We start from the raw sequence: 67,102 nt of genomic DNA, 5'->3' as shown, positions 1-67,102 counted from the left end.
CCCCGAGCCGAGCTGCAGCAGCGCCGTCCGCACTTTAGCGAAAGTGCGGACGTCCTCTTTGGAACGCCTCCGTATATATATATATATATATATATATATATTTACGTGAAATATATATGTGTTGGTGGATTTTGTTGATTGATGGAAACAATATGCATGAATGGTGCTTTTTATTGTTTTGTGTTGTGGCTTTTCGGAAAACAAATTATTGTGAAATGATAATTTCTATTATTTTGAAAAGCATTGAGATTTGTGTAACATTTGAGTCCTGTGCGACTTCTTTAATGTTTTATTCCGAGGCACTGAGAGGTCTGAGGAATTAAGGTCAAATTGTGACCTTAGGCAGTATATCGAGTAATCACGTCTTTGGCTGGACGAGTGGTTACGATTTTAGTTAGAGCTCTAGTCTGTATGCCAGTGTAATTCATGGGGTAACGAAACGAGGTTATATCTAACTCATGAGTTTGTGTTTTAAGGAATCAAGGAGTGAGTTGCTTTCCTTATTGACGATTTAGAAGAAATCAAAGTGTGAGTTGCTTTCTTTATTTTGTGTTGATAGAAATCAAGGAGTGAGTTGCTTTCTCTTGTTACGTTTTGAAAGGAATCAAAGAGTGAGTTGTTTTCCTTTATTACGTGTTCATAAGGAGATCAAGGTGTGAGTTGTTTCCTTAGTTTTGGGGTGAGTTGTTTAGTGGTTGTTTTGAGTTACTCATACAAGCTTTCATAAGCTTACCGGGTTTGTTGTGTGGCAACCGGTGCACTATTCAATGGTGTAGAGGTTAATCCTGCAAGTCAAGATAATTGTGGCTGAAGCTGAGGTAGCGTCTTTGTAGCTTTACGGTAGGAAGCCATTTTTGTGACTTTACCGTTGATAAAGACTTCCGTTGTGTAGTAAGCTTCAAGGAGCATTTACATTTTATTTTGTTGTGACAATTTAATTCGTAAACTTATGTAATATATGACTCTGTGGAGCGGGTCTGTATTGACATAGTGGGTTCAGGGCATTAGTATGTACTTGGTTTAAAAAGGAAAAAGTTTTCTAGGTATTTTGTATTGATGGCTGAACCATCATGCATGTATAATTATGGAATTATATGTCGATTTTTATTTGTGTTTTGTGTTAAAAATCAGGGGCGTGACAATAGCCACCTTAACAAGAACATTAGCAAAACCAATATGTCTATTAGCTGCGACTAGAGGTTGTCCGTCTTCATTACGGATAACAAATCCAATAGAAGCAACATTATTCTGGACAGAAGCATCGAAGTTTAACTTGACTTGGTTCGTATTAGGAGGTTGCCACTTAATGTGAAAATATTTCGAGATCTTTGGCTGGGAGCATTTGGGATTGGCTTTGGCATAGCTAGAGCTGAGTGTGAAAGCTTGAAAAAAACAGTTAACTGGTAAAAGTTGCAAATTTCTGAAAATAATTTTATTTCTACAATTCTAAATAGCCCAAGTGGTGTAAAATATGGTAGGGAGAGCATCAGCTGAGGATGGATCATTACTAATCTTATGAATCCAGTCTAGAAACGTATTATTCCAATACAAGCGGTTTGGGTAGGGGATAGATGACCAAACTTGACGAGCAAAGGGACAATGCATAAAAAGATGATCAATAGTCTCCATTGAATTCAAACAAAGAGGGCAACAGGAAGGAATATTATGATTAAATTGAGAGAGTAGATCCCGAGTTTTAAGTACATTTCTAATTAATTAAAGACCAAGCAAAAATCTTAACTTTAGGAGCAATATTTAACTTCCATAACTTGGATAAAATGGATATTCTAGAGTATGGAACAATCGACTGTGATTGAAGCACAGAAGCAGACTTAATGGAAAACTCACCTAAAGGAGAAGGTCCCCAAAACAAAAGTATCCAGGATAGAATGAATAGGAATAGGTATAGCTATAATATGTTGTGCTATATCATGAGGAAGAAGATTTTGAAGAGCCGAAATATCCCAAGTGTTATTAGTGATAAAATGTGCTACCGTAAGTTGCCAGTCCAATTGAGATCTCTGATCTTGTAGTAAAATAGTAAATAAAGAAAATGGAAAAACCCAATTGAAAGACCAAAACAAAATAGAATGACCATCTCCCACAATCCATCTAATGCCCTGAGAGAGTAAATCTCTGGCATCTAAGATACCTTTCCAAGCCAATGAATTAGAAGATTTTTTCTGTACAATAAAAAAATGATTATGTCGCAGATATTTCCTATGAACTTACTGAACCCACCAATTATGAGGCTGAGTTAAAATATTCCAATCCAATTTAGCTAAAGCCACTTTATTGAAGTGACTAGCTAGGTAGTCTAATTCCTAAACCGTCCTTAGCTTTAGGGAGACACGCTTGATTCCAATCAACCAGACCCTGAGACTTACCCAAAAAAAAAACTGCCTAAATTCCCTATCAATTCTGTCTGAAAGTGTCTTAGGACATTTACAGCAAGAAAGAATGTGGTTAGGCATCCTAGATAGGTTAGACTTTAATAAAGTTAACTTATCAGCTCGTGAGAAAGTATTCTTTTTCCAACCTACAAGCTTTTTCTGAATTTTAACAGTAAGATCATTAAGATTAAGTGGTTCCTTCCAACAAATGATGTTCTGAATTCCTAAATATCGACCAATAGAAGTGTTATGCTGAATACCCAAACAGCAAGCAATATCTCTTTTAACATGCAGATGCATCAATGTTATTTGAGAAATAAATTGTGGACTTATGATAATTGATTTGCTGGCCAGAAGCTTCAGAAAAGAGAGTTTAGGTGTTCAAAATATTTTTCGCCACAGTGTGTGAAGCTTTAGAAAAAATAAGACAATCATATGTGAACATAAGATTAGAAATTTTAAATCCAAGCGGAGAAGATAGAATACCAACCTGAATTCTAGATTTAAGAGTCAAATCATTTAGTTTCCTAATGAGAAACCCATGGCCAAAATAAATAAATAAAGTGAAAGTGGGTCACCCTCTAATACCATGGTTAGGCTTAAAAGAACCATGGGGTGAGCCATTGAGAAGAATAGAAAAAGAGACAGTGCTTAAACATTTCTGAATCAGACGAATCCAAGAATGAGAAAATCCAAAAGCTTTTAAACAAGCTAGTAAATAATCCCAATTGAGGAAAACGTAAGCCTTCTCCAAATCAATCTTAATAGCCATCGCACGAACTCTGCCTTTCTTCTTATTAAAAGATGAAAATAACTCATGGGCAATAAGGATATTATCATGAATAGACTTATCTGGTGCGAAAACTCCCTGATTATTAGAAATACATTTAGACAACAAAGGGCGAAGTCTAGTAATTATTATATTTGTAATAACTTTATAGGCCACATTGCAAAGGCTGATAGGTCTATAGTGATGTACAGTTTCTGGATTGTCTAGGGCTGGCATTTCTTATATCTATTGATCTGAACCGTTGATTATTAATGGTTTTATTTCATATTAAATTATAACCGTTTGATTAAACCTAAACTTTCCAAACCCTAAAAGGGGTAGAATTCAAAAACATTTTCCCTCAGCCCCTCGAACCGAGCCCTCTCTCTGAGACTCAAACCCTCTCCGCCTCTCGACAACTCGACCTCTCCTTCGAAGTTCGAACTATCCAAGAATCAAACCCAGAAAGTGGTAATTTGTTCATTCGAATCATGTCCTACGGTCGGTGAGCTTTCCGTTTGGTTAATTTTTGTTTCAATTTTAGTTAGAAGCTCTTGGATTCATTCGATTCATGTTCTAAATTGAGTAATTTGTAATGCTTTTGCTGTTTTGCATCTTGCTGCTGTTATTCTCAAGTGGAATCTGTCTCTTTCAAGTGGAATCGGTATCTGTGAGTTCTGAACCTGTGAGTTAGGTCTCTCAATTATGTGATCTTCTAGGTTTTCAGGTTTTGGTGATTAACTAATTTTGGGCTTTGTTATTTGTTTCAGTCTTTGCTTTTGGAGATTAGGTCCACCATTGCTTTTAGATATTTGGAAAGCTTATCAATATTATAGAGGTGAGGTCTAGTTTGTTACTTTGTTTGATTGTTTCTGTCATTCTGTGGTTGTTGATATAGAGCTCTTATTTTTGGTTGTAATGTTTCTGTGGTCTAGTTTGAATGTTTGATTAGGTTGTAATGTAATGTTTCTGTTGTCCAGTTTTAATGTAATGTTTGTGTTTGGCTCCAATTTTGTTGCAACTGGTCAACAGTCTCTTTTATGCGCGGGCGTGCCAGCACCGTCGGGTGCGGTCGTCGGGGGTGTCCCTTGACCTGACTTCTATCAAGCGATTGTAGACGAGGAGAGCACCAACCTTGTCGTGGGATTCTTTATGCCTCGTGGTGAGGACTTTGCTGAAGTTTCTTCTTGTTAACACAATCGATACTCAATATTGTAGATTGAGCAGAGCGACATCACCGGGAAGTATTGAGAACTTGCTAAAGCGTGACTTTAGCTTAGCTGGTTTGCGAGGGCGTTACCCTTGCTTGGCTGGTTCCGTAACCGTTGTGGTCGCGGTACTACAGTCGGCTCCTGAGGAGACTAGGACCGAAGCACTTTGACAGAGGGTTTGGTGGCACTGAAAGTCGGCTTCCGAGAAGACTAGGACTAGGAGTGTGATCACCGATAAGAGAAAGAGAAGGAGAGGAGTTGCTCTTAGAGAGGTTTGCTCTAGAGAGAACTTAGATCATCTTAGAGATGTTTTGATGTATGAATTGGTCTTTTGTGGTGTTTTTGGTCGTGGTACTACAATCGGTTCCCAAGGAGACTAGGACCAAAGTACGTTGACAGAGGATTTGGTGGCACTAATAGTCGGCTCCAAAGGAGACTAGGACTTAGAGTGTGATCACCGATAAGAGAAGGAGAAAGAGAGGAGTTGCTCTTAGAGAGGTTTGCTCTAGAGAGAACTTAGATCATCTTAGAGATGTTTTGATGTATGAATTGGTGAATTGTTCTATGTTGTAGCCTCTATTTATAGGCTACCAAGCAACACTATTTGGCCTTAAACAACTCATAATGGGTTAGGTTTTAGCACTTAAACATTAATGGAATGTTAGGTTTGAATACTTAAACACTTAATGGAATTTGTTAGGTTTAAGTCATTTTCTGCTCCCTTATCCCTCAATTTTTATCTCCACTAAGAACTCAGATTCAACCTTCGATTTCTTCATATGAAATGATCCACCATGAATGTAGATTATTGTGGTAAAATTTCAGAATTTATATCCATGTGGTTGGGCCGGAAATGCTGCTGGACCTCTTACAGGTCCAGTTTCCAAGTTTTGCTTCTGCAGAAAATTGAACTGTTTGTTTGAAGGTTTTCCACTCCGAACGAGCTTTGGCACTCTTCATAAGAAACGATCAATGGGATGTCTAGAATTAGTCTGGAAAGTTTCAACTCATTTGGAGTTCGGATGGTTAGTCCGCCATCCCTCATTTCTTGTCTAGCTCGCTTTCTCCTAGCCGAAGTAGGAAAATGTGCTAAAGTTGATTTTTCATTTCCATGTTTGGTAGGCCTTATTTAGCCTCTTAATAATATATTTTTGAAATTATCGAAAATATATATGTGAGCCACTGATATTGGCTCAATTTCTCCAAGACACGCTTTGTCAAACCAAAATGCTCATTTTGGGTCCAAACAGTTTGATTAGGTTGTAATGTAATGTTTCTGTGGTCCAGTTTTAATCTGTAATGTTTGATAATATTAATCAGGCATTTTCAAACTTAACACTTCATGCTTCCATCATCATTCATCGAAGGTTAGTCAAACTAAGGAAACTTCCTTGGTTTTGATTCTATTTATCTTTGCATCTTGCTGTTGTGAATTCTGTAATAAGAAATCAGTCAATCATGAGTCTTTTTTTTTTTGTTCCAATTTGTTCTTTTTTTTATTTGTGTCTCCTACTCTATTTTTTTTTGTTTCAATCTGAAGCATTGAAGGCTTCAAGCTCGAGCAAAATAAGAGCATTGGAGCAAACGTTTGGAGCAACTGAGCAAGAGGTCAGTTTATGTACCAAACTATGGAAGGATGTTATATGTTGTATATGCTAGTGCTAAGAATTAGACAATTAGTTTGATGCTCTAAGAATGTTTAAATGTTGGGTTATATGCTAGTGAAGTGTTTTTTTTACCTTTTTATTGAATTAATGAAGTTTTAAAAAGGGTTGCTACTTCAATGAAGACCAAGTTCAACAAATATTGGGGAAGCTTCGAATCGGTGAACAAGATAATCATGATAGCTAATGTTCTTGACCCAAGATACAAGTTGCAGTGGGCAAAAGTAGCTATGGAAAAGGTCAATACAAGCTATGAGACGATTAACTCAATTCAAGGGGAGTTGAAGAAAATATTGCTAAATATGTATAATGAATATAAGGGCAGTGAGGGCAGTAACCAAACTGAACCTATGGGAGAAGATTTTGGATTGGAAGGGGATGACTTGGAGAACCTTGATGAAGTTAGCAGGCAAATAGCAAGGGAGAGGATACAGAGCAATCCCAATGCATAAGAAATGAAGTTCATCAATATGTCAGCCTCTTTGCAAAGAATTTTGAAATTCACAAGTGGTGGAAGGGCAATGAGCAAACCTATCCAATCCTACCAAAGCTAGCAAAGGATATTTGTGCTATTCCATGCTCAACAGTGGCTTCGGAGAATGCATTTAGTTTAGGATCAAGAATGGTGGCCCCCAAACTTCTACAAAGATCCCACTGAAGATGACCTTGAGATGTACGACACTTTGGAGGAACTTGAGAGGGGTAATCTACTAAAAGTACATATTTTCTTATTCGTAAATGAATAATCATAATATTGTTATTAACCTCTTTTTTGTTCTTTTGCAGAAAACGCTTTTAATCAAGGAATTGATGCATCAATGAACAGTACCAGTTCTGTTCAAACTGATGCCTAGCAGCCTAGATGTGTTTTAAGGTATGCAGTTGTCTAATTCCATCTCTAACAAGCTTGTTTTAATTATTCTATGTTTGTGAAGTTAAAACAGTTGTTTGACTTGTTTCAAACCTAATGAATTATAGGTGATGTAGTCTTCTCTTAAGTGTTATTAGATTTTTGGTTCATTACTGAGCTTCATTGACACCAAACAAATTTGATATGTATGATTGGCAGAATTGCAGATTGGCAGAATTGGCAGCATTGTATATCGTCTACTTTTTTTCAACTGCTACTGTCTATTTGTTATTTTGTTTAATTTCCTTGTTTCTTCATATGAACTTTTAGTTTAGTTATTCAGTTATTGTATATTTTGTATGAACTTTCAGTTCAGTCATTCATTTTATGAACTATGAATCATTGAATTGGAATTTCTGAATTTGTATGAAGTATGAACAATTAAGTGATGAAATGAAGTTGATGAATCATGAATGAGGGTTATTTACTTATTTTTCTGATTTTTTTCATTTACTTATTGGTCTGGGCTTTTTTAAATTACAGATTGGGTCGTATTGAAATTTTGGCCAAATCATAAACTCGGTTGGAGGCCAACCAACCGATACCAACCAAGTCTCTCGGTATACCGACTTCGGTAGCCGGTAATGATTCTCCATTTTATGTACCAAACTAGTTCAGTACGGTACGTGGTTTTGGGCCTGCGACTCTGGTACCGAATTGACCCAGCCCTAGCCGATTATCCGACTTTATTATCTTTTGTTTTACTTCTTCTAGTATTTGACAAAAAAATAAAATAAATAAATAAATAAACTTTTAGTATTTTCTCTCCTAAATACCAATTTTTTTTATTTTTTTTATTTTTGGTGCCAGACCAAAAATAAAAAACAAAAAACTAGTGACTAGTGACTAGTGAGTGAGGACGTCTGGGCAAAACAAAAAGAGACTATTCCAACTTTCAGGGTTTAAGAGGTTTTCCCACAAAACCATCATCACCTGGTAGCGAATGATGAGTCGCACTCTTCGTTCCAAGACGCTTCCTTTGCTCTTCCGCAACCCCAAAGGTACTCTCTCTCTCTCTCTCTCTCATACACTCTGCTGCGCTCTAAGCACTGTAAAATGAATGTGTGCAGTGAACCCATGTGAACTCTGGGCAGTTCCATTCCAAGCCCTTTTCTCCACACACGTTGTTGGTGAAAAACCAGTTCTCGTAAGCCACTTTACTCACTCTTCCCATCATTTTCAATTTGGACTCTTCACTTTGTGCAATTCAAGATAATTGGTAAAAAGCTTATGAATTTAATTGGGCAGGTTCGTGATTTCATTCATTCTGCACTATATGACCCTCGACATGGTTATTTCGCTCAAAGATCGAGGTCGGTTGGTGTGCTTCAGAAAGCCATTAAGTTCAATCAGATTGAGGGTATCTAGCTCAAACTTTGATATTCTGTGTTGATTTTTATATGGGTTTGATAATTCTGTAGAAGTTTGGGTGGTTTTGGCTCTGTTTTTGTGATTATGCATTAACCATACTGGAACAATGACATTGGGAAGATTGAACGTATCGTCTAGGATGCATTGGCTGTCATATGGTGTATTGTTTCTTCTCAGGGTAGAACGTATCTGCTAATATAGAACGACATAGAGATTTCTTTGTTGTCTAACCTTTTCGACTCATCTTGTCAACTAGCTTGTTTGACAATTTAGCTGAATTGTTAAAGTGAATTTCTTTATTTTCATACCAGTCATCTTTTCTTCGGCCTAACTATCAAATGAACAGCATTCCACTATTCTTCTTCCTTAAAAAGTTTATCCAAGTAATCTCTCAGCAGAGTTGAACTATATATATATGGCGGTTCTATTGTTCTTCTCCACTTTTGTGTAAACACAAAACTTGTAGCATTTTTTCTTCTCTTGGTTGAGTTGGATATGTTATGAAGAAATACTTTCCATTTTTGTACTTAATGCAATATGAAGTACTTCTTTTCTATGCATTGCGGATATTATGATTAATTTCTTATTTAATTAGTTATGATGGTCATTTTGGTAGATATTTCTATTATTGATACATCATTGGCACTTTTTAAGGACATCAGTATAAATAGCCTATGTCTGCAAAGAATATAAAGCTTAGATTTTTGAGAATTAGGATCAATTACTTATAGGCCAACTATTAATAAAGTGGCCACCATTATGCTGGCTTGCAATTTGTGGAAGGGGATGTATACTGACTTTATATATTATAGGCAGGAAAGCTTACATGAAATACTTGGATAAAATATACAAGGGAAGTGAGATATCGTGGTTTACTCCTGTGGAACTTTTTAAGGTTCTCTCTCTCTCTCTCACATCTATTTTCTGGTATAAAGAAAAATCAAATTCTAAGATCCAGAGAGAAATCATTGTTGAAAAGGCTTCATTTATGTTCTCACAGGAGAAGAAGATAATCTCTTGTAGAAAATATTAGTTTCCAAGCATTTACCAAAAAGTCAAAAACTTATCTTTTTTTCTTCAAGTTAAACATTTCAATAATTGTCAAAGCAGTCGTTCATATCTGGTTGCAAAACCTTCAATTATATGTTATACATGTCTTTTCTCCATCGAGCCATATAGTAAAAAATGTTTGGAGATTCTCTAAATATGATGTTAGGATGAACTTAGAGGATGACTTTATAAATTTACCTGGTCTTGAAGTTTATGAATGATGGTAATTTCTCATTTCATGCTTTTGCAAGCTCAAAAATTTAACATTATAAACTTTTCTTCCTTGCAGCCTTGGTATGCCCACGGGATAGCTGAAGCCATAATGCGTACTGCTAACCTTTCAGTTCCCCTCAAGGTAAGATTCCTCTTTTTGAGTATCTGCTAGTGGACATTTCACTATTAAATGTGGCAATTTGCTTATGCTGTTGGTGTGAATGCTTATTGCTCCTAGTGCAGGTCTAGTGCAGATTTGAAATCTTATTCAATTTACATATTTAGTTTTTTTTTTTGGTATGTAATTTAAGAGAAAACTTTTTCATCTGTTACACCTTGGCATTCATCTGTTTGTGTCTGATTAAAAATTTAAAGTAATCAGTGCATGCCTACGTTTGTTGATATGTCAAAAAATAAAACCCAAGTTTTAACATTTTATGGATGCTTTTCCTGAGGGTCCAGTTTTTCCTCTCACCAAACAGAATTGTCAATTTACATTGCAAACAGCATAATATTCCTGTGGTTTAAGTAGTAGCTAAAATATCTTTATACTAGCCGAGTCTTGTACCGGAGATTTGTAACTAAGCAGTGCATTAAGGTGATTGGTGGGTGAGTGAATCTTTGCTCAATGGGGTGTGGTTGTCTTAGTTTGTTCACTTCAGTGAAGGCACTAAGCACACACCTGAACCTCGGGTTATATTTTTGCCCCACACAATAAGGATGGGTAGTGAACCACAAAATATCCTTATACTATGCACTTTCTCTTTATTCTTGAAACTGAATGTACTTTTTCTGTTTTCCTTGTAAGATATGTACCCGTTTTATGTCTCATTTCTAAAGTCTTCACTCCGTGACTTTCAATTTGGAAACCATAGTTGACTGACTAGTGATTACTACAATCGATTGGCAAGACCTCAGATGACAAAAAAAAAAAAGGAACGCTATTTGAGGCTATATACTCACCCTACTGCCAAAACTCAATATAAAGATATGTCAACTTAATTGTGCAAGGTTTTTTGTCCTCAAGCTGACGATATGAGTCAATATGGTTTCCAATGTAATGACGGTTTACAAATCAGGTTGGAGCACTTAATTGCACTCAATACAATTCTATCTTTATATTGAGTCTCCATACAGACTTTAGTATATAGATGCCAAGATGAAGTCCCTTCAGTTTTGCTAGTTTGCAGTCTAGCATTGTGGAAAGCAGATAGGAGGAATTTGTTTATTACTCAGACATTCAATTTGTTTTTTATTTTATTTTATTTCGTTATGTTTCTATGTGCCAGATGTTGGATCTTTTTATTTATTGTTTGTTTGTTTATACTAGTATTCATTGATAATCCCACTAAAGGGAAGTACACACTGTTAACTTATAATTTTGAGATCTTTGTTTATGGTTCTAAATGGATCCTTTTCTGTTTATGCCTTTTAATGTTCGTTCCACCTGTTACATATGCATCGACGTGCTTGATACAAGTAGGATAAAGTTTAATCTTCCCTTTATAATGTCCACTCAGATATATGAAATTGGTGGTGGATCAGGAACTTGTGCAAAGGGAATCATGGATTACATATTGTTGAATGCACCTACCAGAGTTTACAACAATATGACTTACGTGTATGTCCTTGACTATACCTCCATGTAACATGAATAATTGAATATCTATATTCTTCATATAAGCTATAGCACTGAACAAATTTTACTTGAAGTGCCTAATTTAACCATGGGTTCTAGCTGATTAATCTTTTCAATCTGTATTGATGTCGGTGTGTATGTGACTTGTCTGCATCAAGATATCAATATCTTGTGTGTGTATGTGAGTATTTCTACTGACTACAATTACAATCATGTCAAACTGTAGCTCAGTTGAAATCAGTCCCTCACTGGCTGAGCTACAAAGAGAAACTGTTGGAGAAGTTCGTAGTCACTTATCAAAGTTTCGAGTCGAATGCCGTGATGCTGCTGACAGGAAGGGATGGGGTATGGAGTCTTAACTTTCATTTAATCATTATCTATATTTTGTCTAGTATAGGACTATGTGTTGTTTCCATAGATGATATTTTCTTATAATGTACTTAAATCTTTATGGAAGATTTATATATGTACATGTGTTTATCATGTATTAATGATATGATGTAAGCTTTTAATAGAGTTGGGGTGCGGCTATTTGCAAGTAGGACTCATTACATCCCATAATGTTTTTTTTTTTTTTTTTTTAAATTTTAATTTTTTTTTTATAGTTCTATTTTGTCCTCTCATTCTCTCTCTACACCCCACCTCCAACCTCATAGGGTTATAAATTGCCACTTCTGTACGTATCTACTTCCTTTTAGGTATATTCCCTAATTTTTTATGTGGTTCTTGCGTGCTTTCAGAATTACCTTATTAGTAGCAATCTTAACCCTGGGCTTCCATAAAATGAGAATTCTTCTGCAACCGTGCTATCTTTATTTCCTCGCAAGGAAAAGATGTAAAGTTTCTCCTCAGGCCCAAAAGTACAGTAGTAAAAGCCACACCTTTACTAAACTGCTCTAGCTGTCCCGAAGATTGCCTTATCTACTTGATAAGATTTCTCTATGACATCTATGCACAGCAAGCAAGTCCGAATGAAACTTAAATAAAAAGGACTTGCCTTAATTAGAAATATGTAGAATTCTCCACTCTAGCATTTCACATGAAGTGCCTATTATTTGGGTTTGCTTATCCCAGCTCAGTACCTTTTCCATTTCTAGGTGGTTCAACTCTTTGTATTTATTTCACAGTGCAGTTGGTGTCTATGTCTAGTTTTCACACATTTTTATTTATTTGATAGGGGATGTGGAGCAAGAGCCATGCTGGGTAATAATGCTCGAGGTATTTTCTATCCTTGAATTGATAATGTTATGTCTGTTATACTAATTATACTACTGAATAATAGGATCAATGAATTTTGTATCAAAGTTTATTTGTTTTTACCATTTTTGTTGGATGTAGTGAATGAGAATATTGTCTATTGAGCTTATGGAATCCCAGATCAGGAGTTTTAATCGTTGCATAACATGATATAAGATATGAGCCTCTCCATCTATTGCCAATTGATTTCAGAGTTGGAAGTTCCAACTTTAACATTGTCTAATATGAAACAATACCAATGAATCATCTGAATTCAAATTTGCTGTAACTAATCCTTCTAAGCAATGGGTCATCTGAACTCCAAAGTTATTTTAAGTAAGATAGTTTCCGAACCAATATTTGTAACCCATCCATGATCGAATATAACAATGATCATCTCTTAGAACTTAAGAACTACACTTGCCTGCATAGAAACCCCCGAATCAACAACCTTAAGCTTATGCTCAACAATGTGCAGGGCAATGATCTTTTCCAGGTGGGGATAATGATGGGAAATCCTAAGTGAGGAGGACGATGATGGCCTAGGGTGAGAACCCATCCTTGTCCGTAAGTCTGTGAATGGTGGATTAGAAAGTTTGAAGGTGCAGACAAACAAAAATTGAGTGAGATTAATGAGAGATAGTGTGAGGCTGAGAAGGAAGGGAAAAAAAAAATTTTTAAAAAAAAGAGGAGAAAGTTTTTTTAGAAAAAAAAAATTACTATTATGCATGAGAGGAGGTGGTTTTAATAGAAGTTTGGATAGCACCCTAAAAGTTTGATGGAAATGGGACATTGGCAGGTTTTTGAAAAGCTAATGGAAATTATTATTTATTTTTTCTTTGGTTCTTTTTTGGGGTGCTAAATTGATAATCTGGTGAATAGTAGGGGCATTGGCATTTTGGATATTTGCTTATACAAAATACCTTTATGTACTGATGCAAAAACATAAACCTAAATTATTATTTATCTTGAACTATGAGATTGACATTGGATTAAGTTCCATTATATCTTTTAATAATTCCATTCTTATCTGTCTGTATATTTCAACTTTTCAATGATGGCTGTTCTTAACTGCCTTCACAAACAGCTGCTGATATATAATGATGGCACAAATTTTTCGCATGTGTGTTTGGTGGGGTGGTAAGACTTTGGTCTCATATATAAGAGGTCAAGAGTTCGAGCCCCATCAAGGGTGGGAATGGGGTGGGGTTTTTTTTTTTAAAAAAAAAAAAAAAAAAAAACTATGCTAATTGTAAATAATATCAATAGCCAAAGAAGGTTGTTAATTGGAAGTTTATATATTTTCCATGTGGTCTAAGTAAGTTCCAGTCAACCAATCTCTGGTCCGAAAGTGAAATTCGTCTCTTATCTTACAGGTACTTGATAATCTTCCACATGATCTCATCTATTCTGAAAATCAAGTTTCACCATGGAAGGAAGTTTGGGTGGAGAACCAAGATGGGTAAGCAACATTGTGTATGCACTACGCAATATCCATAAAATGCATTATTGCAGCTTATATCTTGCTGTGTTTCCATCTGAAATTAGTGAATAGTTGAGTAAGTATAAATTATTCATATCAGCTCGGTCAATTGGTCAATCTGACCTATTTTTCTAAAGTATGGGTACTTGGCATTATGTTCCATGAATATCTGTATTTTGGTTGGTCTGAACTTGTAAAAGTATTGAATTTTATTTCCATCCTTATTAATTGATCTTCTGGGATGGTAGATAGACAAAGGTATCGAGAGTTCTTTAAGGTTTATACTCGTTACAATTTTGTTTTTCATTTGTCCACCATCATATTCTTTCTCCAATACAATTTGATATTATCTTATCCGTGACAAACCAAGGGGTATCAACCTTTTGTTAAAACTGGTTAGATTAGATCATACTGGATTCTTAATGGTATTGCTATCACTGATTCCGGTCTAATTGGAGACTGATTCACTCTTTTTTTCTCTCTCTCTCTTTTTATTGTTTTAAAGAAAGTGTCCCATTTAAGTAATTGAATAAGTTATCAGTAAAAGTGTGTGCTCCTGGCCGTGGCTTGCAGTATCCATCTCTTACTCATACTATGTTGGGGTTAGAGATGACATAACTTATCTCTGCTTATGTTTATTGTAAAATAAGTTATGGAAAACCAACTTGAATTACATTTTAATTCCACTGAGCTTTTGTTGAAAAATTTGAGATCATGATTTTGATTTTACTGATTACAGTTTTTTCTGTTGATAATTGATAGAGAAACACTATCTGAATTGTACAAGCCATTGCAAGACTCACTAATTAAGCGATGCATTGAGATCATCGACTTCGAGAAAAAACATGATTCTCAAAGCAGTGCATTATTGAAAGCAAAAAGTGTTTGGTCTAAAGTCTTCCCAAAACCTCGAAGAAGTTGGCTACCAACTGGTTGCTTGGTAAATAAATGCTTGGTTATTTGTTTTACTTCATTTGTTTTTTAACTAATGAAATCATGCAATAGTGTTGTGTTTGAACATCCAGAAACTACTTGAAGTGTTACATGGAGCACTACCAAAGATGTCTTTGATTGCTTCAGACTTTAGTTACCTACCTGACGTGAGAATACTTGGTGAAAGAGCTCCATTGGTTTCTACCAAGGTATGACTTTTATTTTATTTTCTCTTAACGATAGTTATACCATTTCTTTTGTTGATGTACCTGTCATAATATTCTCTAATTATGTGATGTGTTTATATTTTGACTTTGGGATCGGAAATGCATATTTCGTATTTGTAATTCGGAATTGGGCAACGCTGATCTAATTTCGGATTGCCCAGCACAACTCTAGACAGCAACAAGTTTATGTCATTCATGAAATCTCATATGCTTGAAATTGACCCATATGATGCCTAAAAACTAGCCCTTTCGCATAAATGTTCCATGTCCTCACTCTTTGTACAATCAAAGAACATTGTATTCCTTTCAATTTTGCGAAACCCTAAAAATTGCCATCATAGCACCTCTTCCCAATACCACTCATCTCTTTCTTCCACAAAGTTATTCCTCTCACAAAGCAACACATTACAGGAGGCCATTTCTGTCCAGCGACTGATGGCAGCATCCCCTGTGTGGGCACTACCACCTGTCGTAGCCGCCATAGGTTTTCCTTTCTCTTTCGCCTTCTCTATGCTTAAGCGTGTTCATCAGATACTTCACAGGAAATAAAGGTGTATTTGGTGTGTGTGTTTGTGTGTGTTATATCCTAAATGGTAGGTTCGGACCATGGAGTAAATAGTATGGGCGTGGCAATTATGCGTTCTAGTTGAAAATGCATACTTCTATGTTCCCCTTGTAATACATGCTACTCAATTCTAGTACAGAAAAGTATTTCAATGGCAATTAGCAACAATATGACTACTTTGATTTTCTCTATCTACAGAAAGATGGCAGCAGCTCAGACTATGGCAGTTATCTTGATGCAAAGGTAAACCTTTTGTTTATTTATTATTATTATTCCTATACTTCTATCGTAATGTGTCATGCTTGTACAAAATGCTGTTTATAGCCTCCATTAGACTGCTTGTGTTTTATGCTACTTTTGTTTTCTGTAGTGTAATTAGGTGCATCGCTGGAAGTATGACAACATGATCTTGGGTGTTGTGTTGATGCATCTTGTACTTGTATATATTTTTCTTGAAAAAATTTGCATCGCTATTATGACCTGAGTTTTTTTTTTTTTTTTTCATAGCACATATACTAGATGTTGAGTCAGTGAATTTGTTGAACGTCATAAGCTCATACCTAAAGGCTGATGATGTGGATCAGTTACTGTAGGGATTGTGGTCTTCATTATAGGCGTCTGCAGCTTTCAGAGTACAGGGATTTCTCTTTTTCTGCTATATAGTATTGGTTGTGAGCTGTCTTTTGGGTGGTATTCAGATGTAGTCTAATTACCTATAGTTGTTTTGTTCTGCCTTATTCTGCAGTGGACTACTTAATTACCTATAGTTGTTTTGTTCTGCCTTATTCTGCAGTGGACTACTTAACTACCGTTATATGCTTTATAATCTTCTGTATTTATTTATGAAAGTCATTTTATCATATGAATTGGTTGTATCTCATCGTTAACTCCTGTTCCATCCTGCTTTAAAAATGCAGAATTAAAGGATATATAGCAGTTAGTTGTCAACTTAAAAAAGGGAAAGGGGTGCAAAGTTAAAAAAGGGATTTCAAGGTCCACAATTAACTGCCATAATTCCTTTTGAAATCGCTCTTTTAAAAGGGGTGCTCAGTTTCTTGATGGAAGAAGCTGTTTAGGGAGGCAGGAGTGGATTGGACAAATTCCCTAAAAGGAAGATCAATTTGATAAGTATGCTTTTGCAAGGGAGAAAAGGCCAAAATTCTTTGGGGCTGTGGGGTGTTAACTGTAATTTGGGTGGTATGGATGGAAAGAAATAAGAGGATCTTTGAAACCTATGGTGGTGTGGAGTCAGAAGAGTTTCGGGAGAGAGTTAAGTTCTGGGAATCTCTTTGGGCCTCTATATCTGAGGGGTTTAAAGATTATACCCTTTCCTCTATTATTCCAGATTGGCAAACTTTTGTTGTCTAGGAGTCATTTCTAATCTGTGCTAGAGTCAATTCAGCATTTTGATCTGTTGCTCAGAACTGTTACTATATTTTCATTATTATTGAAGTTATTGAAGTTATAAAGATAAGCAACTTTATGGAAATGAAGGGTTGTGTGATTTTTTTTTTGCAGGGGGATGCTGATATCTTCTTCCCCACTGAATTTTGGTTATTGGAACGTATTGATCATTACTGTTCTGGATGGATGAAGCTGCAAAAAGATAACTCATCCAAAGAAGGAAAGAAGAGGCGAACAATTATAGTGAGTTCATTTCTATTGTACTGCACCTTTTTGTTTATGGTGACCTTAAATACGTTACAGTTTCTAGTGGCTTGTCTTGTCCATCAATATGAACAACAAGATAAAAAGAGAAAGAAAAGGTAGAACCAGTAAAAGGATCAATAATGTTTAAATTTTGTAGGACTTTTTCACATATTAGTTTAGAATGTCAATCACTCTGCACTTTGCTAATTGAATTTGTGTATGTTGTAGCTTGATACATCTTCATTCATGGAAGAATTTGGATTGCCCTCGAGGACAAGAACCAAGGATGGATACAATCCACTTTTGGATGACTTCAAGAATACAAAATTCTATCTAAGTGTCCCAACACATAATACTTCATAGAAGGCTGGTACTAGTGACTAAATTTCCAAGAAAGTAGCTGGTTCTGAATCTGCAGTTGGCTTACTTTGTCTTGCTGAATCTGGGTATCAAAACTATATGAGTAGTGCACCACCAGCTCAACATTTACTTGTAGTTACCTGCATGGTCAAAGTTATATGGATAAAGAGTATCTGACTTCAAATATAGATATCTATGGGCGAATCGCTATAAAACAATGATATTATTGCTATTGAAGATGAAAAATGCAACTCGGCTTTGGTATGAATGCACAAGATGAGAAGAAGTTTAAAGAGTAGGATCCTGTAAAAAAGAGGATGCCATATTGCCATTGAAGCTGGGGCATTCTCATTTTTGTTTCACTTCTACCTGTCTTTTCTATTTGTTTCAGTTCTGAACTTCTGAGAGGAAGATCTCATATGGTTATATTTCTACACCCCTATAAATCAGTTTATAAAAGTTACTACAATAATCCAAAATTCTTTGCATCTTTACCGTGGTACTGGCCGATTCACTGTCATTTTAGATTTAATGTTACTTTTCTTATATATATATATATATTTTTTTTTTTGAAGGAACTTTTCTGATATTTGAAAGGTTTGAGGTCTAACCTTAATATAATTAATGCTGAATTACTAATATACTTCTTGAATTTGATCATAGTTGTAGATCTACCGCTCAATTTGCGACAATTAGCACTATTTACTTGACGTCAATTTATACCCTCTGTCAAACTAGATTTTTATTAATAATTCTGTCAAGCTAGAGATTTTTCATCCATAATTTCATCAATTTACCCTATTTGTCAAATTAGGGATTTTTCAGCCACTTTTTCAATCTTTTATTATCCTTTTTCTTCTTCTAAAATGTTTTGAAACTTATTATATTAATTTTTTTAATTTCTAATTTGTCGTGGTTGGTACTGTAGGGCTGTCATTAGGTTGGATCTGTCATTGGGTCAGATCGTGTCGGGTTCATGTCGTGTCAAGATAATAAACGTGTCACAATAGACAAACCCAAACTCACCCATTTAGTAATCTTGTATATTAATCAAATATACAAATCCAAATCCAAACCCAATCTATTTATTAAACAGATTACTCGCGATCACCCATCCACCTGTTTATTAAACAAGTCGTGTTGGGTAGAATGCCTAGGTAGAATTCGATGACGTATTTAAACCATACAAAACCGGGCAGCACTTGACTCATTTACAATATTTAATTTTAAAAATATTGCGTGAAATCTTAAAATAATAGTTCATAACTTCACCAATTAATACATTTAAGACGTTAAACCCCTAAATATTTAAATAATTAGTTATATGAATTTCATACAACCGAACTTGATCCTTTTAATAAACAGGCCACATAGGTTGATTTCGTATTAGCGAGTTGACATGCAAATGACCCGTTTATGAAAATGGGTCTTGACAGGTTGAAATGTAAATGACCAACTTTTTAATCGTGTGGGTTAAACAGACTGTTTTAATTCGTGCGAATTTCGGGTTGTGTTAAAATTGGCAGCCCTAGTTGGTAGGAATATTAACAAACAAATGGAACCTATAAGTGTCACATTACTTTTTTTTCCTTTTTGTATCAGTGTCACACACCTGCTAACGAAAATAAATGGTTTCCATTTATGTCAATTTTAACTATTGTAAGGTTAGAGTATAAATGGACCAAATTTAGGAAATAAAATAATTTCCATTTTTATTTTTTGGGTGGTGCTATTCACACACCCTTTTTCTCTATTCACACTAGGGCTGTCAATTCCGACACGACTCGAAACCCGCACGAAATAAAGCGGGTTGAATCCGCACGATTAAAAAGCGGGTCAGTCATGGGTCAACCCGCCATGACCCATTTAATAAATGGGTCGGCCACGGGTCAACCCGCCAACACGAAGTGAACCCGTATAACCCGATTATGCTATACTTCATCCTGAAATTGTAGACGTTGGGAGTATTTGATCATAGGATTAGACAATTTGAAATATTTTGCTTTATAATTATTGGATTTAATTATTTATGAATTATATATAATTATTTATATTCTTCGTCTTGTGGAGTTTTTAGTGAATTTAATCAATTTATGCATTTTTTTAGTTAAATGGGTCGCATTGTTAACCCTTAAATGAGTCATTTTATCAAACACGACACAACCTATTTATTAAATGAGTTAAGTGGGTTGGAAATGGGTAACCCGTTTAATAAATAGGTTGGGTTTGGGTTTAAATTCTTGACACGATTATTAAATGGGTTGGGTTTGGGTTTGTATCTTGCGACACGACAAATACCTTGACCCGACACGAACCCAACCCGACACGACCCATTGACAGCCCTAATTCACACACCTCTTCTAATTTTCTATTACTTTAATTTTATTTTATTTTATTGTATAAATTACCCTAACTACCCTCCCTTGTAAATCTGTTTTTTTTTTATTTTTTTTATTTTTTTTATTTGGCAATTCAATCATGAATCAAACATCACTATACAATAAATCAATTTTTTTTTTACCTATAAATGAAGGAAAAATAATACGTTTATTAAGTGGAATGACCTGTATTATTAGACAAAGAATATGTTTCCCAAGTAATCACATTCACCCAACTGAATCCAAATTGTAAAACTTGTCCTCATACTTTGCATAGTACCAAACTCAATGCTTGTTTGTTTATGACTCTTAATCCAGGTGCATCATCCTCAAATAAAATAAAAAAATAAAATAAATATGGAATCAACGTTTTATCCACTTCAGCCACAAGCTTCCACACTGCAGTTGATGATGTACACAAAATTTAGAGATGCTCTACATAATATTGAATGCAATGAGTTGCAATCTTCGTGTGGGGACAAAATTATGTTCTACTAGCATAATATAGTAGACCAAATCATGTTTATAATCATAAGACCATCATTATTAGGCTGTTGTAAAGTTTTATAGTTGCTCAATGGATTCAAATACACCAAATAATTTTAGTTAGAATCTTAATAGGAATAATGGATCCAAAGGGGCTCGAATGATTACTGAACTCATTTTTTTTCCATGTCTCCATTGCAAATCAAATGTAAAATTTTCTCAAATGATGGGTCTAAAGTTTCTTGTTCTACCATGATTAAACTTCAAAGCATCATATTAGAGAGATAGAATGACTATGCTACATAAGTTTTTGATGAAAAAGAAAAGAGGGAATCAGAAAGAGTTTTGAAGTCCTCTGTGTATGCTGAAAAAGAAGGGTTTAGGATTTGAGGATGACTGACTTACCAAATAGAAAAAGAAAAAGAAAAAGAAAAAGAAACATAATTGTAAGGAATGGTAGTTAGGGTAATTTTTAAAAGAAAATTGAATTAAAGTAATAGAAAAATAGAGGGGGTGTGTGAATAGAAAAAAAAAGGTGTGTGAATAGCATCACCCTATTTTTTTAAGTATATAACTGAGAGTTACTGATTAGAAAAAGGAGCTTAAAGATCACGAATTCCGTAATCGATTGAGTTATTGAAAAATTGAAAGTTGAAATGTAAAAATGTTGAATCACAAGCGCTGATCGAGAGCCTTCAATAATAAGGGTCATGGGGGAGGCTATCGTTAGAGCCGCTTCAGTTAGCACCGCATGTGACACCCATTAATTAAAGGGAGAGACGCCGTGAAAGTGAGAGGTGAAACTGTGACTCTCAATATTAATCCCAACAGGCTCCTCTCTCTCTCTCTCTCTCTCTCAGAAACTATACGGCAACCCTGGCCCTCTACATATATAGACACAACTCGACCACGTTGTGTTGGATCCCTTAGATTTCAGCTCAGGCAGAGTTGTTGGATCCCTGTTCATTTTCACGGCTAGCTCCATCTCTGTCTTTTACATATGTAATTGACTCTACTTCTGCAATCAGGTTTGTCCTCTCTCAGAGTTATCAAACTTTGTCTTATCATCCTCTCCAAACAATTGTTTTTATTGATTTGTTTCTCTATTTACTGCCTGTAATTTCATGCATTGACTTTAGTTAGATCACTGCTGTTTCAGGTACAGGGCCCAACCTGTCGCTAATTTTCACTAGGGTTTGTCGTTGCATGCCAATTCAGCTCGTCTTGCTTAGGGTTTTCGATTGAAGTAGTTTCCCTATATATGGAGAAGGAAGAGAACAACTACTCGGTACAAAATTAAGCTTTTCGTTGACGAATCTTGTCTTTCCTCTCATTGATTGATCATCATGATCTATGTTTGCTCTACTAATAGTTATGAACTATTGCAGGCTGCTTTCCTGCCAACTAACTTTAACGGTCTGGATTACACCTTAGACCACCATCATGATGAAGATCAGCAGCAGCAGCAGATGAACTCATGCCATGTCGACCAGACTTCTTCGAGTCACGAAAACAACAACAATGGAATGATCAATTACTTGATGAATGATCATCACCATGATCAGCTTCAACTTCAACATCAACAACCACAGCAGACGCAACATCCTCCTCCGGCAGGGTTTAGTGGTGCTTCAACTACTTCTTTTGATAAGCTGAGCTTCGCCGACGTGATGCAGTTTGCCGATTTTGGACCCAAACTAGCCTTAAACCAAACCAAGATCTCAGAAGAAGAATCCGGGATTGACCCGGTTTACTTCCTCAAGTTTCCGGTTTTAAACGACAAGTTGGACGACGATGACGATCAGTCTCTGATGGTTCTGCGGCAGGATGGACCAGACAGTCATCAGGAAGAGAGATTTACAAAGTCCGGGGAAGAAGAGGAAACTCGAGGGGTTTCGGGTAGTACTAATTCGGTCCAGCTCCGGTTTCTTGGAGATGATGTTCCAAACCCTAGAGGAGGACTACCGGAGCTGCCAAAGAACAGGAGGAAAAGACCAAGAAGTACTAAGACGAGTCAGGAAGTTGAGAGCCAGAGGATGACTCACATCGCCGTTGAGAGGAACCGAAGGAAGCAAATGAATGAGCATCTTCGAGTGCTCAGGTCCCTCATGCCCGGTTCATATGTACAAAGGGTACGTGTACCTTGGAATTCTTAACCTTTTGAATATGTACTATTTTTAGTCTCTGCACTTAAATTAATTGTTTTTTGCCTTTTAACAATTATAGGGGGATCAAGCTTCTATTATTGGAGGAGCCATAGACTTTGTTAGAGAATTGGAGCAGCTCCTGCAGTGCTTGGAATCACAGAAGCGGAGAAGGCTCTTAGGTGAAGCGCCTCCTCCGAGACAAGTGGGAGCTGACCCTACTGCGGCGGCTAATATGGCGGTGCTACCTTCACAGCCAGATCATCAAGGCGGTGGTGGTGTGCCGTTCTTTCCGGCTCCTAATCTGCCTCTTAATCCAAATGATCCAATCAAGTTTGTGGACTTTGAAACGGGGCTCCGCGAAGAAACTGCCGAGATCAAGTCGTGCTTCGCAGATGTTGAAGTGAAGGTTTTAGGGGGTGATGCCATGATCAAGATTCTTTCTCAGAGAAGACCGGGCCAGCTCATTAAGGCCATTGCTGCCCTTGAAGATTTGCAGCTTAAAATTCTTCACACTAACATCACCACCATCGAACAAACTGTTCTATATTGCTTTAAGGTATGTACTTATTTATACATCTATGTATATGTGTGTACTTATATCCAGCTGATTACTTGTATATAATGAATGTACGTGATATATGTTGAGCAGGTTGCAAGTGAATCGAGGTTCACGGCTGAAGATATAGCAAGTTCGGTTCAGCAGATATTCAGCTTTATCCATGCAAACACCGCCAGCATGTGATACATATATATGATGATGACTTGATGAGCTATAGCTCGATTCTCTATTTGTATTGTAGAAAACAAATAAAGAAAAAAAAAACATTCAAAGCTTTTAGCTATTGTAAGAGGTCTCTGCAGGTAGCGCTATAGTTAAATTAACCTGCAGCAGGTATAAAAACTTCGAATATTCTCCTCACTAGCTAGCAAGTTAGCTAGATAAGAGGACATATTTATTTTGCGTTTGTAATGAAATATGTATTCCGATTGATCTTCCACATTGTTAGTCTAGTTTCTTTTTCTTCGATCGTTGGTGCGGTTTATAGGGATAATAATCTTGAAACAAACAAATCAAAGCTTCGGTCCACCTGCATCGATCTAGTGATTAAATTATTGGACTTGGTAAATCTTCTTTGTATTAACTATTTATGTGGTTAATTAGCAATGAAATCGATAAATGTATTTAGTGTTGGTGAACTATAATAGGTTGGTTAATTATCTTGAATAATAGATATTGTGGTGGTCACATGTTTAATTTTCATTGACATCATTGAATAGAGTGAGATTAAAAATGTCGTTTTTCTCGAAAAAAGAAAGAAAGAAAGAAAGATAATGGTATTTTAATATATTTGTTGCTAGCATCATTTTCACCCCAAAACGAGCAAATTATTACCTTCATGGAGTAATCCATAACTGCTGGAGGCTAGTGTATCCTATCACCTTAGTTGAGTTCTTGATGATGAGTATCCTAAATTTGACAGTTAATGTGGTCCGATCGGACAATCTAGTCAACGTCGATCTGTTTAGTACTTTTCATTTTTTCGGTCACACACACCTCTTCAATATTTCCTGCATTTTCCCTTTCCTTCTGTGTTTTCTTCCCCATATAACGAACAAACATGGGGTGAATTGAAGGGGCTGCTAAAATCCACATGCTTCTTTCTCTTGTGGGGAAGGGAAAGCTTATGGCCAGCTTAGATATGGAGACAACTTCTGCGATGGATCGGTGGGTACGTTTATTTGACTTTTGATGAAAATAATTTGGCTTCCGAGTTGTGGAAGGTCAACGGGTACTGTATACCAGCTCTTCTGCCGGGGGTCGTTGACTTGTCAGAGATGAAGTACTCTTCTGGTGGCATTCGGCTGCATTCTTGTTTAGAGGTCCCTCAGTCTTTTGGATTTCTACTGATGCTTCATCATCCAATTAATGTCCATCACTACCTCTCGATCCTTTTGTTGTGTTCATGTTCAATCATTCATGTTTGATTACTCATATTTGTCTCACTCAGGTTTGACCCATGTGGGTTTTCTTGGCTTCTCTAGCTTTCAAGTCCAGTGACAACTTAATTTCCAAGGTATAGAGTATAGACGGTGGCATATGGACAATGATTTGGAGAGAAAAGTCAACGTACCGACTTGTTTTGTTGGAGGATTTGAGAGTATGGAAAAGAAAATTCAGTCGTTTTATGTACGTGTTCATATTAGGATGTGTAGAGAAGAAGGAAAACTGGGAGAGAGTGAAGTCTCTCATACTCTGAAGGGATTCGTTCATTTTCCCTTACTATTTCTTTGTGGTTTTATTATCTTATTGTTTTACTTACGAATCTTTCAACAACTTTCTCCCAAGTATTTTCAAACACCAAAACGAAAAATTCATAGAAAAAACAAATGAAAAACTTTTCTTTACGCGAACCAAATGAAACCGAAAAATCTCATAAAAAAAAAGTAAAAAAAAAAAAAAAATAAGTGAGCGTACTATATATTAATGTAAAAGCTATATTGAGAATTTATCATTTTTATGTTTTTACAATTTCAGTAAATTTTTTTTTTTTTGAATAAAAAAAATATATCATTCATCTCAAGCCAAAGTGGCCATTACATATCCTTCCGCTATCTGACAGACAAACAAGAAGATGTGTTAGTACCCATAATAGTACGTAGAATTAGACCACTTATTAGACATCAAATATATCGAAAAACGGATCTCTTCTTTCAGTACTACTCTAGAAGATTCATTAAAGGAACATAAAGTGCATAGGTCTCTAAACACTAGAGAATTATTGAAAATAGACCAAACTACTAACATAGGTTCCCATAACAAAATAGGGAGTTAAAAGAAAAATTCTGTTTAGTCCCTGTACTAAGACTCTGTCATCGTTTCAGTTCTTGACATTCTAATTTAATCTGAAAAGTCCTTGAAGTCACAATTTTCGTTTAATAGGTCATCACCGTCCAAATGCTCCGTTAACTAGCTGACGTGGCACAAAATTAGACACCACGTCAGCGCCATGTAAGCAAGGTGGATGGTAAAATGTCCACTATACCCCTATTCTTTCTCCTTTTTTTTTTTTTTTAGTTTCTTTCATTCTCTTTTCATTTTCTTTTCTTTACACCCAAAATCCACCACTACCGAGCTCTCCACCACCACCATCACTTAAACCTCTCCGCTTCCTCTGATCCCAGAAAACTCGAATTCCACCTCCATGAAACGACCCTCTTCATTGTCCTTACTAACCTCTAAATTCAAAAACGAAATTGAACCATCAAGACTATTTAAAGGTTCTCAAGTATCTCTACTTTCGAAATTTGCAGGCCTAACGTGACCTTGATTGTTCTCCTTCGAACCCATTTCGATCACCTTTAAGACCAGTCGCAACACATTAGAACCCAAAGAAAGCACCTTCAAATACTAAAAACCAAAACCCCTAAACCCAGATTCTTCATCCTCTTGTTCCTTTACCCGAAACCCAGCTCACCTTTACTGGAATGAATCCATTTCACCTTTACTGGAATGAATCCATTTCACCCTAAACCCAGATTCTTCATCCTCTTGTTCCTTTACCCGAAACCCAGCTCACCTTTACTGGAATGAATCCATTTCCAAGATTAAGTGATGAACCAGTTCCACCCACTATCCACCTACAACGACTTGTTCTCCAACTTAGAACGAGGGTTTGTTGGTGGGCACTAGCGAGAGTAGCAGTAGCGATGCCGAGTTTGGATTTTCGAGGAGCGAGTTCTAGACGAGTCAACTCGCCGGGATGGTGGAGTTTTATCAGAGGCATGTGTTTCTTTGCAACAAGATTCCACAAGTTTGGCCGTCGAGGATTGAGGCGACGGAGTTTGATTGGCTGTCGAGGCTGCTCTACGCAGCGATGATGGCGAGGAGGGTTGATATGAACAAAGAGGTATGGTTTTTGTTGGGGGGTTTGGTTTGTATTGTGGTGAATTAAAGTGGGTATTGCTTGAAATGGGAGAAGCTTTGTTAACAGAGAAGACATTCAAATCTGGGGTGTTAAAAAGTGGAATTCTTTGCTTAATTTTCATTTCTGGAATCTGGGTTTTCAAATTCGGTGCTTTCAATGCTTGGGTTTTTTTTTTTGTTTTTGGGTAGTTAGATTTTGTTGAGATTTTGAAGTTTTTGGGATTGAATTGAAGGCGAGGAAGAAGAAGAAGATCAATAGACAACAGCAAGCGTCGCACTACTGGTTGTTTTACAGTCGCAGCAACTTAAAGCAGTTACCATGGCTTCAATCAACTTTGGTTGGTACACTTTCTGTTTCTTGTTCTAGACCGAGGTTTAAAGGGTTTTTACTTTTTAGATGTTATTGTAGAAAATGGGTTGTGACATTTGATCATCTCCTCATTGTAGAAAAGGGATTGTGATTTGTGGTTTAAAAGATGGGGTCTTTTGATTTTGTATTGATGGAGAAGCAATTCGTACTAAGAATTTAGAACATAGAAGAAGGGATAACAGTGTTGGATCTAGGTAATGGTGAGCAGAGGAGGAAAGGTGAAGAGAATTAAGGTTAGTGGTGGTGGTTGGGCTCAGGGAGAGAGAGAGCTCGGTGGTGGTTATGGTGGTAGTGGTGGTGATTCTCTTATACTTTGGACTTTGAATTGGGTGTGAATAAGAAGAAGAATGGGAAAATGCAAGAGGGTATATTGGACAATGTAGATACCTCTACTAGCATGACTAGTTTGCTATCTCACCAAGCATAAGTAACACCCTCTTTGGGACACCCACAAACCATGATGAGGCCCAACTGCTACTTGCATCTTGTAGCCCTATGTTCAAGCTACGCTACGGTATCCGGAAGTCGCAAATCAGTCGCCGGGAAGCCACCTTTCCGGCCTTGCCAAGTTGCCTTCACAAACATGCTTTTTAGACTAGAATAGTGATTTTAGTCATCCCACATCTAAGAAAATGTGAAGGAGATGCATTCCTTCACCTATAAAAGGAATGCCTCCTCCCACTTAAACACCATCCCATTACATCTTTTGTAATTCCCTTGGGCCGCAAGGCTCAACACATTAGTGTAACATTCAAGTGGACGTAGTTTCCCGCTAAGGCGGGAGACGAACCACTATACATCTTGTGTCACTCTCTCTCTCTCTCTCTAAAGCTAACTAGAGACCCCACGGATCACTAACGTTAACAGATAATTTTCCAATGACGTGACATGCAAGTAGTTGAGGTGGCGTGGAATGGATAGCCTCGTCAGCAATTTAATGGAACATTTGGATGGAACCCTAACAGAGTGGACTAATTGGAAGGAAATTGTGAGGTCAGGGACTTTATGGATGAAATTGAAATGTCAGGGACTGAAACGATGTTGCCTCCATAGTACAATGACTAAACAGAATTTTCCCCAAGAAAAAATTAGGATTAAATTATGTTTAGTCCCTGTACTATGACCATTTTTTCGTTTCAGTCCCTGACATTCTCAATTAATCTGAAAAGTCCCTAACGTCAAAATTTCCGTCCGATTGGTCCCTCCCGCGTCAAATTAAGAGTTGGCCTTAGGTGAAATGTCGAATATACCCCTCTATTATTTCTTTTTCCTTTTTAATTTCTTTTTTCTTTTTAATTTCTTTTTTGCTTTTTCTTCTTTTTTTCTGGTTCCTTTTTAATTTTTTTTCCTTTTTAATTTCTTTTTTGCTTTTTCTTCTTTTTTTCTTGTTCCTTTTTAATTTCTTTTTTTGTTTTTTTTTTCTTATCGTTTTGCCTACTTTCTCCTTCCTCAACCCACCAATCTCATTCTGATCAAACTCCACAACCCATATGTTTCTCTCCCCAAATTGAAACCAAACCCAGCAAAGACCTAGCTTGGCGGTGCAGAGATGGACATCGAGCAAAAGCAAGAGGCTAGGAGCTGATCGATCACTTCTTCACCTTCTCTGAAGCCATCTCCCTCTGTTGGGATCCGCCCTCGCCTCCATCGTCGCCGACGCCATCTCCCAAACACAAGCAGATCTCAATCAGCTCAGAAATTCGCAGCTAAACCACTCCCCTCTTGTTTTCACAGCCTACTTCTCTCTCTCCCACTCAAATCTCACTTTCTCTCTCCACATCAAGCCTCAATTTGGAAACTTTTCACTGAAAACTACCATTTTTTCAGACCCTGAGGTTTTTGGGTCTTGCTCAAAATGGTGATTTGGATTTTGGGTCTGGTTGAAATGATGGTTTTTAATGGCCAAGTTGACCAAAACCAGAAGTGAAGAAGAAGAATAGTGATGGAAAAGAAATATGGCCGCCGACCTAGAGAACAATAATTGGGGTTTCGGGTCGATCTGGATTGGTTCGCCGATGTGGCGCTACCGATGCAGCAGGATACGATGGTCATTAAAAAGGAAAAAGAAAAAAAAAAGGAAAAAAGAAATTAAAAAGGAAAAAAGAAAAATAAAAAAAGGAAAAGGAAAAAAGAAATTAAAAAGGAAAAAGAAAAAAAAAGGGCCGCCAGTGTGGAGAACAAGAATTGGGGTTTCGGGTCGATCTGGATTGGTTCGCTGACGTGGCGCTACCGATGCAGCAGGATACGATAGTTATTAAAAAGGAAAAAGGAAAAAAAAAGAAAAAATGAAAAATGAAAAATAAAAAAGAAAAATAATAATAAAAAGGAAAAAGAAAAAAGAAAAAAAGAAAAAAAAAGAAATTAAAAAGAAAAAAAAGAAATTAAAAAGGAAAAAGAAAAAAAAAGGAGAAAAAGAAATAACAGAGGGGTATATTGGACATTTCACCTAATGTCAACTCCTAATTTGACGCTGGAGGGACCAATCAGATGGAAATTTTGACGTTAGGGACTTTTCAGATTAATTAAGAATGTCAGGGACTGAAACAAAAAAAAGGTCATAGTACAGGGACTAAACATAATTTAATCCTATTTTTTTTTATTAAAAATGATAAATGATAAATGATAAAAAAAATCCATATTAGATAATCAAATGATAAATTAGGTGCAAGTTATCTAGGATCCTAATTCAATTCATAAATTTTTGAATTTATGTTGAATTAATCCACCTAAGAGCATCTCCAACCATTTAGCTATAAGTCATTTTGACTTTGGCTTTTTGGTAGAAGGATCTCCAACCATGCTCATGCTTTAGCTATTTTGACTCTTGAGCCATAACTGGAGTCAAAATGACTCAAGTTTGTAGAATGAAAGCCAAATTTCTTTGGCTGAAAAAATGGTGGGCCCCGCTGCATGTGCTGCATATTGTAGTTAATTAATTCTCAAAAATGATTAATTTATTAAATGACTTTGGCTTTTGACTAAAGATGGTTGGAGATGCAAAAATTGAATGAATAGTGATGACATTAGGGGAGTCATATTTTGCATATGGCTTTGGCTTTTGACTAAATGGTTGGAGATGCTCTAATATCAAATTTGATTCCAATGCTACCCTTAAGCCAAATACACGGTTACATTCACCAAAACCCAGATTCCCTTTTCTCTATAATTTGATCATGGCTGATTCAACCAAACCCACCACTGTCGTCGATGATTAGATCACCGCTGTCGCCACGAAGCTCATCAACCCCTACCAAGACCTCGATGCTTTGACTAAGAAGCTCTACTATCTCCCAACTTCACCCGATGTTGAACAGGTATCAGAGGCTAACAACAACCCTAGCTCGATAACTACACCTTCCTTCCTCCTATAGTTCTTCAAATCCATTCCATACCTCTAATTAGGAAAACGAATCCATGTCCAAGTCTTTCTCTTCGGGTTCGATCAGGATCCCTATGTCCAAACCTATCTCATTCACATGTACTAAGCTTGTGGTAATTTGATGCTTGCAAGCCAAGTGTTTGATGAAATTACCCAACCAGATTTGCCATCTTGGAATTCAATCAAAGATGCGTATGTGTAAATGGGTTTGATTGATGTTGCACGAGAGATGTTCGATGAAATGCCCAAGAGAAATATGATCTCTTGGAGTTGTATGATAAAAGGGTATGTAATGTGTGGTGGTTATAAGGAAGCGCATATATATATATATATATATATATATATATATATATATATATATATATATATATATATATATATATATATATATATATATCACTTGCCTATGAGATCATAGAATGAAAGCTTTGCTTTCTTTAATGAAGTTGACACCTGGAGCTTCGAAAAGAGACATGTTCAGCGACATACTATGACATGAAACAATAATCTGTGATATGAACCAATAAATGGTCACATGAACAGTGAATTCATATTGTGTAATTTGAAGTGATAGTTCACGTCACAGTGCATATCATAGTAAATGTCAAAATGCATGTCTGGAGACAGTTTAAGCATGTCACAGTTAAATTCACTGACATATTATTACTTTTTCATTCAGAAATTGTTCAAATGGGTTAAAACAGATGAAGATGATGATTCAGAATCTGAGGACCCTTTTGAAGATGAGAGTGTTAAAGAGAAAGAGACGATGGGAACAAGTTTGAAAAAAGAGAAAAGGAGGCTAGAAACAGAGATAGAGAAAAGGGAGGGAGAACTTAGAAAACTAAGGGAAGACAAACTCAGTTCGGAAGAGGAGAAAAGGAGATTACATACTAAATTAGAGAGAAAGGAGGAAGCCCTAAGAGAATTAAGAGAAGATAAAATGAATTTGGAAGAAGAGAGAGCTATGCTAGTGGCAGAGAAAGATCTCTGTTTGCAAGAGTTAGTACACTAGAGAAGATGATCTTCTCAAGTAGAGAAGAAGGCGGCAGCGGAATTGCTAGAGATTGATTGGAGAATTGAATCGGTGTGGGAGGCGATCAGAGGAGGCTGAGAACTAAATTAACATAAATTATTATGTTTGACCTAATCTAACATAACACATGTTAAAATGACCTTATTTATCATTTGTAATCTAACATAACACACCTCAATTGGCATTTGAACCTCCCCTTCTAAACTTTACACAAAACTTCCAATCTTGCCCTTTTTTTGTATTATTTTTTCCAATACACATCTACTAGTAATATATTTTTTCTCATGACTTAAAAGCCAGGTCATAGCCATGAATTAACACCATTCATCTTGTAACCTTGGATACTCTTATGAACCTCGTTCTATTTCTTAATAAATTGTGCAATTTATAATACCACAGGAGGACTATTATCAAAATTAATTTCCGTAAACTCAAATCAGGCTAGCAACATAGTCTACTCTAGCAACAAAAAAAAAAAAGGACTAAATACTGTTTAGTCCTTGAGCTTTTGACCATAAAACACTTCAATCCCTGACCTTCTAATTTCACACGTTTAGTCCCTGTACTTCAAAATTTCAGACCAATAGGTCATTGCCGTCTAAAAGTCGCGGCGAAATGTCTATTATGCCCTCAATTCTTTTTTTTTTAATAAATTTATTCCTTTCTATTTTTTTTTATTTATTCTTTGTTCTTTATTTTATTTATATATATATATATTTTTTCAAACAGAAAGAAAGAAAGGAAAAAAAATAGAAAAAAAGAAAGGGGTAAAAAATTCCTTTTAGAAAAAAAATAAAATAATTAATTAATTTAAAAAAATAACTGAGGGCATAATAGACATTTCGCAGTGACTTTTAGACAGCAAGGACCTATTGGTCTGAAATTTTGAAGTACAGGGACTAAACGTGTGAAATTAGAAGGTCGGGGACTGAAGTGTTTTATGGTTAAAAGCTCAAGGACTAAACAGTATTTAGTCCAAAAAAAAAGCATAAGAGCATCTTTAGCAGACTCTCTATTTTGGCTCCTTATCTATTTTGGAGAGCATATGTTTAGTTTTTTATATATTTTAACAGCTGCACCAGACTCCTAAGTGGATCTCCATTATAACTTTTAGCTATCTCGCTCCTAAATATAGAGAGTGAGATAAGGCTCTCTATAATTTATAACATTCCTTTTGAGTTATTTTATGTAATTTTTAAATACATTTAAACTATTTAACCTTCCTTTCAAAAATAATATAAATTCAAAACTAGCTATAAGGGAGAGCACTGATGCAGACGTATTTCTAAAGTAGCTAGCCAAAATGACTTTTTAGCTACTTTGGCTAAAATTTGACTAAAAAATGGCTAGCATTGCTAAACATGCTCTGAAAAGAAACCAAGATATATTGTTATTGACGTCACCTCCATGAAGTGAAGCAATTAAACCAAACCAGAAACAAAAAGAAAATGCAATAGAAATTATTTTTCAATCATTATTTTCTCGATTCTTCTTCTCTATATTTTTTGTCATTTCTTCCGTTTTGCAATTTTTAACATTCTACCTTAATCAAAGTTGCCCAATAATCCTCAGGTATATATGGCTGCAAGAGAATGAGGGAGGGAGAAGAGAAGGTGCAGATTTGATTTAATCTTTTGTTGGCATGGAGGTCTCAAAAGATGAGGAAATAGAGTTTTAAGTCTAACATGTAGGTTTAGTTTGGTTTGTATATTTGAGGCTTTAGGATGGAACTTCTTTACTTTCTTAAGCTAGTAAGCACAATGATATAGACAAGTTTCCTAAAGAAAGAAACAAAAAGGACAAAGTGAATCCTCTTATAACAATTAGTACGTACCTTCATTTTTTCCTACATTAATTACAGAATTTTCTATTTACTTTTCAGCTTACAAAACACTAGTATAAAAATAAAAACCAAATGGGAATAAGTTTACATTAGGGAGGCTCTCAAGCAGCTCACAAAATCCTAGGTTGGTAAACACAAGGAACACGTGTTACCACCAGATATCCTTGTTAACCTCCTAACCCTAGTTTTAAGGGCAACGAGAAAATTTAGTTTTTATTTAAACTTAGCGTATTACTATATGTTGTCTAGTTCATAGTTGAATGTGTTGACTTTAATAAGTGAGTAATAGATGTTTTAATGAGTAGACCTATCCCTATGTACAACCGTTGAATCACCACAATTTCTAGTATGTCAATAGATAGCAGCAGAAAGGTATGCAACGACCATTATAGCTTGAGTATTACAATGAAAATTTATGTGATGATTTGAATAAAAAAAATGTAACTACCAGTAGACAACTGCAAAAGTTACAAAGGATAGTCAGTGGCCCAATATTTGAGGGCCGAAATCCTATACCATGACCTGGAATGGGCCGCGGCCGAGATGCCCTAAGCAGCCCAGATGGCACGCGACCCATTACAATATTACCCACCTCACCATATGGTCCATACACCCAGCACCAGCCAACCTTACCCTAGATCATATATAACCCTCTTTTATAAACCACACCTCCCAAAACCCTAGCTCTCCCGTCCCCATTTCTCACTCCGCAGCCGCTTAGGGTTAGAAAGAGAGAGAGCCAGAGCTTCAACAATGGTGTCCGGGTCAGGGATCTGCGCCAAGCGCGTGGTGGTGGACGCTCGTCACCACATGCTGGGCCGCTTGGCTTCCATTATCGCCAAGGAGCTCCTCAACGGCCAGAAGGTCGTCGTCGTCCGCTGCGAGGAGATCTGCATCTCCGGTGGCTTGGTCAGGCAGAAGATGAAGTACATGAGGTTCTTGCGTAAGCGCATGAACACCAAGCCCTCTCACGGCCCCATTCACTTCCGTGCCCCCGCTAAGATCCTCTGGCGCACAATCCGTGGGTACGTCGTCGTTTTACTCTCTCTCTCTCTCTGTTTTTGATCCATGTGATTTTTCTGGTTCTATTGTAGCTAGGGTTCGCTTGATCAATCATTCAGTTACTTTTATCTGGAAACCGAATTATTGCAATTGAAAAAGAATGCTCCTTTTCTTTACTGTTTTCGAATCGCTATTAACCAGGGTTCTGTAGCTCTTTCGCTACTTAGATAAGATTATTTCGCTGTGAGGTTATGTTTGGATTTGGTTTATTATTAAAATGTGAGAGTTGATGTGATTTGTTTTTGTTTTTGTAGGATGATTCCACACAAGACAAAGCGTGGAGCTGCTGCGCTTGCTCGTCTGAAGGCCTATGAGGGAATTCCACCTCCTTATGATAAGATTAAGAGGATGGTCATTCCCGATGCTCTCAAGTGAGATTTTTTTCACAATGGATTTTGTTTGGGAGTTATTTGGTGTTGTTACGTGTGTATGTGATCGGTTTTCTGTTAGTTGATGGTTTATTGTTTTGAAAATCAACAGGGTCTTGAGGCTTCAAGCAGGACACAAATACTGTTTGTTGGGCAAGCTTTCATCAGAGGTTGGATGGAACCACTATGACACTATCAGGGTGAGAATTGGCTAAATTCCTTGCTTGCTTCTACTGTAGTCTTAAGTATATCTAGTTTAGGTTGATTACCTCTTGAAATTTGTACGGTCGTTGATATTACTTCAGAGTAATTGGTTATTTTTTTTTATTGAGTCATATTGTTCAACTCGTTTGACATCGCATGTACTTGGTTAGCACAGTCATGTAGTTCTTATGGTATTGTGTGCGTGGTTCTTATTAATTCATCATGATGGGGTTTTGTGGTTGTGTTGATGCTTTGTACATACTCATATTGCTTCAATCTGCATGTATAGTGGTTACTTTTTCTTTCCTACTCTGTTTCGTTTTACCGTAAGTGCTAATGCTTTTTCTATTTTACTTAATGTCCTTTTTGCTCTTAATCTGTATCAATACTTTGACCGGATAACCGATCTCGCACTTTAATCTTTTAATTAAAAAATGTGCCTCCTTTGGATGGGTTTTGGTCATAGTGAACTGACTTTGAAGGTACCATTTTACATAGGTGTTTTTTGTATCTCTTTGTATGTTGTATCTAAGTGATGAGTTCCAGACAAAAAACAAAATTCAAAACACTAGAGACCAAATTTGTATATCTATAAGATGTTAGAGATTTTTTTTTTCAATTCAATCGCATTCTTAGAACGGGGATACTACAAGTGGTATAGGTTAAGAACTGCTTCTTAACTTGTCAGATACTATTTTTTTATTATTAACTTGCTTTAGTTTGCTGGGGTCATTAGTTAACTTTTTTTCCTTCTGTGTTATTCCCGCCTCTTGGGTGTTCAGAGTATGAATTGAGCTTAATTGTGACCTCATGTTCTGTTAGCTTTCCTGCCATGTTATGTTTAAACATCAGCTACATTTTTGAAGTGATGTCCTGTATGTTTTAGCTTAGATTAAATGGTGCTAGATTGTTTCTTGGATTATTGATAGTTTGATGTTACATTGTTTAGTAGCCTGTTTCCTGTGCTCACTGATGTTGTATGTGCAGGAGCTTGAGAAGAAGAGGAAGGAGAGGTCTCAGATTGCATATGAGAGGAAGAAACAGCTGAACAAACTGAGAGTCAAAGCAGAAAAGGTTGCTGAGGAGAAACTTGGTCCTCATCTAGAGATCATTGCCCCGATCAAGTATTGAGCAGTAGACATTTCTCTTTTAAGATGAAAATGTTGTGAACTGAGTGGAGTCTGTTTTCCTAATGATACTTCAGTTTTGTGTTTGATGGTTAAAATAGTCGTAATTTTGTATGCCAACCTTATTTATAAATTAGCCAAGTTGTTTTTTCAATTCAATCGGATTGCTACTTTATGATTTCCTGAATATCTTGATCCCTGTTGAAACAGACTTGAAATGCTTTTTATGATTGTTAAGATGGGGCGCAGATGAAAGCTTACACGGTGTAAGGAATGCTTTAGTAGGCCCTTTGTAGTACGCATTACGCAAGCTTTTTATTCTCACATGCTCGTGACAATTGATTGCATTAATAAAATTCCGAAGTTTTGAAGCAGGAAAGACCAATGTTGGAATTAGGACCTAGGCTAGATTGCGAGATCAATTATGTTCCTCCGGAAGATCACAATATTCCTTCTCTACTTCCAAGTCTTCCCGACTTCTTTTGGTTTGTCTCTCAATTTACGGTTTGGACCATGCAACGTTAACTTTCTTTGATGGGGTTTTTATCCACATGAGCATTTGGAATTGCTGGTATGACAAATAGCTGCTAGATTTCCAATTGCTTTCGAGTTAGACATTAAAGCATTTTTGGTTCTGCTAGATTTCCCACTGTATGCAAGTTGGATATTTCACCATTTTTATCTCACAAGTTAGACATGACGCCGTTTCATGGACTTAGGTACAAACGCATTTCCGAGAGGGTTTCAATAAGCATAAGAAATTTCTATTTATTATATAAATGATATCCAAGTTCAAGTGTGAGTACCCTTTGGGCCTTTCTAGTTGTGCTTTGGGTTGTTTTTCAAGCCCTTCTAATGCATTATCTGTTGAACAAAGTAAAAAAGGTATATTTTTGGTGGAGTTTTTATACCACTAAGAGCATCTCCAACAGTAAAAGCTATTTTTTTAGCTAAATCATCTAAAAGTTAAATTTAGGTAGTAAATTTCCAGCTTTTCCTCCAGCAGTGTTAGCTAAACTAAAAAAATAGAACGTGGAGTGTTTAGCTTTTTGTTATTTTCTCTCTCCTCCCTAGCTAAATTTAGCTAGAGATTTTAGCAGAAGCCAAATTTGACTTTCATATAGCTATTCTGCTGGAGTGCTAAACTATCTCAAATTAGCCAAATTTTTAACTTTTTGTTGAAATAGCTAGTTTGTTGGAGATGCCCTAAGGTCAAAACTTTCTTGCACCGAACAAAAAGATACCTAACTTTCAAAAGTGATCAAAATGATACCTAAATTTTTAAAAAGAAATCAACTTGATACCTAACTTTCAAAAGTGATCAAAATGATATTTAAAGTTTTAAAAACAAATCAACTTGATACCTCGGTTTATTTTTTGTAACTTCTCTGTTAAAATTGATCACGTGTGGTGCGGTGTTTTATGGGTTTATAATAATATTTTACACAAAAACTGTTTTTCAATTAGTTTTTATTTTACTTTGTTGATTATCTTCTTCTTCTATCTCTACCTCTCTCTCCACCTCTCTCTCCCCCCATTTTTCTTTGTTTCTTTAGAAGATTGGAAACATCCGAACTTTATTTGTTTTTAAAAATGATGGTGGAATTGAAATTGAATGGAAGATTTTAATTCTATAGAAGAAGAAGATTGGGTTATAGATGGTTGATGATCCTCTAACCACAAATCACTTCAATTTCTGGGCTTGATTTTGCATATGTGATGTCTATATTTAGTTTCGGATTCTAATTCTGCAAATTTTTTGAATTCCAATTACAGAAAGCTCACAGATTGTAGAAGAACGAGGAAGAAGGAGAACAAAAAAAGAGAGAGAGAAAGAATTAGAGGATGATATTTGTCATTTCCAACTAATAATTGAGTGAAAGGTTGTATATACTCTTAGCTTTAACGAAGATGTGACGGAAAATGGACGGAGGTATGAAGTTGATCAATTTTTATAAGTCTAGGTATCTCTTTGATCACTTTTGAAAGTTGGGTATCATTCTGTCCAGTGCAAGAAAGTTTTGATCCTAGTGGTGATAAAAACCCTTTTTGGTGCAGTAAATTGATCTTTTCAAATCATGCCTATCTTAGGCCTGGGCACGGGCTAAGACGAACCAGTTTTTTTAGGTTTAACAGATCTTGGGCCTAGAAATATATTTCGGTATGGGCCGGGCCGGTATGTGACACTTTGAGATTTTGATACCGACAGTACCGAACTCGGGACTAAAAAAAAAAAAAAAAAAAAATCTTTCAAAGTTTGCAAATTGGGCAATTTTCTGATTTTGCAAACTGATAGCTTTCAAATCTTCTAACTCTGCACATTTGCAAATGAACAATTTCATCATTCCAGCCCTATGAAAGTATGAAATATGAATCAAATGAACAATCTCATCATTCCATAATACCGACGGTACCGAACCTGGGCCTGAATCCGAGACTGAAAAAAAAAAAAAAAAAGCTTTCAAAGTTTGCAAACTGGGTAATTTTCTGATTTTGCAAACTGATAGCTTTCAGATCTTCTAACTCTGCACATTTGCAAATGACCATTTCCATAATTCTAGCCCTATGAAAGTATGAAATATGAATCAAATGAACAATCTCATCATTCCATGATTTCCATCATTCCATATTCCATCAAGGCTGATCTGATTCAATAAGTACATCAAGCAAGAAAAGAACAACTATACAAGTTACAGCACTAACAAAGTAACAACTAACAAGCTACAACTGAAGAAATTAAAAAAAGGCAGTCTGCATTAAAACTAAAAGAGTAAAAGTGTAAAAGCCATTAACACCCTTAAGGCAGTCTGCAATTCTGCAATTTTGCATTACAATTCAAGTATACACAAGCACAGGGCACAACTGGATAACAAGTTTGCATAACAAGACAACAAGTAGCCAATCTGAACAACAATAAGTCATTAACAAAAATACACAAGCACAACTGCACAACTGCACAAGCAGTCTGCAATTCTGCATTACAGTTCAAGTCTTACACTTCACACTCAGTTCACAGTTCACACATCAACTAAACTACTTAAAAGTTTAAAATTAATAGACTGCATTACAAGAAATCAAGAATACAAGGTGCTCCAATATTCACACTTTATCCATTACAGTTCATTATTCAATAACATAAACTCATAAAGTTAGGACAACATTAAAAATTGAAGACAACTAAAATGAAACAGTTTATAGAACAATTACATTACCAGCTACAACAGATTTTCCCTTCCCTTTGTCTTTTGGAACTGGAGCGGGACACACATTTTTGCTAGATGCAGTGCTTTCATGCTCTGCAAAAATAAAAATTACTCTCAACTCTCAATGATACAAATCAAAGCACTGAAAATGAAAAGAGCCTAAAAATAAAAACAAGACAGAAATTTTATACCATGTTCAATAGCTTCATAAAACTCTATGTTTTCAATGGTGGAATCATCTTGGATCTCTGCAATTTCATCACCTAACATCCAGTTTTGCATGTAATGAGTCCCTCTACAGTTTATGGAGTTAATGAGCTCCTAAATGTGTCAATAACCCTGCCTCCTGTTGAAAAACATGACTCTGATGCCACTATTGAGGTCTGAATGGTAGGAACATCCCTTGTTATTGCTGCTAACACTGGAAACTTTGGGCCATTGACCTTCCACCAACACAAGATGTCAAAGCAGTCTTCATCATTAGTTGGTTCCAATAGACCATTCAAGTATTGATCTACTTCATGAGCCATCACTGCCTCTGCACTTGATTGTACAATGTTCCTCCAATCATTGAGCAGCTGACCCCTAACACCTCCTTTACTATTGATACTTATGCTTGTAAGAGTACTAGTTGAAAATCTTGGAGAGTCTTGCGGTCTTGCCTCACCATGTGTCTGCCTCCATCTACATGAATTACATACTAAGGAAAAAAAAAGGCAGCTCATTAATATCCAATTAAAACCAAGTAAAAGATTGAAAATTATAGAACAAACAAGTTAAATACCTGATCATAGAGAGCCATAAGAAGGTTTCTAATCTCCAATGTTCTTATTTACACCTCATCATCATCTAAACTCTCACAAGTGAAGATGTGAGTCACATTCTTCAACTTGAACCTTGCATCCAATACTAGGCCAATGATCACCATGCGATTGATTTCATGAAATGATCCATAATACTTTAACCATCTAGATCTCATATTTCCTGCCATGTCCGTCAACACCTGCTCAGTTTCTGATCCAGTTGCAAACTCAGGTGCAAAAACATGCCTTCTATATTTTTTTTCCATGGTAATCACATCATGGAAAGTTGTATGCACAGAAGGATGCAATGAAGCACTAACCCTCAAAGTGACATCATAGAACACCCTCAAGAAATCCACAAACACTTATGCCTTCTCCCAATCTCCATCTTCTGGTGGTCCAACCCTGTTTCTCTTATTCTTTCTTGATACTACATCCCCATCCTTGTCATATTCTTCCTCTGGTTCTTTAAAGTATGCTGCAAAGTTGCTATCCTTATCCTCCACCATCAAAGCAAAAGCCTTCTTGAATTTCCGACCAGCTTTTAGCATGAGATGGGTGCTGTTCCACCTAGTTGGGACATCTAAACGCACCAGTCCCCTATATGGAAGTTTCTGTCTCTCAACAGCCTTCTTAAAAGAATCTAATCTTTTCGGAGAATATCTCACAAACTTCATAGCATTCCTAATTGCCAACACAGACTTCTGCAACCTCTTTAACCCATGCCCCATTATTAAATCAGTGATGTGAGCAGTGCATCTCACATGCATATATCTACGTACCATTCAATATTTGCTAGTAATATGAAGACTTGTTCATCTTAGAAACAAGCCACTCTAAAGCAGACTTGTTTGCAGATGCATTATCAACTGTAATGCACATCACCTTCTTAATCCCCCACTGCATTAGGCATGGCTCTATAAGCTTTCCTATAGTTGACCTTTGGTGATTTGGAATCACACAAAAACTAATGACCTTTTTGTGCATTTTCCAATCAACGCCAATGAAATGGGCAGTGTTTATACCTACACTAGCAAGCTAGTTCTCTACATCACCAAGCATAAGTAACACCCACGAGACATGGCAAGGCCCAACCGCGACATCCATCGTGTAGCTCTATGTTCAAGCTACGCCACGGTATCCGGAAGTCGCAAATCCAACGCCGGGAAGCCACCTTTTCGCCCTTGCCAAGATGCCTCCACAACATGGCTTTCTACATGCTTCTTGGACTAGCTAGAATTGTGTGGTTGCTTGTCCCACATCGAAAACCATGTAAAGGAAGAGCACTCCTTCACCTATAAAAGGAACTCTCCTCCCACTTAAACACCATTCATATCATCACAACTCCATTACAACACACTTTGTAATCATGTTAGGCCGCAAGGCTCAACACACACTAGTATAAGCTTTCAAGTGGACGTAGTCTCCCGCTCAGGCGGAGGCGAACCACTATACATCTCGTGTCACTCTCTCTCTCTCTCTCTCTAAAGCTAACTAGAGACCCCTCGGTCACTAACGTTAACATTGGCGCCGTCTGTGGGAAGCCGACACACAAAGGCTTCGTCACCTACCACGAACTTTGACCCGAAAGTGTCGAGTCAACGCTCGTTCAACATCAGATTGGAGTCGGTCAACGCCCGGCGGGGTCGGTCAACGCCCATCAGAGGCTTGGTCAACGCTGAACCTTCAAAAAAAAAAAAAAAAAAAAAATTAAATTTGCAGGTGCCTAATTTCTCTGGACACCCAGAGTTCTACTAAGGACACCCAGTTTTCTCTTCTTCTTCGCTGCACTCTGATGCTGCAAACCTCCGCCAGTCAACACTCAGCGGAGCACTTCCGCTGACAAGACCTCCACGGACAACTCTCCACACCCACAACTTCTCTGGGCACCGATCACCGCTCCGACCGTCAAAGATCCGCCAGCACACCGGTCCCTCCTCCGCTAAAGGTTCGTTAGCGGGGAACTTCTTCCGGTAAGTACCATCAGCAGCTTCTGCCATGGTCAGTCTGCCAAGGCCTAGTGCCCAGAGCTCCGCCAGAAATTCCAGTGGCAGCGTCATCAACCAGCGCACACTCAGCGGCCACTCCTTCCGCCCATATCTGTCAACGGCCCTCCACCGCTGCACTCCATCTCCGCAAGCGAGCTCCAAGTCTCCGCTGACTCCACAGCTCCGCTCCGCCGACTGTACTCCACTGGCACCATCTCCGCTGGACACCACCGCCAGCAGCAGCTCTCTCAAGACCCACTAGCGCTCAGCAACTAGCCGAGCATCTTCCGCCAGCGAACCCTTCCGCCAGCTCTTCAGCGCGACTGTGCCGCTGCCCATGCTCCACGGCTATCCCAGAGCTCCACTGACCCGCTCTGCTGCCCAAGCCAAACGGCAACCGCCAGCAACAAAAACCAAACTTTACCTTTTGCGGCAGCTGCTTCCTCCGCTAAGCATATTTAGCGGTAAGAGCTCCGCCAGCCACCGGCAAAAGATCCGCCAGCCACAACATCCTTCCCCTCTGGACAACCTCCGCTGACCACACCTCCGTTGACCTCCACCACCGCCGGCCAGAGCTATTTCTTTCTCAACGGAGAGATCAAATTCGATCCTGCTTCGTCCACTGCCCAAACATTGCAGCAGCTCATGATAAATGAAAAGCTGAGTTTTTCTGCTTCATACACCCATAAGCACCACGTGCTTCTGCTATATCCCTATTTGTGGGCACATACACTTACCACATGGGACACCTGTCCACACATACACCTCACATATATTTATGTTTCTATGATTGCACAAGTGCCATTTCCATCAGCTATGGATATAAACACATCAAGTGAATAGTTGTCTGTCGGCACGTTTGTACCAACACATGCATATGGCAAAAGCACATAAATTATGCATGTATGTGTTTAGTTGTGCTCCAACCTAATTAAATAGAGCATGCCCACATGTATCACCTGTGGAAGTCAACATCAACATGGCTAAAATTCAATGTCTTGCTATCCTTGTCTTCTGTGCACACGTATAGCACAAGTGGGTCACTCCCTAACATGCTATATATATATTCAATACCATGTCTACCTGTGCAGCTTCATATATATAGCATGTAATCATCCATATCTATTTGCATGTCGGCCGCTACTTGGCCATGCATATATTACTAGCACACATGCACATGCGATCAAATTAATCACACTCATGAAGTGAAATAATCCATTTTGTTACTTGGTCGGTTTATAAATAAGGATAAAATGCTAATCATTTACCTTATGTTAAGGGGACGCCGTCACTTAATACCGCATCCATTCACGAGGCTTCTACTAAGGAACTCCGCCGGGGTCACACTCCGCTCGCCTCCAAACCGGCACAAGATAAGTGTCTTCCTCTTATCTTTTCTGCTCTTGCAATTTGAGCTACCGCCGATGCCATGACTATACATGTCTCTATAACCCTTAAGCATGCCTACAACATGTTATTAGCAACTTTCCTACAAGTACATGCTACACACATACATGCTTGAATTCACTTTCATGTGACATTCGATCATCTAGCACCTCGTGACACTTATAGCTCAATTAAACATGCTCGGATAAATGCTTGCGAAACGGTTACGACTCGCTTGGGTATCAAAGCATGGCCGCGACTCGCTTGGGCTATGCCCCGCACGCTCGTACAGCGCCTACACCCAACTCGCTCGAACACCTAACTCGCTCCACTTATCCAACATGCTTTAGTTACGCTCTCGGTTCATAATGCTTCATGCATGTGGTCTAGCCTCCGAGCACCACACTTTTTCACGTTTTCTTACATGTGGTCTAGCCTCCGGGCTCCACGAGTCTATGGATGTGCACCTCCGATGTAACTACATATACGAATTTTTGTCTTTTGTGATACAGGATAGCGAGTCCCTTCTTGCTTGCGCAGCTCGGGGACTTGTAGGGGCCGTGCGCCCCTCGGATGTTACTTATGCTTGATGACTTCATGATTTGAACTCCCCAACCAAGAAGCTACTCTTACTCGGGGACTTCGGGGACTTGTTTATACCTACACTAGCAAGCTAGTTCTCTACATCACCAAGCATAAGTAACACCCACTTTGGGACATCCACGAGACATGGCAAGGCCCAACCGCGACATCCATCGTGTAGCTCTATGTTCAAGCTACGCCACGGTATCCGGAAGTCGCAAATCCAACGCCGGGAAGCCACCTTTTCGCCCTTGCCAAGATGCCTCCACAACATGGCTTTCTACATGCTTCTTAGACTAGCTAGAATTGTGTGGTTGCTTGTCCCACATCGAAAACCATGTAAAGGAAGAGCACTCCTTCACCTATAAAAGGAACTCTCCTCCCACTTAAACACCATTCATATCATCACAACTCCATTACAACACACTTTGTAATCATGTTAGGCCGCAAGGCTCAACACACACTAGTATAAGCTTTCAAGTGGACGTAGTCTCCCGCTCAGGCGGAGGCGAACCACTATACATCTCGTGTCACTCTCTCTCTCTCTCTCTAAAGCTAACTAGAGACCCCTCGGTCACTAATGTTAACAGGCAGTGTAGGGCAGAATGTCTGCTCTTTCTTCCCTACCAAAATTACAAAGAGTTGAAGGAAGAGATTATATATTTATAGGAGGAATCAATTAACACATTCAATCAAATGATTTCTGACCGAAATAGATGATTAGTCTAAAACTCGATCAACAGTAAAATTATCCATGGCATAGGACCTAATGTCAGGAGAACTGAATCAAGAATATGTCAACATAACTAAATCATATATATTTTTTTAATCTTCTGCACCTTTAATGCTAAAATATTTGTAAATTCATGCATAGTAGGTTGACAGCAAGAACAATAGTGAAAAACCTTAGCTTGATATAATGATTTCATTCAGTGGAGTATATATATTTTGATTCACTATCATTTTTGGTTGTATTAAAAGTTTAAAATATGCGGCAATGTTTGGGGTTAGCAGAAGTAGTGAAGGGAGTTGAGAATTGGTGTCAGATAAGGCTAGATTATGTAGAATCGCTGTAAATCTGTATGTAATTAGGATTCTTATTTATTTAGGTTATCCTGTAATTATAGGAATGATTGTTTCCTATTAGAGTTAGACTACTCCTTTTGTCCTTGTATATATACCCCTTTGTGGGATGAATAGAATTATAATATATTGAAAACCCTAAATTGAAGTATTCTTTTCTACTTGGTATCAGAGCAGGTTCAATCCTTTGAACTTGCGCTGCATCCTTTGAATCCTGAATCCCGAAGAACACCACAAACCGCTGCGTACCACCACCGTTGAAATCAAACCATCCTGAATTTCAAACCACCATCACCCTACCTTTTTTTCGAAAAAAAACAAAAAGAAAAAAAAACTTTTTTTTCCCAAAACATTCATATCCATCTTGAAACCCTTGAAAATCCAATCCTGCAAAAATCATGAATTCCTCAATGATGCAATCAGAGAAACAAGTTATGGGGCATTCGGTGACTACTGAATTTTCTGTTCTGGCTCAGCGCAAACAGGGTCCTCCTCCAGGCTTCTCAGGACCTTTTCCAACGCCACTAGTCCGTCCTCTGGGTAAACCAAATCCATATGCAAACAAAAGGTGCATTATCTGTGGGGAATTAGGTCATAGCAAGGAGCGGTGCTATGAAGTGATTGGTTACCCTGATTGGTGGGACTTCACCAAGAAACCGCGAAAGAATCTGGGCAAGGCCGTTGTTGCTACTACAGAGGAAATTTACCTAGACAATGCCTCCGCTAATGTAGCGCAGTCAGGTATGAAGGGTAAGGTTACTTTTAATAGTACATGGATAATTGATACAGGTGCATCTGACCATATGACCAATGACCCAAGTCTTGTGAAAAACCTTAGACGTTCCCCTCAAGATGTTGTCTCTACTGCTGATGGTACTCCAACTCCGGTCATCGGAGAAGGTTCTATTGCGTTATCTGATACCTTAACCCTTGAATATGTCTTAGTTGTTCCATCACTAGCTTATAATCTCCTGTCTTTTTGTCAAATTATTTTAGCTCTTGCATGTATTGTGACCTTCTATCCGTCTTTCTGTGTGTTTCAGGACATTCTGACTCGACTGATTCTTGGTTATGGTGTTAGAAGGGGGAAATTATACTATCTGGATCTAACAGAGACTGGAAAGAAACAGAAGCATCTTTTGGGACAAGCTAATCAGATCAACGGGGTAGAGAATGCGAAGGAAGCTGTATGGTTATGGCATCGCCGTTTAGGTCATCTATCCTTTAGTTATCTTAAGAAGCTGCAACCTCAGTTGTTTTCAGTTGTTAGTGATTTGGATTTCCACTGTGACATTTGTGAACTGGCCAAGAGTCACCGTATTTCATATTCACCAAGTCTTAATAAAAGTCCTGTTCCTTTTATGAAGATCCACTCTGATGTCTGGGGTCCTACGAAAATTCCTTCTATTTCTGGAGCTCAGTATTTTGTAACGTTTATTGATGATTGCACTCGCATGACATGGGTGTCATTACTGAAGAATAAGAGTGATGTATTTGGAATGTTTATCGAATTTCACAAAATGGTGACAACTCAGTATCAACAATCCATCAGAGTGTTTCAGGCGGACAATGGTGGAGAGTTTGTGAATGACCCTATGATTGAGTTTTGCCGGTCACATGGAATTCGTCATCAAACCTCCAATTCTTATACTCCTCAACAGAATGGTTTAGCAGAACGGAAGAAAAGGCAGTTGATGGAAGTTGTTCGTGCTTCGTTGTTTGGCATGAATGTACCTCGGTCCTATTGGGGAGAAGCAGTGAAATCAGCAGCATATCTTATCAACCGTACTCCTTCACGGGTAATTGAGTTTCAAAATCCTCATCAGAAACTTCATACATTTTTTACCATTCCTTCTATGCCTAATTTGGAGCCCCGGGTGTTTGGGTGCACAGCTTATGTTCATATTCCCAAGCCCCAACGCAGCAAGCTTGATCCCTGTGCCCGTAAGTGTATATTTGTTGGTTATGCTGACTTCCAGAAGGGCTACAAATGTTATGACCCGCTCACCAACACAGTACATGTCTCTCTTGATGTCTCGTTCCGTGAATCTGAGCCATATTACTCATGGGGAGCTTCTCAGTCTTCTCTTCAGGGGGAGAGAGGTTGTGAAGGGAATCCTTGTCCTATTGTTGATTTTGATGTCTTTGAAGACTTGGAAAATTTGGAGGAATGATTTGAAGGAAGAGATTCTGAAACAGAAAAAAACGATCGATCGTTTGAACCTAATGATCGATCGTTTCCTGAGGCAGAAACTGAGGCAGAAGCAAACAAAGCCAACGATCGATCGCTTGGACCTAACGATCGATCGTTTCCTGAGGCAGAAGCAGACGACGCAAACGATCGATCGCTTGAAGCTAACGATCGATCGTTTCAACAGGCAGAAACTTCCAGAAGCCAAACGATCCATCGTTTGGTCCCTAACGATCGATCGTTTCCTGAGACGATTTTTTTGGAGAGTTTGAATCAAAATCCAGACATATCTGAGGCTCACACACAAGATATTTCCCCTTCTACATCCCCAACTGAAGATTCCGCTCAGAATGATCCACCTCAGGTACCCCTAAACTTTAATGAGTCTTCTGGGTTAGAAAGTGTTGAACCTAGGAAATCACAAAGGGTTACCAAGGGAATTCCTAAGAAACAATATGAACCAGATATCAAAGCCAAAGCTAAATACCCTATAGCTAACTTTATGTCTAACCATAGGATTTCCTGGTCACATGCACTTGTTGTTGATCAATTGTCTACTGTATCTATTCCTAGTAACGTGCAGGATGCATTGACGGATCCAAAGTGGGCAAGGGCGATGAATGAAGAATTGGAAGCTCTTCAGAAGAATGCAACATGGGAGTTAGTACCTATGCCGGTTGGAAAGAAGACTGTAGGATGTCGTTGGGTGTTTACTGTGAAGCTTAATGCTGATGGAACTATTGATAGATATAAGGCGAGGTTGGTTGCCAAGGGATACACACAACGTTATGGGATTGATTATGAGGAGACTTTTGCACCTGTGGCAAAGATCAATACTGTCCGGATTCTAATCTCACTTGCAGCAAACAAAGATTGGCCCTTGCACCAGTTTGATGTGAAGAATGCATTTCTTAATGGGAATTTAGAGGAAGAAGTGTACATGGATGTGCCCCCTGGTGTTAAGAATTACCCAAGTGAAGTTGGCAAGGTGTGTAAGTTGAGGAAATCTTTGTATGGCCTAAAGCAGTCTCCAAGAGCTTGGTTTGGGAGATTTTCAAAGTCCATGAGAGCTTTTGGATACAAACAGAGCAATTCTGACCATACCTTGTTTATCAAGCGCAAGAATGGCAAGATTACAGCTCTTATTGTGTATGTTGATGACATGATCGTTACAGGGGATGATCTGAAAGCGATGAATGAGTTGCAAAAGAATTTGTCAAAAGAGTTTGAAATGAAGGATCTGGGACAACTGAAGTATTTTCTGGGTATTGAAGTTGCGAGGTCTAAGAAGGGGATTTCACTGTCACAGAGGAAGCATGTTCTTGACTTACTTGCTGAAACGGGGATGCTGGACTGCAGTCCAATTGAGACACCCATTGAGATGAATCACAGACTTGCTATTTATCCTGATCAAGTTCCAACTGATAAAGGAAGATATCAATGTCTTGTAGGAAGGTTGATTTATCTTTCACATACTAGACCTGATATTGCTTATGCTGTGAGTGTTGTCAGTCAGTTTATGCATTGTCATAGTGAAGAGCATATAGATGCAGTTTTTCAGATTTTGAGGTACTTGAAGATGGCGCCAGGTAAAGGGTTACTGTTTGAGAAAAAAGATGAATTGGAAGTTGTTGGATACACAGATGTAGATTGGGCTGGTGATAAAACTGACAGGCGTTCTACATCTGGGTACTTCACTTTCGTAGGAGGGAACCTTGTCACTTGACGTAGCAAGAAACAGAAAGTTGTTGCCAGATCAAGTGCAGAAGCTGAATTTCGAGGTATGACACATGGAGTCTGTGAAATGTTATGGATTCGTAATGTCCAGAAAGATCTAGGTTACAAGCTTAAACAACCTATGGATTTGCATTGTGATAATAAAGCTGCCATTGAGATTGCACATAATCCAGTTCAGCATGATAGAACAAAGCATGTGGAGGTTGACCGTCATTTTATTAAAGAAAATCTTGACAGAAAGGTTATTCGTTTTCCATTTGTAAACTCAGAAGAGCAGTTAGCTGACGTTCTTACTAAAGGAGTGTCCAGGAAGATATTTGACAGCTCGGTTGACAAGTTGGGCATGATAGATATCTATGCACCAACTTGAGGGGGAGTGTAGAATCGTTGTAAATCTGTATGTAATTAGGATTCTTATTTATTTAGGTTATCCTGTAATTATAGGAATGATTGTTTCCTATTAGAGTTAGACTACTCCTTTTGTCCTTGTATATATACCCCTTTGTGGGATGAATAGAATTATAATATATTGCAAACCCTAAATTGAAGTATTCTTTTCTACTGATTAAGAGTTGTTTCATCTCTGTAACCAAAAAGAGCATCTGTTAGTCAATGTTCACAAATTACTAGCCACAAAATAATAAGACAGGGTCACGTCTCATAGTGTTTACCTCCTTTTTTTATTTTATTTTTATTTTTTATTTATTATTATTATTATTATTATTTTACATTTAGCTCATATATATGTGTGTGTGTGTCCGTTAGTCAATGTTCACAAGTTACTAGCCACACAAATAATAAGAGAGGTCACGTCTCATATTGTTTACCTTTTTTTTTACATTTAGCTCATATATGTGTGTGTTTGTGTGTGTGTGTGTGGCTCTTTTAGTGAGGGATCCATTTTTTTGGCCAGAGGGATCCATTTTTTTGGACCAATTTTTCAATCGCATACTGGGATTTCGACTGTTTAGTTTTTAGGTCTATGGGAGTAGATCACTTATGCAAATTTTTAGCCAAATTGATAATTGTTAAGGCATTCAAAACTGTGATTTACAATTATAAACATGAAAAGTTTAGGTTGGATAGATTTGATTCGTTCTTTCTTTCATTTAGTTCAGTACCTTAACGATCATCAATTTGGCTGAAAATTTGTAGAGGTAATCTATTCATTGAGTCTTAAGAACTGAATGGTCGAGATGCTGATATGTGATTGCAAAACGGATCCCACAAAATTCCAGCGAGTGTAGTAACAACTAAATTTCCAACGAGTGTAGTAGAAGGATTGCAAGAGTACGAGTGCAATAACATAGATGGATGAGTACAAGTGCAGTAGTAGAACTAGACGAGTACAAATGTAGTAGCAAAATTGAACGAGTATGAATGTGCAGCAAGTGCAGTAGCAGGATTGGACAAGTGTAGTAGCAGGATTGGACAAGTGCAGTAGTAGGACATGAGTACAAGTGTAGTAGCAGAACTTGACGAGTATGAGTGGAGTAGCAGGATTTGAACAAAAAAGAGTTTGAATTAAAGAAAATAAATAATATTTAGTTATCCATGCATGAAGGTTAGAATTGTAAATATCTTATTGACATATGGCAACAAAATAACAACTTGTCTTATGTGTAAAATTTTGTCCTTATAAGCTCTAAATCAACATGTGGGGATGTATTTGTGAATTCATCTTCAGTCAAGGGCTTATGTGTGGTTTGCTAAAAAAAGAATCCATAATATGCGCGCGCACACACACACACACGGTCCTTGTAGTGAGGAATCCCTTTTTTTAGTGTTTTTAAGGGATAGCTTATTAGACCCATTTTTCGATCACATATCCACATCTCAACCGTTCAGTTTTTAGGTCTATATGACTAGATCATCTCTGCAAATTTTCAGCCAAATTGATAATCATTAAGGCATTCATAACTGTGATTTACAATTATGAACATGAACGATTCAGGTTGGATGGATTCGGTTCGTCCATTGATTTAATTTAGTTTATATCTTATCAATAATTAATTTGGTCAAAAATTGCAGAAATGAACTATACATTAAGACTTAAAAACTAAACGGTCAAGATGTCGAAATGCGATCGAAAATTGAGTCCCACAAGGAATTCTTTAGTGGAATGACCCTTATATATATATATATATATATATATATATATATATATATATATATATATATATATATATATATATATATATATATATACTGAATTGGGAGGTGCCTAGGTCACGTTTTGGTCGTACCATAGGTCTTCCCCTGGGAGATGGACAACTACAGTAGAAAACAATGTCGTAGTGGCTTAGATTAGGGAGCTGTTAGAGATGCTCTAAGTTGTGCCAATATATTTGTCTATATATAAAATCCAATATTTATCTATTTAATTTTAAGTTGAGAACAATATCAATGCAACATGGTGGAGTTTAGCTGTTTCAGCATGACATGTCATAGCTCAAATAGAAGTCATGTCGCTGGTAAGTCAAGAAAAATAAAACCATCAAAATCTAAAATTGTAGTATTTGCGTAACATAAGGATGTACTGCATTAACTTGGTCATAATTGTTAATGAACGGGATTTTCTTTTCTCCATTAATTTCTCTCTAGTACTTCATCTAAGCAAGGAAAGTAGCTGCTAACGCTCAGAGTCTTAATTTTTGACTTTATGAGGTCAAAAGTTCGGTTTCGTGGCCTCAAAGACGGCATTATCAAATGAATCACACAAATTAACCTACCACACTCGCAAAGAGTGCGTTTCGAACCCCACATTAAGTAAGAAAATTAAATTTCCAAACATTCCCAAATTGATTGAGTGACCAATTGCTGGACTTAAGAATGTGGACATTTGATTTAAGGATTGCCGTCTCTACTTCTTGATTAGTAACAAAGTGATGTTCACCCTAAGTTTTGATGACTAAAAAGACTACTTTAACATCCTCTAAGTTATTGTTATTGTTGGCCAATTTTTGAGATAGCACATACGAAAAACGAAGCAAAATAAAACGATAGTCAATCTCTATCTTCTAATTTGATAATTAGTTAGCGTAAGTCATTTATTTTTCTCTATTGAGATCACGTGAAAAATTTCACTGGAGCTTATATCGCTATATTCAAATATAGTCATTACGTTTGTATAACGGTTTATCAATTATTTTATATAGCTCTCTAAAAAGAGAATGAACAGAAAAGTTTGATATTGTTTTGTTATTTTTTGATTTACAATATTTCCTTCCATCTCTACAGGACAAGACGTACAGGCATTGTGTTAATTTCATTTTCACCGTCCTTTTGGGATTAATAGATCTTATATCTGATTCTCAAACCTTATCAAGTAAATCTCTAAATCTGGATCTAAGATCCTTATAATCTGTAATATATAGACAAATGGTCCGAAATAATGTTCATTCCCAAATTCTAGCAAATTGTTTTTTTTTCCTACATATATAGATAATATGTTTTTATTTTCTTTCTTGTTAAAGCTCAAAACCGCCCTATTAGAAATGTTTATGTGATTATAAAAAATCATTATATAAATTTGTTTTAAATGGACCCATAAAGGAGACCTTTAGCTTCCCCCTTTCCCTCCAAATTCCATATTAGTACTTTCTCTTATTGCCATATGCTATAAATACAGAATCACCAATTTACATATCATTTGATTTTCTTCGATCTCCCATCTCCTCTTCTTCTCCACTCTCCATAATCAAAGAAGAAGATGTCATTTCTTCTTCCATGGTTAGCTTACTATTCATTTGTTGCCATCTTGCTAGGGATTGGATTATTAGGGCAACTAGGTGTAGATGGCCAGGTCTATAAGTTGTACGGCCAAAAGAAATTGGCTACTTACACCATCACCGTAGATCAATCCGGCCAAGGAAACTTCACCAAAATACAATCTGCCATTGATGCTGTTCCTTCAAACAACAAGCATTGGGTTTGCATCAAGATCTCCGCCGGCACCTATAGGTTTATATATATTTTTGGTTTCTCTTTTTCAGTAATGAAAATTAGTTTATACAATGTAAATTTGGGAATTGAATTAAATTTGTGCAGGGAGAAGGTGAAAATCCCTTTTGATAAGCCGTACATACTTCTGAAAGGAGAAAACAAGCGACAAACACAAATTGTTTGGGATGATATTGGCCCTGTTGACAAAAGTGCCACTTTCACTTCTGAAGCCCCTAGTATCACTGTCAAATCCATCACTTTTGCTGTAAGAAAAAAACCTCACACTCTTTTTTTTTTTTTCTTTACGCTTTCTATTGGTGAATACAATTGGCAATTATTTATTTATATTCGACATCTTTTAACTACGAAGAAAGGGTATGAATTGATCGAAAAGAAGCAAAAGATGAGAGGGCGTGAGTATCTTTTCTCTTTTATTTGGGAACGTACTTGCTCACAGTATCTTTTCTCTTTTATTTGGGAACGTAGTTGGTCACCACTTTTAGTCAATCAGTCTCAGGCATTACATATCCCATTAGATGCGTTTGATTTAACTTTGGAGCATCACAAACATTAACTTATTGGTGGTGAACTAGATTTTTTTCCCTGTTAATTTGTCTTCTTTTAGAGGTTCGGTTCTAGAATTAATTTTTGTAAGTTTTGATAGGAAATGTTACTCTTCGTGTAATGTAAGTATATAAATTTTTGTAATACCTTTGGTGAATGAATTATTTAATTAAGTCCGATATGCAGAATTCATACAACAATCCTTTTAATAGCAATCGTCAAATTACACAAGCATTGGCAGCGATGATAAGTGGTGACAAAACTTCCTTCTATAAATGTGGATTCTTTGGGTTTCAAGACACTTTGTGGGCGGTTGAAGGACGCCACTTTTACAAGCATTGCACTATCCAAGGTGCTATTGATTTTATCTTTGGCCATGCCCAGGCCATTTTCCAGGTAATAAAATTTAATGGCTTGTTTATTATCTTGAATTAGAAAGTGAATGAATCGGAGACATACTTCTGAAGTTAACAAGATATGATTATATATCCTCCCCTACGTAATCTAATTCCCGAAGAAGATATATAGTTGACTTGTGTTTTAATGTGTGCTTAATTATTAGATGTTGGAACTCATGAGTCAGAATAGTTTTCTTTCTTTTTTGAAACGGTAAGCGATTACTTTGGGTGCCTTATGTTGATTGCATAAGTTTTCGTGTAGGGATGCTCCATATCAGTGGTTGCGGGAAATCTGCAGCCCGGTGGGATAGGATACATCACAGCACAGGGGAGAGAACAGCCAAATGAACCTGGTGCTTTTATTTTCAAGAATTGCAGGGTGCATGGTACTGGTTTAACCTATTTGGGAAGGGCATGGAGACTGTACTCGAGGGTCATTTTCTACGATTCCAACTTATCAGACATTGTAGTCCCTCAGGGTTGGGATGGTTGGCAGGCTCTTGGCCATGAGTAAGATCCTCATACATCTTGTACCAAAATTATTGGTTTGTATAAGAAAAAAAAATGTAGAGTCTTCCTTATAAATGACCAATCATGTTTATGTTTGTCAAATTTAGAGCTCCGAACAGACTTTGATTTTAGTTATTTGTACTGGAGTAACATTTCTTATGTAATCGGTAATTGTGTGTAATCTGCAGGGACCAATTGACATTTGCCGAGTATGGGTGCTATGGTCCAGGAGCCGACACTTCGAAGCGTGTGAGTTGGGAAAAGAAGCTTAGCCCTAATATCGTGCAACAGTTTACTAGCTTGAATTTCATTGATTCTGATGGATGGCTCATTGACCAGCCTTTCTAATTGTGATTAAAGTCATGGTTCTTTCAAATCAAAAATTGCTATATTTTTTTCTCACTTCTTCATGATGTCAATTATGTGCAGATTGATTAATAAAGTTCTGTTAGTTTAGCAATGTAACAGGTCATCTAATTTTTCTTCTGGGGTTCTATTTACATTGGGATATATTACGAACTCTCTTAATTTTTGAGTTATTTCTTGTATCTCTAGACAACTATTTGGACATTATTCACTATTACCAGATGTAGTTAATAAGAAAAAAAAAAAAAGAATCTTCTTTTTTTGACAGGGAGAAAAAAAAAGAAAAAGAATCTACTTGCACCAAGTTTCTGCCTGAAAGTCACACCAGTTATGCCCAGCATTCCTTAGGATTCTTTGGTAGCGCAATTTCTAATCAAAGACTACTCTTATGCTTCCAGACATTTAGGTTTCGGGTTTTAGATAAACCCTGAAACAAAAACATGGCGAACTTCGAAAATTGAACAAAAGTAGGTATTGACTATCGATCTATCAAATATTTTGATTCAGTGCAGTAACGAATGCACAAACAACATAAATAGTTTCAGGGGGCATTTCTCTATATGCTGTTTGTTTCTCATTTTGGATTTTGAATTTACGGTCTAGTCAATTTTGTGCTCCTCTGGACTTTGAACTTCATGTTCTTCTGAGGCCTAATTTCTTCATGCAATGTGGTTTTAACGTGTTGATGCTCGATGAACAACTAAACCAACTGCATGTTCACTGATCTACTTTGCTAACTGATGTAGGACAAGATTTTAGCCGATTTCAACCAAAAATCTCGAAAAGAAAGAAACGTCTAAGAAGAATAATTTGAATATTGGAAATTGGTATTCAAATAGGCTTCTTAATGATGGAATTAATCATAAATTACTCTTTTGGATATATCGGGATTCTCGAGCAAAATCTTGATTGTGATTCCAAACGTAATATTCTTTAGTATCTAGGATTTTATTTCTGATTTTTATTTAATCAGGTTTAATTAGGTTTCCTAGTTTTAGTCTACAATAAATTCTTCTTTATGTTTTCTAGTTGTATTAGGTTTATGCTATGTGCCCTGTATTAGATTGTAATTTTCATTCAAGTTATCAATAAAAAAAACAAATATTAGAGAAGTTTATCTATGTTTCTTACGGTTGTGCCCGTAATTGCTAGTGGATTCTAGCTCATCTCATATGGCTTTCGACGCTTGACAGAGCCTCTTACTATCGTGTTCACGCTTCCCGCATCATTTGGTATCAGAGCCAGGTTTCGCCCACTTCTTAGCAGACGACGATCCAAGGGAGAAGTTCACTACCACCAACCTCAACGACGCTGGTCGTAGAGTATCTATCAAATAAAGTTTCGTTGAAGAGGAACATGCCAAGGGATTCGCCCTAGGACAACCTCATCAATCCAAAAAAAAAAAAAAAACATGGAACGTTGGATATTCACAATGCCGGATTACGACGACTTCCGAACTACATGTGTCATCAAAGACAAGGTATGCTCTGTAATAATTGACAGTGGTATACGAGAGAACTTTGTAGCAAACAAAGTTGTGGATTATTTTCAATTACCGACAGTGAAGTTGAGTGATCCATACTGGATTCCATTTGGAGTAGGCCTCGTCAACGGGCCGGGCCGGTCAGGGCCCGGCCCATTCATAGAGGGCTTGGCCCGGGCCTTACTATATTTTTAAATAATAACAGGCCGGGCCGGGTCGGGCTTTATTGTAAATTGAAGAATCCAAGCCCGTCCATATAAAGCGGGCCTTGCGGGTTTTTTCGGGCAGGGCCTTGCGGACTTTTTTGGGCCGGGCCTTGCAGGCTTTTTTTATAAATAAATCTTTAAAGACACTAATTTTTTATAAATCTATATTTTCCTTATTCTCTTGCAAATATGTCGATTGTAGTTTAGGGAAATAAGGGTCTCCCGCAAAGGATTAAGTTAAACTAAAAGCTTCAACAAAAGTCACAAAAAGTGACTGAAGTTCCTACTGAACAGCAGTCGAAAAACAAACTAAAAACCTAACCAAAACAACCCAGAAAACACGAAAATTTACAGAGACGTACTAGACACACAAGGCGTCCAGCACACAAAATTTGGTGAATTTTGGAGTTGATTTACTATATTAAATAAATACGTCAAAATAGAGGACAAAAAGAAAACGAAACTGAGACAGGTTTGAGATTTGGTTGATATCCTTCCTTTTGCTCTTATTTCTTTCCTTGCTTCGGAAAACCTAATAAACATAAAAACAACTAAATTAACCTGAAAATAAGATAAACTAACAAAGTAAATATGGGAATTAACAACATTATTATCGCATAATTATGTTCCTATCACACTCCAAAGAGCAATCTCTATTAATTCAAAGAAACTGGGAAAACCTACCGTTGGATGTGATTATTACAATAAATTATGAGTGTGGTTAAAAATTTAGTCAATTTCACCATAGTTTCGAACCCGATCGATTTGGTCAACCGTAGTCACTTGTATGTTTTCTTAGTTGACCGATGGCGTGACAACCGTGAAACGTGATTATTTTTTTACATCACGTTTGTAAATATTTCATCGATGGATGTGCGTGGACATAAGATAAAAATTTTAATTTTAATTACAAATACGTTGGCCTATACCAATTTGCTTCATAAAGTTGTATGACTTATACATTGCATTTAAATTGTTGAGGTCCATTCTAAAGCAACCATGAAGTGGAAGATGAATATGGAGAAACCAACCGCTCGATGGAGAGATTGTAATGTTTTATGGTGGTTGTAAAAAATCCAGCCAATTTAGTTCTTGTTTCGAATTCGATCAACTAGGTCAAACTTAGTTACTCTTATAAACCTATATTTATATATCATACACTCCAAAGAGCAACCTCTATAAATTCAAATAAAATGAAAAAACCGACTGGTGGATGTGATTATTACAATAAATTATGAGTGTGGTAAAAAATTTAGCCAATTTCACCATATTTCCGAATCCGATCGAATTGGTCAACCGTTGTCACTTGTATGTCTTGTTGGTTGACCGATGACATGATGACCGCGAAACGTGCTTATTTTTTCACATCATGTATGTAAATATTCAGTCAATGGATGTGCGTGGACATAAGATAAAAATTTTAATTTTAATTACAAATACGTTGGCCTATACCAATTTGCTTCATAAAGTTGTATGACTTATACATTGCATTTAAATTGTTGAGGTCCATTCTAAAGCAACCATGAAGTGGAAGATGAATATGGAGAAACCAACCGCTCGATGGAGAGATTGTAATGTTTTATGGTGGTTGTAAAAAATCCAGCCAATTTAGTTCTCGTTTCGAATTCGATCAACTAGGTCAAACTTAGTTACTCTTATAAACCTATATTTATATATCATACACTCCAAAGAGCAACCTCTATAAATTCAAATAAAATGAAAAAACCGACTGGTGGATGTGATTATTACAATAAATTATGAGTGTGGTAAAAAATTTAGCCAATTTCACCATATTTCCGAATCCGATCGAATTGGTCAACCGTTGTCACTTGTATGTCTTCTTGGTTGACCGATGACATGATGACCGCGAAACGTGCTTATTTTTTCACATCATGTATGTAAATATTCAGTCAATGGATGTGCGTGGACATAAGATAAAAATTTCAATTTTAATTACAAATACGTCGGCCTATACCAATTTTCCTCCTAAAGTTGTATGACTTGTACATTGCATTTAAATTGTTGAGGTCCATTCTAAAGCAACCATGAAGTGGAAGATGAATATGGAGAAACCAACCGCTCGATGGAGAGATTGTAATGTTTTATGGTGGTTGTAAAAAATCCAACCAATTTAGTTCTCGTTTCGAATTCGATTAACTAGGTCAAACTTAATTACTCTTATAAACCTATATTTATATAGAGAAAAATTCAGCTACCGTCCCCAAACTATGTTGCCAAGGCCAATTTGATACCCGAACTCTCAAAAGTATCAATGTGATACCCAAAGACGTAAATTGGTATCAACGTGATACTTCCGTCCAAAATTTCTGACGGTGCCGTTTGTTTGCTGACGTGGCAAACACGTGGCAAAAAAAAGAAGGGCAAAATTGACTTTTACCCTTTTTGTTAATTTATTTTTCTTTTCTTTTCATTTCTTCTTCTTCTTCGTCTGGGATTTTCTTCACCCTCACCACCTCCCCCCTCCGCCGGCCTTCGCCCCCCACCTCGTCCCCCCGCCTTTCCATGCCGGCCCTCCTCCTCCGGCCGCCGGTCCTCCCTTCGACCCGGAGCTCCACAAACGGATCGACAAGGTCGTCGAGTACTCCGCCAAGAACGGACCCGACTTCGAAGCCATGATTCGCGAGAAGCAGCAGGATAATCCCGACTACGCTTTCCCCTTCGGCGGCAAAGGCCACGGCTATTACCGTTACAAGCTCTACGCCTCCACTCGGGTCGGGTCGTTCAACCCGAATCCTCAATTCCCTCCCCACATGCTTCGTCCTCTGCTGAATCCGATGATGAATGGGCCGCCGAACCTGATGATGGGCGGCCCGCAGTCATATTTCTACGACCAGCAGCGGCATAATCAGCAGCCTTTCGGAGTTTATGGGAGGTCCGATTATGACCAGGCGGCGGCGCAACCCTTTAAAGGGCTTTCGGGGTCGCTGCCTCCTGATGTTGCAATGGAGCTGAGCAATGTGCTTATGACGCTGAATGGGACCAAAGAGTCGATTAAAGGAGCCAAGTTTTGGTTTATGCAGAGGTCTATTTTCGCTCTGGCTCTGGTTGAGGCTCTTAGAGAGAGGGTGTTTGGACTTGATGATCCTGAGAGGCAGCTACATGTGATATTTGTTGCCAATGACATTTTGTACGAAACCCTAAGAAGAAGAAGAAGAAGAAGAAGAAGAAGGAAGAAAAAGAAACGAAAAGAAAAGAAAAAGAAGAAAATCGCAGAAGAAGAAGAAGGAAGAAAAAGAAATGAAAAGAAAAGAAAAAGAAGAAGATCGCAGAACCCAGAAGAAGAAGAAGGAAGAAAAAAAAGAAGGGTAAATAGGTCATTTCATTTTTTTTCCGACCCATTTGCTTGCCACGTCAGCAAACAAACGACGCCGTCAGAAATTTTGGACGGAAGTATCACGTTGATACCAATTTAGGTCTTTGGGTATCACATTGATACTTTTGAGAGTTCGGGTATCAAATTGGCCTTGGCAACATAGTTTGGGGACGGTAGCTGAATTTTTCTCATTTATATATCATACACTCCAAAGAGCAACCTCTATAAATTCAAATAAAATGAAAAAACCGACCGGTGGATGTGATTATTACAATAAATTATGAGTGTGGTAAAAAATTTAGCCAATTTCACCATATTTTCGAATCCGATCGAATTGGTCAACCGTTGTCACTTGTATGTCTTCTTGGTTGACCGATGACATGACGACCGCGAAACGTGCTTATTTTTTCACATCACGTATGTAAATATTCAGTCAATGGATGTGCGTGGACATAAGATAAAAATTTCAATTTTAATTACAAATACGTTGGCCTATACCAATTTTCCTCCTAAAGTTGTATAACTTGTACATTGCATTTAAATTGTTGAGGTTCATTCTAAAGCAACCATGAAGTGGAAAATGAATTCGGAGAAACCAACCACTCGATGGAGAGATTGTAATGTTTTATGGTGGTTGTAGAAAATCCAGCCAATTTGGTTCTCGTTTCGAATTCGATCAACTAGGTCAAACTTAGTTACTCTTATAAACCTATATTTATATATCATACATTCCAAACGGCAACCTCTATCAATTCAAATAAAATGGAAAAACCGACCGTTGGATGAGATTATTATAATAAATTATGAGTGTGGTAAAAAATTTAGCTAATTTCATCATAATTTCGAATCTGATCGAATCGGTCAACCGTAGTCATGACATGTAGAATATATATGCACATATTCTATACAGAAGTATGAGAACTTTCAATTTCACCATAAGCCAAATTACAACAAATTCACACTCACACAAAGACACACACACACACACACACACACACACATATATATAACATATACATTAATACATACATACATCATCATTATTGAAGATCCAGGACTTTTAGACATGTTTATATATATATATATATATATACAATAATGATGATGTGGCACACTGAAGATTTCCAAATATATGTACTGGGCCTTCTAGACATGAACTTGTAAAAGATGTTGCAGATTCTCGTCTAAGCTGAACTGCATTCACTTAAATTGCCATAACTCCTTCTAGAAAAGTCGGAATCGCAAACCGTAAAATTCCTTAGAAACTAGACACATGGGGCTTTCCGTGCATATAGGGTACAGCTTCTAATTCCATCCGAGCAGTTCCCAGTAATTCAGCGAAGTTAGGTTCTAGACATGAACTTGTAAAAGATGTTGCAGATTCCCGTCCAAGCTGAACTGCCTTCACTTAAATTTCTATAACTCCTTCTAGAAAAGTCAGAATCGCAAATCGTAAACTTCCTCAGAAACTAGAAACATAGGGCTTTCCGTGCATATAGGGTACAGCTCCTAATTCCATCCGAGCAGTTCCCAGTAATTCAGTGAAGTTAGGTGTTCTGCACAACAGTTTCTGTGTTAGTTAGCTCAGCTTAGCTTCTTTTCTTCTTTCTTTGAAACACACCTACAAAGACACTAAACTAATGTAAATGAACCATAAATAAGGAGAACTAAACATATATACCAACAGAAAGAGCCAAAGAGGCATAGAAATATAAGAAAATATGAGCACATCAACATATATATATATATATATATATATAAATATAATATAATATAATAGTTTACGGGCTTTTACCGGCCGGGCCGGGTTTTTGCGGGCTTTTTGGCGGGCCTCCATCGGCCCACCGAGGCGGGCTTTTGTTGGCTTTTTGATGGGCCGGGCCGGTCTTTTGGCCCTACGAGCTGGCGGGCCTCCATCGGCCCACTTGATCCGCGGGCTTTTTGATGAGGCCTAATTTGGAGAGGATGAATATGCACAAGTAACAGAGGTTTGTAAAGTTCCTGTCTCTATGGGAAAATTTTATAAAGAAGAGATTACTTGTCATGTGATTGACATGGACGACACTGATGTGCTTTTTGGAAGACCATGGCATGAAAGCGTCAAAGGTGGTTATTGCAAAGACAACGCATATTTATTTAGGTGGGAGTCGCACAAAATTAAAATCAAGCCTGGAAGGAAGAACATCAAGAATGACCATCCTGAGGTGTGTGAAAAGGAACATGAAGAAGCCACATTGAAGAGAAACTCATTAAGGACAAGGAAGCTGATTCATTCCTCACATCAATATCCATGTCATGCATGCCTAATTGTGTTCAAGATCAACCCAGGGAGAAGTCATTGCCCATTTCTTTTCAAGTGGAGGAGTTCAAGTTTCAAGATGCTTATTCTAAACTTGTCTACGGTATTGGATTCATGGTGATACCTTTTAATTTCGAGAATATTGAAGTTGATGACTTATCATGATTTATTCCTACTAATGATCGAGCTGCATTCAAGAGGAACTAGAGGTCAAGTTCTTTTCAAGTGGAGGAGACTGATGTAGGACGAGATTTTAACCGATTTCAACTAAAAATCTCGAAAAGAAAGAAGCGTCTTCACATTAAGAAGAATAATTTGAATATTGGAAATTGGTATTCAAATAGGCTTCTTAATGATGGAATTAATCATAAATTACTCTTTTGGATATATCGGGATTCTCGAGCAAAATCTTGATTGGGATTCCAAACGTAATATTCTTTAGTATCTAGGATTTTATTTCTGATTTTTATTTAATCAGGTTTAATTAGGTTTCCTAGTTTTAGTCTACAATAAATTTTTCTTTATGTTTTCTAGTTATATTAGGTTTATGCTATGTGCCCTATATAAGGCACCTCTTAGATTGTAATTTTCATTCAAGTTATCAATAAAAAAAACAAATATTAGAGAATTTTATCTATGTTTCTTACGGCTGTGCCCGTAATTGCTAGTGGATTCTAGCTCATCTCATATGGCTTTCGACGCTTGACAGAGCCTCTTACTATCGTGTTCATGCTTCCCGCATCATTTCAATATTCAAATTATTCTTCTTAATGTGAAGACGCTTCTTTCTTTTCAAGATTTTTGGTTGAAATCGGCTAAAATCTCGTCCTACATCACTAACGAAGGTATTACCAAGTTCTGCCGAGTAATTAAGCTCGGTTTGATGAAAAACTTCTGTGGTTTTTGAATAAACCTGTTCACATATTATGGATCACGGATAAGGATATTGTCACGCCCCGAATTTTGAATAACACATTCAAAATCCGAAACATGAATTAAACAACTTAAACAAATAAACGTTCTGAATTCTTTTCTCAGAAACAACTCCACCACTTACACAAAATTTCCAAATCGGTAAACTTCGAGTTAATTATTACAATTCCCTCTTACAAAGTAAAATTGTAAAACTCTAAACGAGCATAACGAACCTCACAACATAAAATCAGAGTATCACAAGCAGCTACTCTACACAGCTCGATCACCTTCCTGATTCTCCTGTCCTGTAGGATTACCCGCTACACCGTTTGAATAGTGTACCGGGAATTGCAACAACACAAAACCCGGTAAGCTTTTTGCAAAGCTCGTATGAGTAAACAAGAAAGAACTGTTGATTTATTAAATTACAATTCAAGTAAAATTCAACAGTATTACGTCTGCAAAGAGACATCAAACCACTCATGGAAAACCACAAGGAATACATTTTCACAATCCTCAAATCACAATACACCACACTGGTCCTGCAAACACCCAACCCACATAACACCACTCTGGTCCATCCCAATAACACGTTAGAGCTCTAACTGCCTCGTTACCTCTGACACCTTGGCCTAGGGTCAAGCAACGGCAAAAATACTTCGGTTAACACTATAACCGTCGCGCTTTGGACATCCCCGTCCTCAGCACCATATACTTCGGTTAATAATAAACCGTCGCGCTTTGGACATCCCCGTCCTCAGCACACAACTTCGGTTAATAATAAACCGTCGCACCTTGGACATCCCCGTCCTCAGCACACAAACACTCCGGTTATCCTTAACCGTCGAACTTCGGACACCTCATCCTCAGAACCCTACATTCTCTAACTCTATACATACTCCAATGTAAATCATGAATATTAACAAGAACTCATCAATCATGATCATCACATATAAATATGATAAGTCAAATTTCAATTCATAGTATTTTAATCATCCCAAATTCCACACTCTTCAATGTCACACCATTCCACATATAATCACGTAAATATATATATACGTAATTATCCGCTCAGGGATAATCACTATTACCAACTATAGTTCACATGCAATAAAACCGAGAAATTCATTTGTATAGTAAAAATCATTTTACTTACCCATGGACCGTAGTTGATCAAGTCCATATGATTTTAAAACAAATATTTATTCCATAAATATTTTCACGCAATTACGACAAAATAAGGTAATTAAATTTATTCGGTTCGTAATATGAACCACGTGAGGTTTACTCACCTCTAAATTCCCGCTGCGTCTTCTTAACAGCTCAAAATACAATTTCACGAATCGTCCGCCAAATCAAACCGTCGATCACCTAATCAAACATGACCTTAACTTAGCCAATAACTCAAAAACATAATCAAACGACAATCCAACGGTCGGATTGAAATTAAATGATGATCCAACGGTCGGATCCTCACGGATCGCCTTCCTAATCACTGTTTTGCATTTATACGAAGATCCAACGGTCGGATCTTCGCCCATGACCACACAAAGCCAATGGGACAGTCATAAGATCATCATATCAAAACTACAAGTCCATCTGACGGTCCTAACTTCACATATCATGAATCAAACGATCAAAATCGATCGAAACGTAAAAATTCATAACTTAATCATATGATATCCAAAAATTGCGTATAATAAATCAAAATGATCGTATTGAAATATAGAATCTGAAAATGTACAGAAACCATATTTTTGATCCCCGGAGGTGGCCGGAAAGGGCCGCCGGAGTTAGTGGCAGAGCCGCCGCCGACCACCACCAATGGTGTCGGGGCCGGGCTGCTCTTCTTCCTCTCATCATGCTTGACAACTTTCATAACTAGCACGAAGTCTGAAAATGACCGGAAGGGGTCGAAAATTACCTTGAACAGTATGAAGGTGGCCGGAATTTTCCAGAAACCGGCGAGAAACTGCAGAAAACGGCGAGCTCCAATTCGACGTAAAAACGTCAATTTAAGGCTTCGATTTCTTCTGAAGAGTTGTTAAGAAACTCAAGAAGAACTCACTGGTTCAAGAATCACAGAAAAATATGGTCTGTAGCTCGAGATATACCGATCGAAAGCTTCGGTGGTCGGAAAAATTCCAGAATTTTGCAGAATCCGGCAAGGCTCGATTTCGACGTCAAAGCTTCAATTTCAGGCCTCGATGCCTTCTAGAGAGTTGTTAATAACATCAAGGGGAACCCACTGGAAAAAGAATCAATCAAAACGATGCACTACAGCTCGAGATATCTTGATCGATAGCTCCGGTCTCGTTCTTGGTTGGGTTTGACTTGTAGCCACTGCTACGGGCCACGCCGCCGTGTGAGGCTGCTTCTGGGAGTTTTCAGGAAGTTGAGGCGAGCTTGTGGATGGATTTTGGTGAGGATTGGTGACCGGTAGCTTGAGATATCAAGCTTGTTTCCAAAACGAGCTCAAACCGGGCGGAGCTTCCCGCCGCCGCTGGTGGCCGTGTCACGGTGCAAGGCTGCCTCTGGCAGCTGCGCAAGGCTGAGACGAAGCAAAAGGAAGTGGTTCGACGCCGTTTGGTGGCCGGTGGAGGTAGAGAGAGACCGAAGAGCCTTTGCTCTGTTTTCGGTTTCGGTCGAGCGAGAGAGAGAAAGAAGAAGAAAAAAAAAAGAGAAAAAGAAAAAGAAGGAAGGAGACCCGGAGGAAAGGAAAAGGAAAAGGAAAAGGAAGAAAAAGAAATTTCTAAAAGGGAATCCGAGGAAAAGAGATTATAAAAAGAATCTCATATTTCCAAAATTCGTAACATAATCGTAAGAACTCCAAAAATTTCGTTCGACATATGCACGCGATCATATCGACGAGCTCTACAACTTTTATGAATGAAGTTTTTCCCAAATTCCGTACGTAGAAAAGTCGATTTTTCTTGAATCGCACAATTCGAGCTTTTGTTAAAACGAATATTTCGAAACTTCGATAATTCAAAAAGTTGAATTATTTCGGGTAATATTCGTGCAAAAGCACTTTAATCAATTCGCACAATTTCACGAGACGAAATGGAAAATTGCGGGTATTACAGATATATACTTTACTTTTGCTTTGTGTGAAGAGCATCTTTTCCCCTGTACTAAAGTGCCTGCCACGTACTATTTGCATTATGGATCAATATTGACGAGTATCGCCGCATCTCCACCAACCCAACTCCAATTCTTGGCTATCCCCTTCCATGCACATCAACACGTTCCCACCTGATCTGTCCTCCATTCTCTACAAAAAAACAGAACAGGAAAGTTCCCAGTTTTTCAAAAATTCACAATACAATCGCCATATAATTACATAATGCACATATGTCCATTCATTTCGTCTTTACTCGATATGCGGTGCCTCGAATGTTAGCATATACGTGGATGTAGTAGACACTAGTCACCTTGCATTTAAGCTCCACAGACAAGTGTACTTTGCATGCAGAGTCCTCACCTTGTATAAATACCTCGGCAATCTCCGCTATGCTTTCCCACAGACTCACTCGAAAGCAATAACCATGGGGATATTCAAAGCTTTGTTCATTTTCTCTCTTTTCCTTGCCTCCATCTCTGTGTCTCTTAGCTATCAGGATGACCCTCAACAGCAGTTCCAGCAATGCCAGCACCGCTGCCAGCAGGAGATGCCCCGGGGGTTGCAACAGCAGCAGTGCCAGCAAGAATGCCGAGAGAGGATGGAGGAGCAGCAACAGCAGCAGCAGGGAGGCCGCGGGGGGCGAGGACAACAAGGTGAACAGAGATATAAGCAGTGCCTGCGGAGGTGCGACCAACAGCAACCCTACCGCGGACAAGAGATTCAACAATGTCGTCAACAATGCGGGCAGCAATTGAGCCACCAAGAGCGTCAACAAATATGCCAGCAGCACTGTCAGAGGCAACAGAGTGGCGATTGGCAACGGCAACAACAGTGCCAATCAAGGTAATTATGGTTTTAAAGTGATTGAACAATTGTCTGATGTAGCTCAAAAGATGACTAATTTACTTTTTTACTCAACAAAAGGTGCCAGCAGCAGTTGCAGCAAGGAAGAGAAATCGAACAAAACATGATTAACCCAAGGAGAG

General features: G+C 37.6%; 6 protein-coding genes and 1 long non-coding RNA gene across 8 annotated transcripts in view; 6 read left to right on the top strand and 1 right to left on the bottom strand.

Annotated features, from left to right (window-relative positions):
* Nucleotides 1-7,812: 7,812 nt before the first annotated feature.
* LOC133709927 (uncharacterized) lies at nucleotides 7,813-18,164 on the top strand. Its single transcript, XM_062135888.1, has 14 exons — nucleotides 7,813-7,948; nucleotides 8,018-8,094; nucleotides 8,196-8,307; nucleotides 9,131-9,213; nucleotides 9,658-9,723; nucleotides 11,102-11,202; nucleotides 11,447-11,565; nucleotides 12,398-12,438; nucleotides 13,833-13,918; nucleotides 14,702-14,879; nucleotides 14,965-15,081; nucleotides 15,863-15,907; nucleotides 17,183-17,311; nucleotides 17,543-18,164. The coding sequence occupies exons 1-14, from the start codon at nucleotides 7,891-7,893 to the stop codon at nucleotides 17,675-17,677; spliced, it is 1,347 nt and encodes a 448-aa protein (XP_061991872.1). The 5' UTR covers nucleotides 7,813-7,890; the 3' UTR covers nucleotides 17,678-18,164.
* Nucleotides 18,165-21,437: 3,273 nt separating this feature from the next.
* LOC133710743 (transcription factor FAMA) lies at nucleotides 21,438-23,684 on the top strand. 2 transcript variants are annotated; one of them, XM_062136880.1, is made up of 5 exons: nucleotides 21,438-21,566; nucleotides 21,698-21,826; nucleotides 21,927-22,670; nucleotides 22,765-23,241; nucleotides 23,335-23,684. In XM_062136880.1, exons 2-5 carry the CDS (start codon nucleotides 21,800-21,802, stop codon nucleotides 23,425-23,427), a joined length of 1,341 nt encoding a protein of 446 aa, XP_061992864.1. In that variant the 5' UTR covers nucleotides 21,438-21,566; nucleotides 21,698-21,799; the 3' UTR covers nucleotides 23,428-23,684. The 2 variants fall into 2 exon arrangements, with proteins under 2 accessions (XP_061992864.1, XP_061992863.1); XM_062136879.1 differs by lacking the exons at nucleotides 21,438-21,566; nucleotides 21,698-21,826 and having other exon boundaries at nucleotides 21,885-22,670.
* A 10,222-nt stretch (nucleotides 23,685-33,906) lies between these two features.
* LOC133710879 (large ribosomal subunit protein uL13w-like) lies at nucleotides 33,907-36,158 on the top strand. Its single transcript, XM_062137013.1, has 4 exons — nucleotides 33,907-34,263; nucleotides 34,555-34,671; nucleotides 34,781-34,868; nucleotides 35,860-36,158. The coding sequence occupies exons 1-4, from the start codon at nucleotides 33,992-33,994 to the stop codon at nucleotides 36,001-36,003; spliced, it is 621 nt and encodes a 206-aa protein (XP_061992997.1). The 5' UTR covers nucleotides 33,907-33,991; the 3' UTR covers nucleotides 36,004-36,158.
* A 16,526-nt stretch (nucleotides 36,159-52,684) lies between these two features.
* Nucleotides 52,685-54,737, top strand: LOC133711392 (probable pectinesterase 29). Its single transcript, XM_062137523.1, has 5 exons — nucleotides 52,685-52,935; nucleotides 53,023-53,182; nucleotides 53,668-53,877; nucleotides 54,142-54,389; nucleotides 54,578-54,737. The coding sequence occupies exons 1-5, from the start codon at nucleotides 52,685-52,687 to the stop codon at nucleotides 54,735-54,737; spliced, it is 1,029 nt and encodes a 342-aa protein (XP_061993507.1).
* A 4,208-nt stretch (nucleotides 54,738-58,945) lies between these two features.
* LOC133711391 (uncharacterized) lies at nucleotides 58,946-59,608 on the top strand (the record flags this gene model as incomplete). Its single annotated transcript, XM_062137522.1, has 1 exon — nucleotides 58,946-59,608. A coding segment is annotated over one exon (663 nt), but the record flags the coding sequence as incomplete, so codon positions are not given.
* Nucleotides 59,609-63,103: 3,495 nt separating this feature from the next.
* Nucleotides 63,104-65,661, bottom strand: LOC133712335 (uncharacterized). Its single transcript, XR_009847298.1, has 3 exons — nucleotides 64,917-65,661; nucleotides 64,285-64,363; nucleotides 63,104-63,312 (listed from the first exon to the last, which is right to left on the bottom strand). It is a non-coding gene; the product is annotated as an uncharacterized LOC133712335 (long non-coding RNA).
* Nucleotides 65,662-66,407: 746 nt separating this feature from the next.
* Nucleotides 66,408-67,102, top strand: part of LOC133711389 (vicilin Car i 2.0101-like) — a 1,789-nt gene continuing 1,094 nt past the window's right edge. Inside the window, exons 1-2 of the mRNA XM_062137521.1 lie at nucleotides 66,408-66,959; nucleotides 67,041-67,102. The exon at nucleotides 67,041-67,102 is cut by the window's right edge and continues 1,094 nt beyond it. Coding sequence (XP_061993505.1) covers nucleotides 66,541-66,959; nucleotides 67,041-67,102 — 481 coding nt within the window. The 5' untranslated portion in view covers nucleotides 66,408-66,540. The remainder of the gene's footprint in view (nucleotides 66,960-67,040) is intronic.

This window comes from Rosa rugosa, chromosome 5 (assembly GCF_958449725.1).
Source record: "Rosa rugosa chromosome 5, drRosRugo1.1, whole genome shotgun sequence".
Classification (NCBI taxonomy): domain Eukaryota; kingdom Viridiplantae; phylum Streptophyta; class Magnoliopsida; order Rosales; family Rosaceae; genus Rosa; species Rosa rugosa.
This window is presented reverse-complemented; position numbering and strand designations above follow the sequence as displayed.

Coding starts and splice junctions, on each gene's coding strand:
- LOC133710879 (XM_062137013.1), top strand. CDS start 33,992: ATGGTGTCCGGGTCAGGGATCTGCGCCAAGCGCGTGGTGGTGGACGCT. Junction 34,672..34,780: donor GTCATTCCCGATGCTCTCAA/GTGAGATTTTTT, acceptor GAAAATCAACAG/GGTCTTGAGGCTTCAAGCAG. Junction 34,869..35,859: donor ACCACTATGACACTATCAGG/GTGAGAATTGGC, acceptor TTGTATGTGCAG/GAGCTTGAGAAGAAGAGGAA.
- LOC133710743 (XM_062136879.1), top strand. CDS start 21,885: ATGATCTATGTTTGCTCTACTAATAGTTATGAACTATTGCAGGCTGCT. Junction 22,671..22,764: donor CCGGTTCATATGTACAAAGG/GTACGTGTACCT, acceptor TAACAATTATAG/GGGGATCAAGCTTCTATTAT. Junction 23,242..23,334: donor CTGTTCTATATTGCTTTAAG/GTATGTACTTAT, acceptor TATGTTGAGCAG/GTTGCAAGTGAATCGAGGTT.
- LOC133711392 (XM_062137523.1), top strand. CDS start 52,685: ATGTCATTTCTTCTTCCATGGTTAGCTTACTATTCATTTGTTGCCATC. Junction 53,183..53,667: donor TCAAATCCATCACTTTTGCT/GTAAGAAAAAAA, acceptor TCCGATATGCAG/AATTCATACAACAATCCTTT. Junction 54,390..54,577: donor TGGCAGGCTCTTGGCCATGA/GTAAGATCCTCA, acceptor TGTAATCTGCAG/GGACCAATTGACATTTGCCG.
- LOC133709927 (XM_062135888.1), top strand. CDS start 7,891: ATGATGAGTCGCACTCTTCGTTCCAAGACGCTTCCTTTGCTCTTCCGC. Junction 7,949..8,017: donor GCTCTTCCGCAACCCCAAAG/GTACTCTCTCTC, acceptor GAATGTGTGCAG/TGAACCCATGTGAACTCTGG. Junction 15,082..15,862: donor CTCCATTGGTTTCTACCAAG/GTATGACTTTTA, acceptor CTCTATCTACAG/AAAGATGGCAGCAGCTCAGA.